This window comes from Botryllus schlosseri, unplaced genomic scaffold (genome assembly GCF_051294905.1).
Source record: "Botryllus schlosseri isolate E-star unplaced genomic scaffold, Bs_hap1 Bs77a, whole genome shotgun sequence".
Lineage (NCBI taxonomy): Eukaryota > Metazoa > Chordata > Ascidiacea > Stolidobranchia > Styelidae > Botryllus > Botryllus schlosseri.
Genome location: NW_027648686.1, coordinates 1 through 55,059, shown reverse-complemented (window position 1 = coordinate 55,059; position 55,059 = coordinate 1). Strand labels below are relative to the sequence as shown.

The 55,059-nt window shown below is 40.5% G+C and overlaps 3 protein-coding genes and 1 long non-coding RNA gene across 4 annotated transcripts; 1 reads left to right on the top strand and 3 right to left on the bottom strand.

Annotated features, from left to right (window-relative positions):
* The first annotated feature begins 7 nt into the window (after positions 1-7).
* Positions 8-10,843, top strand: LOC145432680 (uncharacterized). The gene is made up of 2 exons (XR_013912922.1): positions 8-689; positions 10,413-10,843. It is a non-coding gene; the product is annotated as an uncharacterized LOC145432680 (long non-coding RNA).
* Positions 10,844-34,781: 23,938 nt separating this feature from the next.
* On the bottom strand, positions 34,782-37,778 carry LOC145432677 (uncharacterized). Its single transcript, XM_080309512.1, has 3 exons — positions 37,339-37,778; positions 37,091-37,273; positions 34,782-35,166 (listed from the first exon to the last, which is right to left on the bottom strand). Exons 2-3 carry the CDS (start codon positions 37,146-37,148, stop codon positions 34,910-34,912), a joined length of 315 nt encoding a protein of 104 aa, XP_080165638.1. The 5' UTR covers positions 37,149-37,273; positions 37,339-37,778; the 3' UTR covers positions 34,782-34,909.
* A 759-nt stretch (positions 37,779-38,537) lies between these two features.
* LOC145432679 (serine/threonine-protein kinase VRK1-like) lies at positions 38,538-38,929 on the bottom strand. Its single transcript, XM_080309515.1, has 2 exons — positions 38,751-38,929; positions 38,538-38,671 (listed from the first exon to the last, which is right to left on the bottom strand). Exons 1-2 carry the CDS (start codon positions 38,905-38,907, stop codon positions 38,589-38,591), a joined length of 240 nt encoding a protein of 79 aa, XP_080165641.1. The 5' UTR covers positions 38,908-38,929; the 3' UTR covers positions 38,538-38,588.
* A 5,203-nt stretch (positions 38,930-44,132) lies between these two features.
* Positions 44,133-48,369, bottom strand: LOC145432678 (uncharacterized). Its single transcript, XM_080309514.1, has one exon. It carries the CDS (start codon positions 46,973-46,975, stop codon positions 44,438-44,440), a length of 2,538 nt encoding a protein of 845 aa, XP_080165640.1. The 5' UTR covers positions 46,976-48,369; the 3' UTR covers positions 44,133-44,437.
* Between the last annotated feature and the right edge of the window lie 6,690 nt (positions 48,370-55,059).

Genomic DNA, 55,059 nt, shown 5'->3' with positions numbered 1-55,059 from the left:
TCGGCGTATTCCTGGCTATTGTAGTTTAGGAGATATTGGCAGATTTAGCCATTTTGGGGGGTATGAAAATTTATGAAAAGTTCAATTACACCATGATTTCTCTATGTTCCCGAGGGCCTACAGTTACAACTCCGCTACCAGACTGTAGCAAATCAAAAGTTACGTCGAATGAGCCTATCGGCGTATTCCTGGCTATTGTAGTTTAGGAGATATTGGCAGATTTAGCCATTTTGGGGGGTATGAAAATTTATGAAAAGTTCAATTACACCATGATTTCTCTATGTTCCCGAGGGCCTACAGTTACAACTCCGCTACCAGACTGTAGCAAATCAAAAGTTACGTCGAATGAGCCTATCGGCGTATTCCTGGCTATTGTAGTTTAGGAGATATTGGCAGATTTAGCCATTTTGGGGGGTATGAAAATTTATGAAAAGTTCAATTACACCATGATTTCTCTATGTTCCCGAGGGCCTACAGTTACAACTCCGCTACCAGACTGTAGCAAATCAAAAGTTACGTCGAATGAGCCTATCGGCGTATTCCTGGCTATTGTAGTTTAGGAGATATTGGCAGATTTAGCCATTTTGGGGGGTATGAAAATTTATGAAAAGTTCAATTACACCATGATTTCTCTGTGTTCCCGAGGGCCTACAGTTACAACTCCGCTACCAGACTGTAGCAAATCAAAAGTTACGTCGAATGAGCCTATCGGCGTATTCCTGGCTATTGTAGTTTAGGAGATGTAGGCCCTCGGGAACATAGAGAAATCATGGTGTAATTGAACTTTTCATAAATTTTCATACCCCCCAAAATGGCTAAATCTGCCAATATCTCCTAAACTACAATAGCCAGGAATACGCCGATAGGCTCATTCGACGTAACTTTTGATTTGCTACAGTCTGGTAGCGGAGTTGTAACTGTAGGCCCTCGGGAACATAGAGAAATCATGGTGTAATTGAACTTTTCATAAATTTTCATACCCCCCAAAATGGCTAAATCTGCCAATATCTCCTAAACTACAATAGCCAGGAATACGCCGATAGGCTCATTCGACGTAACTTTTGATTTGCTACAGTCTGGTAGCGGAGTTGTAACTGTAGGCCCTCGGGAACATAGAGAAATCATGGTGTAATTGAACTTTTCATAAATTTTCATACCCCCCAAAATGGCTAAATCTGCCAATATCTCCTAAACTACAATAGCCAGGAATACGCCGATAGGCTCATTCGACGTAACTTCTGATTTGCTACAGTCTGGTAGCGGAGTTGTAACTGTAGGCCCTCGGAAACATAGAGAAATCATGGTGTAATAGAACTTTTCATAAATTTTCATACCCCCCAAAATGGCTAAATCTGCCAATATCTCCTAAACTACAATAGCCAGGAATACGCCGATAGGCTCATTCGACGTAACTTTTGATTTGCTACAGTCTGGTAGCGGAGTTGTAACTGTAGGCCCTCGGGAACATAGAGAAATCATGGTGTAATTGAACTTTTCATAAATTTTCATACCCCCCAAAATGGCTAAATCTGCCAATATCTCCTAAACTACAATAGCCAGGAATACGCCGATAGGCTCATTCGACGTAACTTTTGATTTGCTACAGTCTGGTAGCGGAGTTGTAACTGTAGGCCCTCGGGAACATAGAGAAATCATGGTGTAATTGAACTTTTCATAAATTTTCATACCCCCCAAAATGGCTAAATCTGCCAATATCTCCTAAACTACAATAGCCAGGAATACGCCGATAGGCTCATTCGACGTAACTTTTGATTTGCTACAGTCTGGTAGCGGAGTTGTAACTGTAGGCCCTCGGGAACATAGAGAAATCATGGTGTAATTGAACTTTTCATAAATTTTCATACCCCCCAAAATGGCTAAATCTGCCAATATCTCCTAAACTACGATAGCCAGGAATACGCCGATAGGCTCATTCGACGTAACTTTTGATTTGCTACAGTCTGGTAGCGGAGTTGTAACTGTAGGCCCTCGGGAACATAGAGAAATCATGGTGTAATTGAACTTTTCATAAATTTTCATACCCCCCAAAATGGCTAAATCTGCCAATATCTCCTAAACTACAATAGCCAGGAATACGCCGATAGGCTCATTCGACGTAACTTTTGATTTGCTACAGTCTGGTAGCGGAGTTGTAACTGTAGGCCCTCGGGAACATAGAGAAATCATGGTGTAATTGAACTTTTCATAAATTTTCATACCCCCCAAAATGGCTAAATCTGCCAATATCTCCTAAACTACAATAGCCAGGAATACGCCGATAGGCTCATTCGACGTAACTTTTGATTTGCTACAGTCTGGTAGCGAAGTTGTAACTGTAGGCCCTCGGGAACATAGAGAAATCATGGTGTAATTGAACTTTTCATAAATTTTCATACCCCCCAAAATGGCTAAATCTGCCAATATCTCCTAAACTACAATAGCCAGGAATACGCCGATAGGCTCATTCGACGTAACTTTTGATTTGCTACAGTCTGGTAGCGGAGTTGTAACTGTAGGCCCTCGGGAACATAGAGAAATCATGGTGTAATTGAACTTTTCATAAATTTTCATACCCCCCAAAATGGCTAAATCTGCCAATATCTCCTAAACTACAATAGCCAGGAATACGCCGATAGGCTCATTCGACGTAACTTTTGATTTGCTACAGTCTGGTAGCGGAGTTGTAACTGTAGGCCCTCGGGAACATAGAGAAATCATGGTGTAATTGAACTTTTCATAAATTTCCATACCCCCCAAAATGGCTAAATCTGCCAATATCTCCTAAACTACAATAGCCAGGAATACGCCGATAGGCTCATTCGACGTAACTTTTGATTTGCTACAGTCTGGTAGCGGAGTTGTAACTGTAGGCCCTCGGGAACATAGAGAAATCATGGTGTAATTGAACTTTTCATAAATTTTCATACCCCCCAAAATGGCTAAATCTGCCAATATCTCCTAAACTACAATAGCCAGGAATACGCCGATAGGCTCATTCGACGTAACTTTTGATTTGCTACAGTCTGGTAGCGGAGTTGTAACTGTAGGCCCTCGGGAACATAGAGAAATCATGGTGTAATTGAACTTTTCATAAATTTTCATACCCCCCAAAATGGCTAAATCTGCCAATATCTCCTAAACTACAATAGCCAGGAATACGCCGATAGGCTCATTCGACGTAACTTTTGATTTGCTACAGTCTGGTAGCGAAGTTGTAACTGTAGGCCCTCGGGAACATAGAGAAATCATGGTGTAATTGAACTTTTCATAAATTTTCATACCCCCCAAAATGGCTAAATCTGCCAATATCTCCTAAACTACAATAGCCAGGAATACGCCGATAGGCTCATTCGACGTAAATTTTGATTTGCTACAGTCTGGTAGCGGAGTTGTAACTGGAGGTCCTCGGGAACATAAAGAAATCATGGTGTAATTGAACTTTTCATAAATTTTCATACCCCCCAAAATGGCTAAATCTGCCAATATCTCCTAAACTACAATAGCCAGGAATACGCCGATAGGCTCATTCGACGTAACTTTTGATTTGCTACAGTCTGGTAGCGGAGTTGTAACTGTAGGCCCTCGGGAACATAGAGAAATCATGGTGTAATTGAACTTTTCATAAATTTTCATACCCCCCAAAATGGCTAAATCTGCCAATATCTCCTAAACTACAATAGCCAGGAATACGCCGATAGGCTCATTCGACGTAAATTTTGATTTGCTACAGTCTGGTAGCAGAGTTGTAACTGTAGGCCCTCGGGAACATAGAGAAATCATGGTGTAATTGAACTTTTCATAAATTTTCATACCCCCCAAAATGGCTAAATCTGCCAATATCTCCTAAACTACAATAGCCAGGAATACGCCGATAGGCTCATTCGACGTAACTTTTGATTTGCTACAGTCTGGTAGCGGAGTTGTAACTGTAGGCCCTCGGGAACATAGAGAAATCATGGTGTAATTGAACTTTTCATAAATTTTCATACCCCCCAAAATGGCTAAATCTGCCAATATCTCCTAAACTACAATAGCCAGGAATACGCCGATAGGCTCATTCGACGTAAATTTTGATTTGCTACAGTCTGGTAGCGGAGTTGTAACTGTAGGCCCTCGGGAACATAGAGAAATCATGGTGTAATTGAACTTTTCATAAATTTTCATACCCCCCAAAATGGCTAAATCTGCCAATATCTCCTAAACTACAATAGCCAGGAATACGCCGATAGGCTCATTCGACGTAACTTTTGATTTGCTACAGTCTGGTAGCGGAGTTGTAACTGTAGGCCCTCGGGAACATAGAGAAATCATGGTGTAATTGAACTTTTTATAAATTTTCATACCCCCCAAAATGGCTAAATCTGCCAATATCTCCTAAACTACAATAGCCAGGAATACGCCGATAGGCTCATTCGACGTAACTTTTGATTTGCTACAGTCTGGTAGCGGAGTTGTAACTGTAGGCCCTCGGGAACATAGAGAAATCTTGGTGTAATTGAACTTTTCATAAATTTTCATACCCCCCAAAATGGCTAAATCTGCCAATATCTCCTAAACTACAATAGCCAGGAATACGCCGATAGGCTCATTCGACGTAACTTTTGATTTGCTACAGTCTGGTAGCAGAGTTGTAACTGGAGGCCCTCGGGAACATAGAGAAATCATGGTGTAATTGAACTTTTCATAAATTTTCATACCCCCCAAAATGGCTAAATCTGCCAATATCTCCTAAACTACAATAGCCAGGAATACGCCGATAGGCTCATTCGACGTAACTTTTGATTTGCTACAGTCTGGTAGCGGAGTTGTAACTGTAGGCCCTCGGGAACACAGAGAAATCATGGTGTAATTGAACTTTTCATAAATTTTCATATTCCCCAAAATGGCTAAATCTGCCAATATCTCCTAAACTACAATAGCCAGGAATACGCCGATAGGCTCATTCGACGTAACTTTTGATTTGCTACAGTCTGGTAGCGGAGTTGTAACTGTAGGCCCTCGGGAACATAGAGAAATCATGGTGTAATTGAACTTTTCATAAATTTTCATACCCCCCAAAATGGCTAAATCTGCCAATATCTCCTAAACTACAATAGCCAGGAATACGCCGATAGGCTCATTCGACGTAACTTTTGATTTGCTACAGTCTGGTAGCGGAGTTGTAACTGTAGGCCCTCGGGAACATAGAGAAATCATGGTGTAATTGAACTTTTCATAAATTTTCATACCCCCCAAAATGGCTAAATCTGCCAATATCTCCTAAACTACAATAGCCAGGAATACGCCGATAGGCTCATTCGACGTAACTTTTGATTTGCTACAGTCTGGTAGCGGAGTTGTAACTGTAGGCCCTCGGGAACATAGAGAAATCATGGTGTAATTGAACTTTTCATAAATTTTCATACCCCCCAAAATGGCTAAATCTGCCAATATCTCCTAAACTACAATAGCCAGGAATACGCCGATAGGCTCATTCGACGTAACTTTTGATTTGCTACAGTCTGGTAGCGGAGTTGTAACTGTAGGCCCTCGGGAACATAGAGAAATCATGGTGTAATTGAACTTTTCATAAATTTTCATACCCCCCAAAATGGCTAAATCTGCCAATATCTCCTAAACTACAATAGCCAGGAATACGCCGATAGGCTCATTCGACGTAACTTTTGATTTGCTACAGTCTGGTAGCGGAGTTGTAACTGTAGGCCCTCGGGAACATAGAGAAATCATGGTGTAATTGAACTTTTCATAAATTTTCATACCCCCCAAAATGGCTAAATCTGCCAATATCTCCTAAACTACAATAGCCAGGAATACGCCGATAGGCTCATTCGACGTAACTTTTGATTTGCTACAGTCTGGTAGCGGAGTTGTAACTGTAGGCCCTCGGGAACATAGAGAAATCATGGTGTAATTGAACTTTTCATAAATTTTCATACCCCCCAAAATGGCTAAATCTGCCAATATCTCCTAAACTACAATAGCCAGGAATACGCCGATAGGCTCATTCGACGTAACTTTTGATTTGCTACAGTCTGGTAGCGGAGTTGTAACTGTAGGCCCTCGGGAACATAGAGAAATCATGGTGTAATTGAACTTTTCATAAATTTTCATACCCCCCAAAATGGCTAAATCTGCCAATATCTCCTAAACTACAATAGCCAGGAATACGCCGATAGGCTCATTCGACGTAACTTTTGATTTGCTACAGTCTGGTAGCGGAGTTGTAACTGTAGGCCCTCGGGAACATAGAGAAATCATGGTGTAATTGAACTTTTCATAAATTTTCATACCCCCCAAAATGGCTAAATCTGCCAATATCTCCTAAACTACAATAGCCAGGAATACGCCGATAGGCTCATTCGACGTAACTTTTGATTTGCTACAGTCTGGTAGCGGAGTTGTAACTGTAGGCCCTCGGGAACATAGAGAAATCATGGTGTAATTGAACTTTTCATAAATTTTCATACCCCCCAAAATGGCTAAATCTGCCAATATCTCCTAAACTACAATAGCCAGGAATACGCCGATAGGCTCATTCGACGTAACTTTTGATTTGCTACAGTCTGGTAGCGGAGTTGTAACTGTAGGCCCTCGGGAACATAGAGAAATCATGGTGTAATTGAACTTTTCATAAATTTTCATACCCCCCAAAATGGCTAAATCTGCCAATATCTCCTAAACTACAATAGCCAGGAATACGCCGATAGGCTCATTCGACGTAACTTTTGATTTGCTACAGTCTGGTAGCGGAGTTGTAACTGTAGGCCCTCGGGAACATAGAGAAATCATGGTGTAATTGAACTTTTCATAAATTTTCATACCCCCCAAAATGGCTAAATCTGCCAATATCTCCTAAACTACAATAGCCAGGAATACGCCGATAGGCTCATTCGACGTAACTTTTGATTTGCTACAGTCTGGTAGCGGAGTTGTAACTGTAGGCCCTCGGGAACATAGAGAAATCATGGTGTAATTGAACTTTTCATAAATTTTCATACCCCCCAAAATGGCTAAATCTGCCAATATCTCCTAAACTACAATAGCCAGGAATACGCCGATAGGCTCATTCGACGTAACTTTTGATTTGCTACAGTCTGGTAGCGGAGTTGTAACTGTAGGCCCTCGGGAACATAGAGAAATCATGGTGTAATTGAACTTTTCATAAATTTTCATACCCCCCAAAATGGCTAAATCTGCCAATATCTCCTAAACTACAATAGCCAGGAATACGCCGATAGGCTCATTCGACGTAACTTTTGATTTGCTACAGTCTGGTAGCGGAGTTGTAACTGTAGGCCCTCGGGAACATAGAGAAATCATGGTGTAATTGAACTTTTCATAAATTTTCATACCCCCCAAAATGGCTAAATCTGCCAATATCTCCTAAACTACAATAGCCAGGAATACGCCGATAGGCTCATTCGACGTAACTTTTGATTTGCTACAGTCTGGTAGCGGAGTTGTAACTGTAGGCCCTCGGGAACATAGAGAAATCATGGTGTAATTGAACTTTTCATAAATTTTCATACCCCCCAAAATGGCTAAATCTGCCAATATCTCCTAAACTACAATAGCCAGGAATACGCCGATAGGCTCATTCGACGTAACTTTTGATTTGCTACAGTCTGGTAGCGGAGTTGTAACTGTAGGCCCTCGGGAACATAGAGAAATCATGGTGTAATTGAACTTTTCATAAATTTTCATACCCCCCAAAATGGCTAAATCTGCCAATATCTCCTAAACTACAATAGCCAGGAATACGCCGATAGGCTCATTCGACGTAACTTTTGATTTGCTACAGTCTGGTAGCGGAGTTGTAACTGTAGGCCCTCGGGAACATAGAGAAATCATGGTGTAATTGAACTTTTCATAAATTTTCATACCCCCCAAAATGGCTAAATCTGCCAATATCTCCTAAACTACAATAGCCAGGAATACGCCGATAGGCTCATTCGACGTAACTTTTGATTTGCTACAGTCTGGTAGCGGAGTTGTAACTGTAGGCCCTCGGGAACATAGAGAAATCATGGTGTAATTGAACTTTTCATAAATTTTCATACCCCCCAAAATGGCTAAATCTGCCAATATCTCCTAAACTACAATAGCCAGGAATACGCCGATAGGCTCATTCGACGTAACTTTTGATTTGCTACAGTCTGGTAGCGGAGTTGTAACTGTAGGCCCTCGGGAACATAGAGAAATCATGGTGTAATTGAACTTTTCATAAATTTTCATACCCCCCAAAATGGCTAAATCTGCCAATATCTCCTAAACTACAATAGCCAGGAATACGCCGATAGGCTCATTCGACGTAACTTTTGATTTGCTACAGTCTGGTAGCGGAGTTGTAACTGTAGGCCCTCGGGAACATAGAGAAATCATGGTGTAATTGAACTTTTCATAAATTTTCATACCCCCCAAAATGGCTAAATCTGCCAATATCTCCTAAACTACAATAGCCAGGAATACGCCGATAGGCTCATTCGACGTAACTTTTGATTTGCTACAGTCTGGTAGCGGAGTTGTAACTGTAGGCCCTCGGGAACATAGAGAAATCATGGTGTAATTGAACTTTTCATAAATTTTCATACCCCCCAAAATGGCTAAATCTGCCAATATCTCCTAAACTACAATAGCCAGGAATACGCCGATAGGCTCATTCGACGTAACTTTTGATTTGCTACAGTCTGGTAGCGGAGTTGTAACTGTAGGCCCTCGGGAACATAGAGAAATCATGGTGTAATTGAACTTTTCATAAATTTTCATACCCCCCAAAATGGCTAAATCTGCCAATATCTCCTAAACTACAATAGCCAGGAATACGCCGATAGGCTCATTCGACGTAACTTTTGATTTGCTACAGTCTGGTAGCGGAGTTGTAACTGGAGGTCCTCGGGAACATAAAGAAATCATGGTGTAATTGAACTTTTCATAAATTTTCATACCCCCCAAAATGGCTAAATCTGCCAATATCTCCTAAACTACAATAGCCAGGAATACGCCGATAGGCTCATTCGACGTAACTTTTGATTTGCTACAGTCTGGTAGCGGAGTTGTAACTGTAGGCCCTCGGGAACATAGAGAAATCATGGTGTAATTGAACTTTTCATAAATTTTCATACCCCCCAAAATGGCTAAATCTGCCAATATCTCCTAAACTACAATAGCCAGGAATACGCCGATAGGCTCATTCGACGTAACTTTTGATTTGCTACAGTCTGGTAGCGGAGTTGTAACTGTAGGCCCTCGGGAACATAGAGAAATCATGGTGTAATTGAACTTTTCATAAATTTTCATACCCCCCAAAATGGCTAAATCTGCCAATATCTCCTAAACTACAATAGCCACCAGGAATACGCCGATAGGCTCATTCGACGTAACTTTTGATTTGCTACAGTCTGGTAGCGGAGTTGTAACTGTAGGCCCTCGGGAACATAGAGAAATCATGGTGTAATTGAACTTTTCATAAATTTTCATACCCCCCAAAATGGCTAAATCTGCCAATATCTCCTAAACTACAATAGCCAGGAATACGCCGATAGGCTCATTCGACGTAACTTTTGATTTGCTACAGTCTGGTAGCGGAGTTGTAACTGTAGGCCCTCGGGAACATAGAGAAATCATGGTGTAATTGAACTTTTCATAAATTTCATACCCCCCAAAATGGCTAAATCTGCCAATATCTCCTAAACTACAATAGCCAGGAATACGCCGATAGGCTCATTCGACGTAACTTTGATTTGCTACAGTCTGGTAGCGGAGTTGTAACTGTAGGCCCTCGGGAACATAGAGAAATCATGGTGTAATTGAACTTTTCATAAATTTTCATACCCCCCAAAATGGCTAAATCTGCCAATATCTCCTAAACTACAATAGCCAGGAATACGCCGATAGGCTCATTCGACGTAACTTTTGATTTGCTACAGTCTGGTAGCGGAGTTGTAACTGTAGGCCCTCGGGAACATAGAGAAATCATGGTGTAATTGAACTTTTCATAAATTTTCATACCCCCCAAAATGGCTAAATCTGCCAATATCTCCTAAACTACAATAGCCAGGAATACGCCGATAGGCTCATTCGACGTAACTTTTGATTTGCTACAGTCTGGTAGCGGAGTTGTAACTGTAGGCCCTCGGGAACATAGAGAAATCATGGTGTAATTGAACTTTTCATAAATTTTCATATCCCCCCAAAATGGCTAAATCTGCCAATATCTCCTAAACTACAATAGCCAGGAATACGCCGATAGGCTCATTCGACGTAACTTTTGATTTGCTACAGTCTGGTAGCGGAGTTGTAACTGTAGGCCCTCGGGAACATAGAGAAATCATGGTGTAATTGAACTTTTCATAAATTTTCATACCCCCCAAAATGGCTAAATCTGCCAATATCTCCTAAACTACAATAGCCAGGATACGCCGATAGGCTCATTCGACGTAACTTTTGATTTGCTACAGTCTGGTAGCGGAGTTGTAACTGTAGGCCCTCGGGAACATAGAGAAATCATGGTGTAATTGAACTTTTCATAAATTTTCATACCCCCCAAAATGGCTAAATCTGCCAATATCTCCTAAACTACAATAGCCAGGAATACGCCGATAGGCTCATTCGACGTAACTTTTGATTTGCTACAGTCTGGTAGCGGAGTTGTAACTGTAGGCCCTCGGGAACATAGAGAAATCATGGTGTAATTGAACTTTTCATAAATTTTCATACCCCCCAAAATGGCTAAATCTGCCAATATCTCCTAAACTACAATAGCCAGGAATACGCCGATAGGCTCATTCGACGTAACTTTTGATTTGCTACAGTCTGGTAGCGGAGTTGTAACTGTAGGCCCCTCGGGAACATAGAGAAATCATGGTGTAATTGAACTTTTCATAAATTTTCATACCCCCCAAAATGGCTAAATCTGCCAATATCTCCTAAACTACAATAGCCAGGAATACGCCGATAGGCTCATTCGACGTAACTTTTTGATTTGCTACAGTCTGGTAGCGAAGTTGTAACTGTAGGCCCTCGGGAACTAGAGAAATCATGGTGTAATTGAACTTTTCATAAATTTTCATACCCCCCAAAATGGCTAAATCTGCCAATATCTCCTAAACTACAATAGCCAGGAATACGCCGATAGGCTCATTCGACGTAACTTTTGATTTGCTACAGTCTGGTAGCGGAGTTGTAACTGTAGGCCCTCGGGAACATAGAGAAATCATGGTGTAATTGAACTTTTCATAAATTTTCATACCCCCCCAAAATGGCTAAATCTGCCAATATCTCCTAAACTACAATAGCCAGGAATACGCCGATAGGCTCATTCGACGTAACTTTTGATTTGCTACAGTCTGGTAGCGGAGTTGTAACTGTAGGCCCTCGGGAACATAGAGAAATCATGGTGTAATTGAACTTTTCATAAATTTCCATACCCCCCAAAATGGCTAAATCTGCCAATATCTCCTAAACTACAATAGCCAGGAATACGCCGATAGGCTCATTCGACGTAACTTTCGGATTTGCTACAGTCTGGTAGCGGAGTTGTAATGTAGGCCCTCGGGAACATAGAGAAATCATGGTGTAATTGAACTTTTCATAATTTTCATACCCCCAAAATGGCTAAATCTGCCAATATCTCCTAAACTACAATAGCCAGGAATACGCCGATAGGCTCATTCGACGTAAATTTTGATTTGCTACAGTCTGGTAGCGGAGTTGTAACTGGAGGTCCTCGGGAACATAAAGAAATCATGGTGTAATTGAACTTTCATAAATTTTCATACCCCCCAAAATGGCTAAATCTGCCAATATCTCCTAAACTACAATAGCCAGGAATACGCCGATAGGCTCATTCGACGTAACTTTTGATTTGCTACAGTCTGGTAGCGGAGTTGTAACTGTAGGCCCTCGGGAACATAGAGAAATCATGGTGTAATTGAACTTTTCATAAATTTTCATACCCCCCAAAATGGCTAAATCTGCCAATATCTCCTAAACTACAATAGCCAGGAATACGCCGATAGGCTCATTCGACGTAACTTTTGATTTGCTACAGTCTGGTAGCGGAGTTGTAACTGTAGGCCCTCGGGAACATAGAGAAATCATGGTGTAATTGAACTTTTCATAAATTTTCATACCCCCCAAAATGGCTAAATCTGCCAATATCTCCTAAACTACAATAGCCAGGAATACGCCGATAGGCTCATTCGACGTAAATTTTGATTTGCTACAGTCTGGTAGCGGAGTTGTAACTGTAGGCCCTCGGGAACATAGAGAAATCATGGTGTAATTGAACTTTTCATAAATTTTCATACCCCCCAAAATGGCTAAATCTGCCAATATCTCCTAAACTACAATAGCCAGGAATACGCCGATAGGCTCATTCGACGTAACTTTTGATTTGCTACAGTCTGGTAGCGGAGTTGTAACTGTAGGCCCTCGGGAACATAGAGAAATCATGGTGTAATTGAACTTTTTATAAATTTTCATACCCCCCAAAATGGCTAAATCTGCCAATATCTCCTAAACTACAATAGCCAGGAATACGCCGATAGGCTCATTCGACGTAACTTTTGATTTGCTACAGTCTGGTAGCGGAGTTGTAACTGTAGGCCCTCGGGAACATAGAGAAATCTTGGTGTAATTGAACTTTTCATAAATTTTCATACCCCCCAAAATGGCTAAATCTGCCAATATCTCCTAAACTACAATAGCCAGGAATACGCCGATAGGCTCATTCGACGTAACTTTTGATTTGCTACAGTCTGGTAGCGGAGTTGTAACTGTAGGCCCTCGGGAACATAGAGAAATCATGGTGTAATTGAGCTTTTCATAAATTTTCATACCCCCCAAAATGGCTAAATCTGCCAATATCTCCTAAACTACAATAGCCAGGAATACGCCGATAGGCTCATTCGACGTAACTTTTGATTTGCTACAGTCTGGTAGCGGAGTTGTAACTGTAGGCCCTCGGGAACATAGAGAAATCATGGTGTAATTGAACTTTTCATAAATTTTCATACCCCCCAAAATGGCTAAATCTGCCAATATCTCCTAAACTACAATAGCCAGGAATACTCCGATAGGCTCATTCGACGTAACTTTTGATTTGCTACAGTCTGGTAGCGGAGTTGTAACTGTAGGCCCTCGGGAACATAGAGAAATCATGGTGTAATTGAACTTTTCATAAATTTTCATACCCCCCAAAATGGCTAAATCTGCCAATATCTCCTAAACTACAATAGCCAGGAATACGCCGATAGGCTCATTCGACGTAACTTTTGATTTGCTACAGTCTGGTAGCGGAGTTGTAACTGTAGGCCCTCGGAAACACAGAGAAATCATGGTGTAATTGAACTTTTCATAAATTTTCATACCCCCCAAAATGGCTAAATCTGCCAATATCTCCTAAACTACAATAGCCAGGAATACGCCGATAGGCTCATTCGACGTAAATTTTGATTTGCTACAGTCTGGTAGCGGAGTTGTAACTGGAGGTCCTCGGGAACATAAAGAAATCATGGTGTAATTGAACTTTTCATAAATTTTCATACCCCCCAAAATGGCTAAATCTGCCAATATCTCCTAAACTACAATAGCCAGGAATACGCCGATAGGCTCATTCGACGTAACTTTTGATTTGCTACAGTCTGGTAGCGGAGTTGTAACTGTAGGCCCTCGGGAACATAGAGAAATCATGGTGTAATTGAACTTTTCATAAATTTTCATACCCCCCAAAATGGCTAAATCTGCCAATATCTCCTAAACTACAATAGCCAGGAATACGCCGATAGGCTCATTCGACGTAACTTTTGATTTGCTACAGTCTGGTAGCGGAGTTGTAACTGTAGGCCCTCGGGAACATAGAGAAATCATGGTGTAATTGAACTTTTCATAAATTTTCATACCCCCCAAAATGGCTAAATCTGCCAATATCTCCTAAACTACAATAGCCAGGAATACGCCGATAGGCTCATTCGACGTAAATTTTGATTTGCTACAGTCTGGTAGCGGAGTTGTAACTGTAGGCCCTCGGGAACATAGAGAAATCATGGTGTAATTGAACTTTTCATAAATTTTCATACCCCCCAAAATGGCTAAATCTGCCAATATCTCCTAAACTACAATAGCCAGGAATACGCCGATAGGCTCATTCGACGTAACTTTTGATTTGCTACAGTCTGGTAGCGGAGTTGTAACTGTAGGCCCTCGGGAACATAGAGAAATCATGGTGTAATTGAACTTTTTATAAATTTTCATACCCCCCAAAATGGCTAAATCTGCCAATATCTCCTAAACTACAATAGCCAGGAATACGCCGATAGGCTCATTCGACGTAACTTTTGATTTGCTACAGTCTGGTAGCGGAGTTGTAACTGTAGGCCCTCGGGAACATAGAGAAATCTTGGTGTAATTGAACTTTTCATAAATTTTCATACCCCCCAAAATGGCTAAATCTGCCAATATCTCCTAAACTACAATAGCCAGGAATACGCCGATAGGCTCATTCGACGTAACTTTTGATTTGCTACAGTCTGGTAGCGGAGTTGTAACTGTAGGCCCTCGGGAACATAGAGAAATCATGGTGTAATTGAGCTTTTCATAAATTTTCATACCCCCCAAAATGGCTAAATCTGCCAATATCTCCTAAACTACAATAGCCAGGAATACGCCGATAGGCTCATTCGACGTAACTTTTGATTTGCTACAGTCTGGTAGCGGAGTTGTAACTGTAGGCCCTCGGGAACATAGAGAAATCATGGTGTAATTGAACTTTTCATAAATTTTCATACCCCCCAAAATGGCTAAATCTGCCAATATCTCCTAAACTACAATAGCCAGGAATACTCCGATAGGCTCATTCGACGTAACTTTTGATTTGCTACAGTCTGGTAGCGGAGTTGTAACTGTAGGCCCTCGGGAACATAGAGAAATCATGGTGTAATTGAACTTTTCATAAATTTTCATACCCCCCAAAATGGCTAAATCTGCCAATATCTCCTAAACTACAATAGCCAGGAATACGCCGATAGGCTCATTCGACGTAACTTTTGATTTGCTACAGTCTGGTAGCGGAGTTGTAACTGTAGGCCCTCGGAAACACAGAGAAATCATGGTGTAATTGAACTTTTCATAAATTTTCATACCCCCCAAAATGGCTAAATCTGCCAATATCTCCTAAACTACAATAGCCAGGAATACGCCGATAGGCTCATTCGACGTAAATTTTGATTTGCTACAGTCTGGTAGCGGAGTTGTAACTGGAGGTCCTCGGGAACATAAAGAAATCATGGTGTAATTGAACTTTTCATAAATTTTCATACCCCCCAAAATGGCTAAATCTGCCAATATCTCCTAAACTACAATAGCCAGGAATACGCCGATAGGCTCATTCGACGTAACTTTTGATTTGCTACAGTCTGGTAGCGGAGTTGTAACTGTAGGCCCTCGGGAACATAGAGAAATCATGGTGTAATTGAACTTTTCATAAATTTTCATACCCCCCAAAATGGCTAAATCTGCCAATATCTCCTAAACTACAATAGCCAGGAATACGCCGATAGGCTCATTCGACGTAACTTTTGATTTGCTACAGTCTGGTAGCGGAGTTGTAACTGTAGGCCCTCGGGAACATAGAGAAATCATGGTGTAATTGAACTTTTCATAAATTTTCATACCCCCCAAAATGGCTAAATCTGCCAATATCTCCTAAACTACAATAGCCAGGAATACGCCGATAGGCTCATTCGACGTAACTTTTGATTTGCTACAGTCTGGTAGCGGGGTTGTAACTGTAGGCCCTCGGGAACATAGAGAAATCATGGTGTAATTGAACTTTTCATAAATTTCCATACCCCCCAAAATGGCTAAATCTGCCAATATCTCCTAAACTACAATAGCCAGGAATACGCCGATAGGCTCATTGTAGTTTAGGAGATATTGGCAGATTTAGCCATTTTGGGGGGTATGGAAATTTATGAAAAGTTCAATTACACCATGATTTCTCTATGTTCCCGAGGGCCTACAGTTACAACTCCGCTACCAGACTGTAGCAAATCAAAATTTACGTCGAATGAGCCTATCGGCGTATTCCTGGCTATTGTAGTTTAGGAGTTATTGGCAGATTTAGCCATTTTGGGGGGTATGAAAATTTATGAAAAGTTCAATTACACCATGATTTCTCTATGTTCCCGAGGGCCTACAGTTACAACTCCGCTACCAGACTGTAGCAAATCAAAAGTTACGTCGAATGAGCCTATCGGCGTATTCCTGGCTATTGTAGTTTAGGAGATATTGGCAGATTTAGCCATTTTGGGGGGTATGAAAATTTATGAAAAGTTCAATTACACCATGATTTCTCTATGTTCCCGAGGGCCTACAGTTACAACTCCGCTACCAGACTGTAGCAAATCAAAAGTTACGTCGAATGAGCCTATCGGCGTATTCCTGGCTATTGTAGTTTAGGAGATATTGGCAGATTTAGCCATTTTGGGGGGTATGAAAATTTATGAAAAGTTCAATTACACCATGATTTCTTTATGTTCCCGAGGACCTCCAGTTACAACTCCGCTACCAGACTGTAGCAAATCAAAATTTACGTCGAATGAGCCTATCGGCGTATTCCTGGCTATTGTAGTTTAGGAGATATTGGCAGATTTAGCCATTTTGGGGGGTATGAAAATTTATGAAAAGTTCAATTACACCATGATTTCTCTGTGTTCCCGAGGGCCTACAGTTACAACTCCGCTACCAGACTGTAGCAAATCAAAAGTTACGTCGAATGAGCCTATCGGCGTATTCCTGGCTATTGTAGTTTAGGAGATATTGGCAGATTTAGCCATTTTGGGGGGTATGAAAATTTATGAAAAGTTCAATTACACCATGATTTCTCTATGTTCCCGAGGGCCTACAGTTACAACTCCGCTACCAGACTGTAGCAAATCAAAAGTTACGTCGAATGAGCCTATCGGAGTATTCCTGGCTATTGTAGTTTAGGAGATATTGGCAGATTTAGCCATTTTGGGGGGTATGAAAATTTATGAAAAGTTCAATTACACCATGATTTCTCTATGTTCCCGAGGGCCTAAAGTTACAACTCCGCTACCAGACTGTAGCAAATCAAAAGTTACGTCGAATGAGCCTATCGGCGTATTCCTGGCTATTGTAGTTTAGGAGATATTGGCAGATTTAGCCATTTTGGGGGGTATGAAAATTTATGAAAAGTTCAATTACACCATGATTTCTCTATGTTCCCGAGGGCCTACAGTTACAACTCCGCTACCAGACTGTAGCAAATCAAAAGTTACCTCGAATGAGCCTATCGGCGTATTCCTGGCTATTGTAGTTTAGGAGATATTGGCAGATTTAGCCATTTTGGGGGGTATGAAAATTTATGAAAAGTTCAATTACACCAAGATTTCTCTATGTTCCCGAGGGCCTACAGTTACAACTCCGCTACCAGACTGTAGCAAATCAAAAGTTACGTCGAATGAGCCTATCGGCGTATTCCTGGCTTTTGTAGTTTAGGAGATATTGGCAGATTTAGCCATTTTGGGGGGTATGAAAATTTATAAAAAGTTCAATTACACCATGATTTCTCTATGTTCCCGAGGGCCTACAGTTACAACTCCGCTACCAGACTGTAGCAAATCAAAAGTTACGTCGAATGAGCCTATCGGCGTATTCCTGGCTATTGTAGTTTAGGAGATATTGGCAGATTTAGCCATTTTGGGGGGTATGAAAATTTATGAAAAGTTCAATTACACCATGATTTCTCTATGTTCCCGAGGGCCTACAGTTACAACTCCGCTACCAGACTGTAGCAAATTAAAATTTACGTCGAATGAGCCTATCGGCGTATTCCTGGCTATTGTAGTTTAGGAGATATTGGCAGATTTAGCCATTTTGGGGGGTATGAAAATTTATGAAAAGTTCAATTACACCATGATTTCTCTATGTTCCCGAGGGCCTACAGTTACAACTCCGCTACCAGACTGTAGCAAATCAAAAGTTACGTCGAATGAGCCTATCGGCGTATTCCTGGCTATTGTAGTTTAGGAGATATTGGCAGATTTAGCCATTTTGGGGGGTATGAAAATTTATGAAAAGTTCAATTACACCATGATTTCTCTATGTTCCCGAGGGCCTACAGTTACAACTCCGCTACCAGACTGTAGCAAATCAAAAGTTACGTCGAATGAGCCTATCGGCGTATTCCTGGCTATTGTAGTTTAGGAGATATTGGCAGATTTAGCCATTTTGGGGGGTATGAAAATTTATGAAAAGTTCAATTACACCATGATTTCTTTATGTTCCCGAGGACCTCCAGTTACAACTCCGCTACCAGACTGTAGCAAATCAAAATTTACGTCGAATGAGCCTATCGGCGTATTCCTGGCTATTGTAGTTTAGGAGATATTGGCAGATTTAGCCATTTTGGGGGGTATGAAAATTTATGAAAAGTTCAATTACACCATGATTTCTCTATGTTCCCGAGGGCCTACAGTTACAACTCCGCTACCAGACTGTAGCAAATCAAAAGTTACGTCGAATGAGCCTATCGGCGTATTCCTGGCTATTGTAGTTTAGAAGATATTGGCAGATTTAGCCATTTTGGGGGGTATGAAAATTTATGAAAAGTTCAATTACACCATGATTTCTCTATGTTCCCGAGGGCCTACAGTTACAACTCCGCTACCAGACTGTAGCAAATCAAAAGTTACGTCGAATGAGCCTATCGGCGTATTCCTGGCTATTGTAGTTTAGGAGATATTGGCAGATTTAGCCATTTTGGGGGGTATGGAAATTTATGAAAAGTTCAATTACACCATGATTTCTCTATGTTCCCGAGGGCCTACAGTTACAACTCCGCTACCAGACTGTAGCAAATCAAAAGTTACGTCGAATGAGCCTATCGGCGTATTCCTGGCTATTGTAGTTTAGGAGATATTGGCAGATTTAGCCATTTTGGGGGGTATGAAAATTTATGAAAAGTTCAATTACACCAGGGCTGGCCAACCTTTTCAGCCAACGGGCCACATTCGATTGGCGAATTATTGCGCGGGCCACTAGCCGCGCCAAGCGCGAAAATTTTTTGAAGTTCATAGGTCAATAATTGTCATTTGACTATATTGCGGGTCTGTTGTATATCGCTGGGCTAATTTTGCGAGGACTGGGCTATTTGGCGCTTGGACATATCGATATCGAAAGATGCGATCAACATGCGTCAATCATTTCGTGCCTAGGTTTCATAGTCGATGGTCTTACTGCGAGCGCAAACGCATTGTCGCATATGTTGAACGACACTTTGTCTCGTAATCGCGAATATAGTTAGACTCAATCTGATACATTAGGTGTTCTTCCATTTTCACAAAAGGGCAACAATAATAAAAACAAGAAATCGAGTGACAACATGTTGCGCCAAGCTTGTAGAAAATTTTTACCTTTGATAAATCTACCGCAAATTATTCTGCTTTATTGTAGTGTACGAAGATATAACAATATGCGAATGGCTGATGGATCTGTCAATGCGTCGGAACTGATATTTTAGTCGTCACATCTCAAGTGTTGCGGCCAGACTAATAAAATTTTTGGTTGGCCTTGCAAGTTCACAATCTGTGCAATCCATTTTTGATGATATTAGAAATTTCGAAAATGACCTCGCGGGCCACTCGAAACCTTCTCGCGGGCCACATGTGGCCCGCGGGCCACGGGTTGGCCGGCCCTGAATTACACCATGATTTCTCTATGTTCCCGAGGGCCTACAGTTACAACTCCGCTACCAGACTGTAGCAAATCAAAAGTTACGTCGAATGAGCCTATCGGCGTATTCCTGGCTATTGTAGTTTAGGAGATATTGGCAGATTTAGCCATTTTGGGGGGTATGAAAATTTATGAAAAGTTCAATTACACCATGATTTCTCTATGTTCCCGAGGGCCTACAGTTACAACTTCGCTACCAGACTGTAGCAAATCAAAAGTTACGTCGAATGAGCCTATCGGCGTATTCCTGGCTATTGTAGTTTAGGAGATATTGGCAGATTTAGCCATTTTGGGGGGTATGAAAATTTATGAAAAGTTCAATTACACCATGATTTCTCTATGTTCCCGAGGGCCTACAGTTACAACTCCGCTACCAGACTGTAGCAAATCAAAAGTTACGTCGAATGAGCCTATCGGCGTATTCCTGACTATTGTAGTTTAGGAGATATTGACAGATTTAGCCATTTTGGGGGGTATGAAAATTTATGAAAAGTTCAATTACACCATGATTTCTCTATGTTCCCGAGGGCCTACAGTTACAACTCCGCTACCAGACTGTAGCAAATCAAAAGTTACGTCGAATGAGCCTATCGGCGTATTCCTGGCTATTGTAGTTTAGGAGATATTGGCAGATTTAGCCATTTTGGGGGGTATGAAAATTTATGAAAAGTTCAATTACACCATGATTTCTCTATGTTCCCGAGGGCCTACAGTTACAACTCCGCTACCAGACTGTAGCAAATCAAAAGTTACGTCGAATGAGCCTATCGGCGTATTCCTGGCTATTGTAGTTTAGGAGATATTGGCAGATTTAGCCATTTTGGGGGGTATGAAAATTTATGAAAAGTTCAATTACACCATGATTTCTCTATGTTCCCGAGGGCCTACAGTTACAACTCCGCTACCAGACTGTAGCAAATCAAAAGTTACGTCGAATGAGCCTATCGGCGTATTCCTGGCTATTGTAGTTTAGGAGATATTGGCAGATTTAGCCATTTTGGGGGGTATGAAAATTTATGAAAAGTTCAATTACACCATGATTTCTCTATGTTCCCGAGGGCCTACAGTTACAACTCCGCTACCAGACTGTAGCAAATCAAAAGTTACGTCGAATGAGCCTATCGGCGTATTCCTGGCTATTGTAGTTTAGGAGATATTGGCAGATTTAGCCATTTTGGGGGGTATGAAAATTTATGAAAAGTTCAATTACACCATGATTTCTCTATGTTCCCGAGGGCCTACAGTTACAACTCCGCTACCAGACTGTAGCAAATCAAAAGTTACGTCGAATGAGCCTATCGGCGTATTCCTGGCTATTGTAGTTTAGGAGATATTGGCAGATTTAGCCATTTTGGGGGGTATGAAAATTTATGAAAAGTTCAATTACACCATGATTTCTCTATGTTCCCGAGGGCCTACAGTTACAACTCCGCTACCAGACTGTAGCAAATCAAAAGTTACGTCGAATGAGCCTATCGGCGTATTCCTGGCTATTGTAGTTTAGGAGATATTGGCAGATTTAGCCATTTTGGGGAATATGAAAATTTATGAAAAGTTCAATTACACCATGATTTCTCTGTGTTCCCGAGGGCCTACAGTTACAACTCCGCTACCAGACTGTAGCAAATCAAAAGTTACGTCGAATGAGCCTATCGGCGTATTCCTGGCTATTGTAGTTTAGGAGATATTGGCAGATTTAGCCATTTTGGGGGGTATGAAAATTTATGAAAAGTTCAATTACACCATGATTTCTCTATGTTCCCGAGGGCCTACAGTTACAACTCCGCTACCAGACTGTAGCAAATCAAAAGTTACGTCGAATGAGCCAATCGGCGTATTCCTGGCTATTGTAGTTTAGGAGATATTGGCAGATTTAGCCATTTTGGGGGGTATGAAAATTTATGAAAAGTTCAATTACACCAAGATTTCTCTATGTTCCCGAGGGCTTACAGTTACAACTCCGCTACCAGACTGTAGCAAATCAAAAGTTACGTCGAATGAGCCTATCGGCGTATCCCTGGCTATTGTAGTTTAGGAGATATTGGCAGATTTAGCCATTTTGGGGGGTATGAAAATTTATGAAAAGTTCAATTACACCATGATTTCTAGATGTTCCCGAGGGCCTACAGTTACAACTCCGCTACCAGACTGTAGCAAATCAAAAGTTACGTCGAATGAGCCTATCGGCGTATTCCTGGCTATTGTAGTTTAGGAGATATTGGCAGATTTAGCCATTTTGGGGGGTATGAAAATTTATGAAAAGTTCAATTACACCATGATTTCTCTATGTTCCCGAGGGCCTACAGTTAAAACTCCGCTACCAGACTGTAGCAAATCAAAAGTTACGTCGAATGAGCCTATCGGCGTATTCCTTGCTATTGTAGTTTAGGAGATATTGGCAGATTTAGCCATTTTGGGGGGTATGAAAATTTATGAAAAGTTCAATTACACCATGATTTCTCTATGTTCCCGAGGGCCTACAGTTACAACTCCGCTACCAGACTGTAGCAAATCAAAAGTTACGTCGAATGAGCCTATCGGCGTATTCCTGGCTATTGTAGTTTAGGAGATATTGGCAGATTTAGCCATTTTGGGGAATATGAAAATTTATGAAAAGTTCAATTACACCATGATTTCTCTGTGTTCCCGAGGGCCTACAGTTACAACTCCGCTACCAGACTGTAGCAAATCAAAAGTTACGTCGAATGAGCCTATCGGCGTATTCCTGGCTATTGTAGTTTAGGAGATATTGGCAGATTTAGCCATTTTGGGGGGGTATGAAAATTTATGAAAAGTTCAATTACACCATGATTTCTCTATGTTCCCGAGGGCCTACAGTTACAACTCCGCTACCAGACTGTAGCAAATCAAAAGTTACGTCGAATGAGCCTATCGGCGTATTCCTGGCTATTGTAGTTTAGGAGATATTGGCAGATTTAGCCATTTTGGGGGGTATGAAAATTTATGAAAAGTTCAATTACACCAAGATTTCTCTATGTTCCCGAGGGCCTACAGTTACAACTCCGCTACCAGACTGTAGCAAATCAAAAGTTACGTCGAATGAGCCTATCGGCGTATTGCTGGCTATTGTAGTTTAGGAGATATTGGCAGATTTAGCCATTTTGGGGGGTATGAAAATTTATAAAAAGTTCAATTACACCATGATTTCTCTATGTTCCCGAGGGCCTACAGTTACAACTCCGCTACCAGACTGTAGCAAATCAAAAGTTACGTCGAATGAGCCTATCGGCGTATTCCTGGCTATTGTAGTTTAGGAGATATTGGCAGATTTAGCCATTTTGGGGGGTATGAAAATTTATGAAAAGTTCAATTACACCATGATTTCTCTATGTTCCCGAGGGCCTACAGTTACAACTCCGCTACCAGACTGTAGCAAATCAAAATTTACGTCGAATGAGCCTATCGGCGTATTCCTGGCTATTGTAGTTTAGGAGATATTGGCAGATTTAGCCATTTTGGGGGGTATGAAAATTTATGAAAAGTTCAATTACACCATGATTTCTCTATGTTCCCGAGGGCCTACAGTTACAACTCCGCTACCAGACTGTAGCAAATCAAAAGTTACGTCGAATGAGCCTATCGGCGTATTCCTGGCTATTGTAGTTTAGGAGATATTGGCAGATTTAGCCATTTTGGGGGGTATGAAAATTTATGAAAAGTTCAATTACACCATGATTTCTCTATGTTCCCGAGGGCCTACAGTTACAACTCCGCTACCAGACTGTAGCAAATCAAAAGTTACGTCGAATGAGCCTATCGGCGTATTCCTGGCTATTGTAGTTTAGGAGATATTGGCAGATTTAGCCATTTTGGGGGGTATGAAAATTTATGAAAAGTTCAATTACACCATGATTTCTTTATGTTCCCGAGGACCTCCAGTTACAACTCCGCTACCAGACTGTAGCAAATCAAAATTTACGTCGAATGAGCCTATCGGCGTATTCCTGGCTATTGTAGTTTAGGAGATATTGGCAGATTTAGCCATTTTGGGGGGTATGAAAATTTATGAAAAGTTCAATTACACCATGATTTCTCTATGTTCCCGAGGGCCTACAGTTACAACTCCGCTACCAGACTGTAGCAAATTAAAAGTTACGTCGAATGAGCCTATCGGCGTATTCCTGGCTATTGTAGTTTAGGAGATATTGGCAGATTTAGCCATTTTGGGGGGTATGAAAATTTATGAAAAGTTCAATTACACCATGATTTCTCTATGTTCCCGAGGGCCTACAGTTACAACTCCGCTACCAGACTGTAGCAAATCAAAAGTTACGTCGAATGAGCCTATCGGCGTATTCCTGGCTATTGTAGTTTAGGAGATATTGGCAGATTTAGCCATTTTGGGGGGTATGAAAATTTATGAAAAGTTCAATTACACCATGATTTCTCTATGTTCCCGAGGGCCTACAGTTACAACTCCGCTACCAGACTGTAGCAAATCAAAAGTTACGTCGAATGAGCCTATCGGCGTATTCCTGGCTATTGTAGTTTAGGAGATATTGGCAGATTTAGCCATTTTGGGGGGGTATGGAAATTTATGAAAAGTTCAATTACACCATGATTTCTCTATGTTCCCGAGGGCCTACAGTAACAACTCCGCTACCAGACTGTAGCAAATCAAAAGTTACGTCGAATGAGCCTATCGGCGTATTCCTGGCTATTGTAGTTTAGGAGATATTGGCAGATTTAGCCATTTTGGGGGGTATGAAAATTTATGAAAAGTTCAATTACACCATGATTTCTCTGTGTTCCCGAGGGCCTACAGTTACAACTCCGCTACCAGACTGTAGCAAATCAAAAGTTACGTCGAATGAGCCTATCGGCGTATTCCTGGCTATTAGGGATGGTGTGAACCTCTAAAAGGTTCGGGTTCGTGTGAACGCGAACCTTTTTGAAAGGTTCTGTGTGAACACGAACGTGAACCTCGTGACGTCACGGGACGTCATATGGCTAATTCCAACCTAGCGATACCTAGCGACGACTCGGGCAACATTACGTCATAATGCGGAAATACATATCGACGTTTTAAACGTCGCCAAATGTATCAACTGGGGCAATCAAATGATATAATAATCTCATAAAATCAATATCTTCCGTCGCTTTGCCAACAATTTTGACGAGGACTTACCAGGGAATATAAGGGAAGCAAGGGACGTAGTTTATTTTGTCCTTGATGTTCTTGCGGCATATACACCGACTCATGATATACATATACACACGATCTGCGTATATGCGTACCGTGAGTACATGATGTGCATACGCCGTCGGGCAAGGAAGATGCAGATATAGCCTTGTAGCAGTTTTGGGATGACTCGAGTCATGACTTGACTCAAGTCAGACTCGAGTCACCTTTTTCGTATGACAGGTCGGAAAATCTATTCGACGTCTGAGTATTGCTACATTGATATTGAGCAGAGTGTGAAACGGGTTTCTATAATTGCTACCGATATTACCCCATTAACAAGTTATACAGCAGTAGCAAACCCCAATCGCACCGATTTGGTTTTAATGATCCAGTAAACATATGAAGTCAAGATTGACCCCATACGCCTGCTAGATTGATTAGTTGAATAAGCATCATTCGCTGACCACGTAGCATATTTCGATCGTGATGTTTTGTGATTGTGGGTCAAGCTCGCAGCAGAGAGTCAATAAATATTTACAAACGGAAAGTTGGATATTTCGAGCAAACTGTTGCAACAAACCAAGTAAAACTTTGGAGATTGTCAAGGTACATGCTCGTTTAGTGTTGATTTATTTTATGCCTATAGCGCCATGTATAGAGTGGCCTGTAGTTGAAATGCAATAAATTTGAACCAACAATGTTGTAATGAAGTGAAAATTGTAATATATGAAAAAGGTTCACAGTGCAGAACCTACCAAGGTTCTGTTGTGAACGCGAACCTCTAAATTTCCGAGGTTCACACACAGAACGCGAACGTGAACCTCACGTTCACACCATCCCTACTGGCTATTGTAGTTTAGGAGATATTGGCAGATTTAGCCATTTTGGGGGGGTATGAAAATTTATGAAAAGTTCAATTACACCATGATTTCTCTATGTTCCCGAGGGCCTACAGTTACAACTTCGCTACCAGACTGTAGCAAATCAAAAGTTACGTCGAATGAGCCTATCGGCGTATTCCTGGCTATTGTAGTTTAGGAGATATTGGCAGATTTAGCCATTTTGGGGGGTATGAAAATTTATGAAAAGTTCAATTACACCATGATTTCTCTATGTTCCCGAGGGCCTATAGTTACAACTCCGCTACCAGACTGTAGCAAATCAAAAGTTACGTCGACTGAGCCTATCGGCGTATTCCTGGCTATTGTAGTTTAGGAGATATTGGCAGATTTAGCCATTTTGGGGGGTATGAAAATTTATGAAAAGTTCAATTACACCATGATTTCTCTATGTTCCCGAGGGCCTACAGTTACAACTCCGCTACCAGACTGTAGCAAATCAAAAGTTACGTCGAATGAGCCTATCGGCGTATTCCTGGCTATTGTAGTTTAGGAGATATTGGCAGATTTAGCCATTTTGGGGGGTATGAAAATTTATGAAAAGTTCAATTACACCATGATTTCTCTATGTTCCCGAGGGCCTACAGTTACAACTCCGCTACCAGACTGTAGCAAATCAAAAGTTACGTCGAATGAGCCTATCGGCGTATTCCTGGCTATTGTAGTTTAGGAGATATTGGCAGATTTAGCCATTTTGGGGGGTATGAAAATTTATGAAAAGTTCAATTACACCATGATTTCTCTATGTTCCCGAGGGCCTAAAGTTACAACTCCGCTACCAGACTGTAGCAAATCAAAAGTTACGTCGAATGAGCCTATCGGCGTATTCCTGGCTATTGTAGTTTAGGAGATATTGGCAGATTTAGCCATTTTGGGGGGTATGAAAATTTATGAAAAGTTCAATTACACCATGATTTCTCTATGTTCCCGAGGGCCTACAGTTACAACTCCGCTACCAGACTGTAGCAAATCAAAAGTTACGTCGAATGAGCCTATCGGCGTATTCCTGGCTATTGTAGTTTAGGAGATATTGGCAGATTTAGCCATTTTGGGGGGTATGAAAATTTATGAAAAGTTCAATTACACCATGATTTCTCTATGTTCCCGAGGGCCTACAGTTACAACTCCGCTACCAGACTGTAGCAAATCAAAAGTTACGTCGAATGAGCCTATCGGCGTATTCCTGGCTATTGTAGTTTAGGAGATATTGGCAGATTTAGCCATTTTGGGGAATATGAAAATTTATGAAAAGTTCAATTACACCATGATTTCTCTGTGTTCCCGAGGGCCTACAGTTACAACTCCGCTACCAGACTGCAGCAATTCAAAAGTTACGTCGAATGAGCCTGTCGGCGTATTCCTGGCTATTGTAGTTAAGGAGATACTGGCAGATTTAGCCATTTTGGGGGGTATGAAAATTTATGAAAAGTTCAATTACACCAAGACATTTTTGGGGGTATGAAATTGACCAAGATTTCTCCAGGTTCCCGAAGGCCTAGAGCTACAATTCCGATATCAGATTGTCTAACTCTAAAAGTTACATCGATTGCACGCAATAACTTTTCCCTGCCTATTGTACTTAGAGAGATATTGGCAAATTTTGACATTTTTGGGGGTATGAAATTGACCAAGATTTCTCCATGTTCCCGAAGGCCTAGAGCTACAATTCCGATATCAGATTGTCTAACTCTAAAAGTTACATCGATTGCACGCAATAACTTTTCCCTGCCTATTGTACTTAGAGAGATATTGGCAAATTTTGACATTTTTGGGGGTATGAAATTGACCAAGATTTCTCCATGTTCCCGAAGGCCTAGAGCTACAATTCCGATATCAGATTGTCTAACTCTAAAAGTTACATCGATTGCACGCAATAACTTTTCCCTGCCTATTGTACTTAGAGAGATATTGGCAAATTTTGACATTTTTGGGGGTATGAAATTGACCAAGATTTCTCCATGTTCCCGAAGGCCTAGAGCTACAATTCCGATATCAGATTGTCTAACTCTAAAAGTTACATCGATTGCACGCAATAACTTTTCCCTGCCTATTGTACTTAGAGAGATATTGGCAAATTTTGACATTTTTGGGGGTATGAAATTGACCAAGATTTCTCCACGTTCCCGAAGGCCTAGAGCTACAATTCCGATATCAGATTGTCTAACTCTAAAAGTTACATCGATTGCACGCAATAACTTTTCCCTGCCTATTGTACTTAGAGAGATATTGGCAAATTTTGACATTTTTGGGGGTATGAAATTGACCAAGATTTCTCCATGTTCCCGAAGGCCTAGAGCTACAATTCCGATATCAGATTGTCTAACTCTAAAGTTACATCGATTGCACGCAATAACTTTTCCCTGCCTATTGTACTTAGAGAGATATTGGCAAATTTTGACATTTTTGGGGGTATGAAATTGACCAAGATTTCTCCATGTTCCCGAAGGCCTAGAGCTACAATTCCGATATCAGATTGTCTAACTCTAAAAGTTACATCGATTGCACGCAATAACTTTTCCCTGCCTATTGTACTTAGAGAGATATTGGCAAATTTTGACATTTTTGGGGGTATGAAATTGACCAAGATTTCTCCATGTTCCCGAAGGCCTAGAGCTACAATTCCGATATCAGATTGTCTAACTCTAAAAGTTACATCGATTGCACGCAATAACTTTTCCCTGCCTATTGTACTTAGAGAGATATTGGCAAATTTTGACATTTTTGGGGGTATGAAATTGACCAAGATTTCTCCATGTTCCCGAAGGCCTAGAGCTACAATTCCGATATCAGATTGTCTAACTCTAAAAGTTACATCGATTGCACGCAATAACTTTTCCCTGCCTATTGTACTTAGAGAGATATTGGCAAATTTTGACATTTTTGGGGGTATGAAATTGACCAAGATTTCTCCATGTTCCCGAAGGCCTAGAGCTACATACATATTGACAACGATATTGTCAATGACAATGATATCGCAAGCAATTTTTGCCTGATTCAGTTTCAATTCAATGTTGATTCCTGATAATTTACAATTTTCGAGCAACTTTCAAATAAAATTTTGTTCGTTACTGGATCTGAACTTGTATGTGACATGAACTGAACACGGATATGGCCCATACCGAATCCTATTCAAAAATCGGAATAAAACCAACTTCTTTATTTCCTCCAGCTCCAATCTCTCTTTTTCCTCGTTGCTGATGACGTGAACCGGACGCAACCTTGTTCTCGTGGTGAGCTTAGGAGTCTTTGCGGCGGTAAGCGCAAAAGCCTTCACGGGACCTGAGATAACACGGGTTATCAGGAAATGTATGGTGACCAAAAATGCCTTAGATATAGATGTGAAAACCGCAGCCTACCCTTTTTCTTTGCGGCTTCTCTCGTTTGGGATGGTTTGAAGGCCGTGTTGACAGACAACTTCGGATTGAAAGGATACGGTTCAGATCTGGGCTTTTCCGGAAACTTACGTTTCCGAGAGGCAAAATGGAATGGTTTCACCACGGTAGGCTTAGGCGGTCCCTGAACGCAAGATAGGCAGTTGCATGTTCTATGTTCATGTTCACTATGTTGAGTGATTCATGCTATAAAAAGCTGTAATGCAAAAATCTGCATAAAAATAGTTCCTTATTCACTGAAAAACCATCCTGAGGTTAGTCTTCCGATCAAGTATCAAAAGTACGATATTGATTTCATTTTAACAACAGAATGTCGACTGTGCCAAGCCAAGATTTAGAAAAGCTAATAGAACGGCCACAGCATATTCAAACTTGATCAGAAGTGAAGTTTATGAAGTGACAACTATGTAAAATCATTCTTGGATTACCTTGGATGGCTGATATTGGCGCAGTTCGTTTTCGAACATATTCTCTGACAATAATCTGGTGGAAGCACGAGACAAGGATCTCTCGTGCCTTCCATGCGGTTCTGTGAAATTAGACACACGATTATTGTCACGCGCAGGAGCGTAGCCAGCCGAAAAAAAAAACAGGGGATATTTAATAAAACGGGGGATATTTTTTGAAAAGATGATATTCGTTATGCTAACCACTTTATTGCGGTTTAATACACACAAATGCCGATACAACAAGGATAAGATAATCTCGTTTGTGTTTACGTCTTGATACACATTTGCCAGTTATCTTAAAATATAGCTCTATTAAGCGCACTGCGCAGTCGCATGCTACAGTAACAAACGGAAGGCGCGTTTGCCTTGCGCGCCACTATTTGCCGACAGCGAGTTTCATGCGCGCGGATTTTGATACAAAGCGCGCTCGAATCATGACTCAACGCAGCAGGTGATCGATGATCCTCTCGCAAATCTCAATGTATCAGATCAGATGGAAATAGCAAACAAATTTCGATGCAACGAAATCACATGAATTAACCTTGAGTTGAAAAAATCCGCCCAACGTTGTTTACTTTGGGTTGATTTTCGAATTAATTTTAGTCTTTGAATAGCCTATAATTTCACACTTCATCTCGTACCCCTACTTTAGTGCGTCCTACCCCCAAGGAGTCCATGAACCGCTGGCTATGAGCCACTGCCGTAGTGTAATACTGCAGACTACTTATTACAACAAAGTTGTATAGCGTGCTCTGTCGTGGGCGCGCGTTCTTCTTGGTCCGCGGCTCGATAAGTCAAAGTAGACAAGTCAGCATTGCTCTTTTAATAAAACAACTAAAACATGACGATGCTCATCCGACGGATACTAAAAGACGACTGGCTCGGATGGTGACTAAAAGCGACTGACAACATAGGTTCGCAAACAGCAACAAATAGCAGCATGATTGATGATCAGTGCGGTCGGTAATCAACGTAATCAGGGAGCGGTACGCTACAAGGGCCCCCCTTGTTGGTAAAAGCTTTAGGATATTATAGAAACTAGAGACAACGATTTAACTACTAAGTGACGGACTCAATCAGCATGACACGGTAGGGATTACAGACTAAGATAGAATACTTAGTACATCTCTAATGGTTCAACGGCGAACGAAAGTGGGGTGGGTACGGTGGTAAAGACATGAACGACAAAATAATGTTAAGCGATAAATAGACATTACAATTGCGGCACGCTTTATATGACATACAGAGAGGTGAATAAGCTTGCGGCGAAACTAATATAAGTGAAGTGTTTTTTTCCGGTCACTAACTATATCGTCACTGGAAAATCGAACTGTCTTATAACCACTTTTAGTATTTTATTCTTGTATCAATAACCACTTTTAGTATTTTATTCTTGTATCAGTATTTGGACATACATCTTTTGTTTTAACTGGGTTTCAAGTACCTAAGTAGCATGAATGTCTACTTTTCTAGTGACTTGGACATATGAACATGAATTTTCAAGGTAAATTGAAAACCAAAACTGATTTATATCCAAATTATATGGCCAAAGTCAGTGCAAAAACGGACATAAGATTGTTTGGTTTTCCAGCGACAATATATGCTATATACATTGACTTCACATGATATTACCATCGATCATTTCCAATGACAAGCTAGACAGGCATTCGGAGTTTCCAGATTGTTGGATACAAGTGTGAAGAAATTGTTGCCGCAGCAACAACAACAATAACTGAGCCGCACACAAAAGCAGCAGAGTTAGCTGAATGGCAAAAGAAGCTTTAGACCTACCGATGACATCAGGTTTTAGAGAGAGAGAGAGAGGGAGAGAGAGAGAGAAATATTTAATGATTTGTTCAACCGAAAAAAAATTAGCGGATGAAATAATAACAAAGGAACTTAACGGTGTACGACAGGGTGTGATCGATGAGTCTGGGTAGGGTCAACTGGACTGATCACACCCTGCGTTCAGAAATAGATATTTGAAGAGCTTCCTGGAGGTACAGAAATTCATTATTCCATTGAATGGTACATTCAAATTGAAATGAGCCCGGATACTTTCGGCTGACACTCGTCGGGGGAAATCATCAGCAACTAATAGAGAATCAGAAAGAGCGTTGTATATATATCAACAATCGTATCACAAAATATGACGTCACTGAATATAATTTATAAATTGGTTGCAATTGACTGGGATTAATATATTCAGCTCAGCATAAGAAGTCAATGAAAAATTTGGGTTGGGATAATAGGGGGTCAGTGATGGGATATGATGTGACTTTATTTTTCTAGAGTTATGGTAGAGATACCAGACCCTAATTCAATCGCTAGATTATTAAACCTTGAGACTCATGATCATGGTTAAAGAATGTATTGTATACTGGTATGGACTTGAAAGTAACATTTACTCCCATCCAAATCGGCGATTTCAAAACCAAACATGGATAAGTAGGCCACACAATATCGAGGACATTACCAATTTGGGATATAGCCTATCATAGGATATCAATCCATTCAAATTACGTTATAGCGCAGGGGCGGGCAACTTCTTCAGTCGGCGGGCCGGATATAGGAAAATAAAGTACTTGGCGGGCCGGATTCCTGATTCTTGTATCGATACATTACTCGCCCATTTATCCACATATACGAGGAATAAATCGATTTTAATGAATGCATTTTAATGACAGCAATGTCACTTCAAAGCTATTTCTCGCCGCTAATGAGAAAGACAATGTCGATTTGAGAATATAGCATTGCCATACAGCAGTGGTCGGGAACCTGTGGCTCGCGAGCCAAATATGGCTGTTTTGGGGATAAGATATGGCTCTTCGACAAATATTTATTTTTGAACTGAATTGGTCAATGTTGCAGCGACTTGTTATCGAACTCTTTTCAAAAGCCTCAAATTCAAGTTACTGTCGCGCCGGCAACCAATATCACCCGCGCATTCGATGTAGCCTACCAGACTCGAAATCTTGGATTGCGCGATACGTTGATTGATCAAAGAGGATAGCAGACATGACGACACCAATATGAGAACGCAGTTTTCAAATATACATTGTCTTCCTGATCCACGCCACGAAATGAACTGCCGTGGATGTGACATTCACAATTACATACTCGATTTACAAACAACGCTATAGCTGTCCACGTTCTTGATTGGCAAGTAGCTCCACCGGCGATAAAATAGGCGTGTAGCCCAACGTTATATGTTACGTCTGGATACTTTGAGAAATCGATCAGTATTTAAATTTTCGGGATCAGTGCCACAGTTATATTGGATTAATATCAGTTATAATAAATTCTAAGCTATTTACGATGAATTGCGTTATCAGTGGTGGGGCTTGACCCGCGTGTGCCTTACCTCTCGTTTCGCGCTTCATTTTCGATTAATAAAATGCAAATTGTGGGAATTTGGGAGAAGAATGTTCAAAATCTAGTCATTCATGAACATCAATAGAAAATACCAATACTATTTAAAGGTTTCAAAATCTTCGTTAACAGCTTAGATTGGGTAGGCCTATAGATTGCTGTAATGACCATGTTTGGGACAACCTACGCATGTGATCATGGGTTCTCGCATTTAAAAGGAGCATCACGGCGAACCTACGTTCTCGTAACTCAAGTTTCGCATGCTCAAGTTAGGCAACCAGCATGATAAGTTCAAGTTTTTACAGAAAAAATGTGGCGCACACGACGAATCCCGGGTTGAGAGCTCGAATTAATACTACCATGACGTCAGAAATTTTCAATTGTAACGTAACATCTGATTGACATGTATGGCTCTTTGGGAGGTAAAATTGAAAACAATAAGGCCAATACGGTTCTTCGGACTAAAAGATTCCCGACCACTGCCATAGGCACCGCCATGTCTGCTCTCTGATCAATCAACACGCAGTGCAGTCCCTAATTAAGATTGCAAGGCGTTCGATAATCCCGGTACCCTAAATTTACCAAGATAGCAATTCATTAGGGTTGCGTAGGTGACGAGATAGCATCGTTGTTCGACTGTGTAGCAGCGTTTGTTTGACTGTGTGGCCTAATTAATCTAGATATTGAATTCATGCGACCCGCGTCCTCTGCGAATTTTGAAAAGCGGCTCCCGACCCGTTTCAAGTTGGCGATCCCAGGCAGAAGCGGTGTCTTGCAAAATCCTAGAAGTGTGGCGTGCTACAAGTCTGCAGTTACGTAATTAAAAACAAGAAAAATCAGCTTGGTGTAAATGACCATTGCAGTCGATAAACAGCATGATTACCACAGACGACATTAGGGTCAGAATAAATCTTAGATGCCGATAATGCAAGTCTTCTCGCTTCGACGAGCTTACGCGTAAGCTCCACTTTCGCACCTGCGCACATGCGTATATGATAACATATACAGTCTCTACAATTTGGCCTAGTGAGCAAGTAGTGGGAATCTCGGCAGACAGTGGCCACAGGCCACAATATTATGTAAGACGAAAAACTGTCCGCGGGCCGGACAAAATCCCTTTGCGGGCCGTATGTTGCCCACCCCTGTTGCCCACCCCTGTTGCCCACCCCTTATCGAAAGCCAAATATGGCATGGGCCGTTTCTGGTCTAATCATTCCTTGACTTCAACCTTAAATTCCTAATTCAAGGAAAAGAATAATCCTGAGATGTCTGGATTTTCGGTGTCCATTACAATGACGGTTATAGAGCCTGAGTTTAATAAATCATCCTCTGGTGGAGTTGTAGTTACGGAAATTTTGCGACAGCCTTCATAGTCAGAGTTGGGAAACGCGTACCGGAGTTTGTTAAAATGCTCCGACTCAAACTGCGACTAATTTAAAATCGAACCAAAGAACTTGAAGCAAGTTCAGACTCACTGTATTTGCAGTCTTCCCGAAGACCTCTTCGAGATTGCTCCTTTACTCGAGGTCGTCTCATCAATCGACGATCCGGCCGTGTGCGACTTATCGAGGCTTTCGTCTTGATTACTAGTCCTCTTCGACCTTCTCACTGGAACTTTGACCTCTGGCTGAAAATTCTCGTCCTTGGACGACTCTTCGGAAGATTCCATCAGAATGCATTCCTCTGCATTCTTTTTTGAACTCTCCGGCTGCGTTTGTTTCTTAGCAATTCGTCGGTTGTTATTGACATCGTTCTCAGTCGCGGCGGTCGAAATTTCCTCCGATACCACTGCCTGTTTCCGCTGGCATTCGGCACGTCGTTTCTGTTTCGGCGCACCATCACTGCTTTCGTCAGACAAAGAATTATTTGATTGTGAAGTGCTCTGGAGAGGCTGAATCAAAGCGTGATGAATGATTGTTGGCGCATGCATGCTTGAATGCTTTCATATGATCTCACCTTCGTGGCTTTGGGTTGGCTGCCACGTTTTTGCGTGGAGCCCGGCGTCATTTCCTTGCCGAAATCTATTTTCGCCTTCGCGGCGACTCCCATCGATTTCAAAGCGTCGGCAAAGTATTTTCTGATCAGTTTGTAATCGGGTTTTTTGTCGTACTGCAGATTTGAGACGTATCGCAGAAACTTTTCAAATTCCACAGCTGAAACGAGTTCAATAAAACACCCAACTTGCATACAGATATTTATAAAAAGAACTTACAATTAACATTATGAGGCGAGCGGGCTGAATGACTAGTAACCCAGGATGACATAGAAAGGAAGGGCAAGCAATGAAAATGAAGTGGCATGTGTCCGATGGCACATTTTACGTTGGATTATGAACATACAATGTCAAATGCAGACCCCTTTTCGTAATGCAGATCCTGTTGTGTGTCTTCTCGAAAATGGATATTCCAGATCACCAACGAAACTGTTCTTTGATTATACTCTCCAGTTGTTAATCGTTAACATGTGGCAATCAGATTGGGGCAGAGGTGTGCTGCGGAAGAGTGGTTGCAACGGAATTTATGCCGGTTTCTGGATTCCCCATAACTTCAATGTTTAGGACGCCAAATGTTTCGCTATGGTAAGTATGGGCAAATGAACCACAGAACCAAATGAGTATGTTTTGCAACTGCACACCGGTGCCGATGCTGAAGGCAAACAAAAGTGTCAAGATTACAATTGTCTCGTGTCTAACAATACTGTACAGCAGTAGTTCTTGACTGCTGGCCATCGTCAACTTTTATGCAGATTCGCTAGATATATTACAATTTTATATCTCAATTGCGCAATGCAAGCTGTTGAAGGCTTATCCGATTATCAAAGAGGTAAAGCATCAAATTTTAAAGAGATTACTGCTTTGCCAGTTTGCGGCTTTGTGACATATCACAACATACAGTTCATTGGCTACCTTCAACTTTAGCCGATAAGGTTATCGTATCACAGCAAAAACTGAAAGAAACTACATCACACTCCAGTGATTTTGACAAGGCATAAACAGCTTTACTACGTCAGTAAAGGACTGGATATGCCAAGGCCGTCCCCCATGGATTTTTTAAAAAGTTTTTCGATATATGAAGACTGAAGAGCTACAGAAGGTAGGATCCCGGCCCGGGAATCGGACAACCACGCCCACCCACTGATGAATTGATTTTAATGCTTTGATGCCATCTTGGCGGCGATCCGAGAGATTTTGATTTTAACGGAAGAGAATAGTGTGCGACTGTGTGTAAAGTATATAAACATTATGGCACATAATGGTAAATCATTAATTAAAACTTTCTTATGCTGTGTACAATAGGGTTGTTCAGATTTGGGCATTTTTTTGAAATCTTGTTTCGCGTAATTGCAAATGATAGTTTAGTACATAAAAACACTTCTAAAAGCGATTTTGGTCATTTTCATCGCGATCTTCCTTCTTTTTGTGTTCGGAGGTGGGGGGGGGGGGTCAACTTTCCTTCAGACGAATTAAATACTGCAAACCTGATGCGGATTAGGTGAATTGGAGCTACTATAAAGATGAAATTACATTCATATACAATATGTCTTTGATTGACATTTACTGAGTTGAAACAAGCTGAAAATGCCTGTATTCGTTCATACATAGGCCTACCACGCGGCTACCTATGCCAAATACGGGAAGGTGAGACACATTTGGAATGTATAGGAATGTAAGTATGTTCAATCGTGAAAAAGATAATTCAATCTGATATTTCCCAGCTCTACTCAGCCGTTTTCTACCGCAAACTTCACTAAAGCTACGAACCAGGAATGGTGAATCGTCGGTAGTAGGGAGAATTGGTCCGTGGGTCTTTGCGCGCAAGGAAGATCGCGATGAAAATGACCAAAATCGCTTTTAGAAGTGTTTTTATGCACTGTGACTAAACTATCATTTGCAATTACGCAAAACAAGATTTCCAAAAAATGCAAAAATCTGATCAACCCTAGTGTGCAATGTCTTCAACATTCACTTTGGTACTCTCTTGGTGGCGTTGATCGGTTTCCTGGCATAAATTTTGCAATTGACCCAACACTGGAATCCAAGCCTCAAACCTACTGAGATAAGAAATGCACATTGCACACCTTTACTGGAGGTAGCCTCTGGATATACGCTGGCAACTAACTTCTTCACATCGGCCATATGCTTGATCTTTTGGTCCTTAACATAACTCTTATCCGACAGTTCATTCTCCCATGGCAGTGATCCGGACACCCAATGGAGCAGTACGTATCCCAAAATTTCTAAATCAGAACGCCGAGAAGGCACTGCGAGAAAGCAAAAAAATTTTTAGCACATCTAAAATAAAATGGTGGAATCTGCAGGGACTGACCAACACCCTTATGAGCATCTCTGCTTGTGTATTCGATGGTGCCGTTGAGCGCCTTTCTAGGATCTTCCTCATATTCGTTATGTTTTCCGTCTACCAGATAGCGGTATGCAAGTCCAAAACCAACCAGATATATCTTGATGAATTTTGACGAGGAATTAATTGTTATTCCAGTATTTGTTATCACTCACCTGGCTCGGATCACTGTGACCCAATAAGACATTACCACCTTTCACATCGGCGTGAACATATTCATTGTCGTGCATATATTCAAGGGAATTGATCTGTGCATAGAAAAGAAGGGTTTCATAAGCCCTGGACAGCCTACTAGAGTAATACCACAGAAGTGATAAGTACACCAGTCCAACGTAGGCAAAAGTACAAATGAATGTTAGTAATTAACAGAGTTGGTCAAAGTAGTCATTGATGTTACTAAATAATGGCAGAAATAATATTGCAAAGTAGAATGATATGTCATACAGGGACTACTTGAAGTGTAAGCCAAAAAGTTCCGAAAAGTACTTAAGTAGCTTGGGACAACATGACACAGACCTTCTTTAGTCAATCGCCAGTGATCGTTTTTAAAAGTACTGGAATCATGTTCGCGATTAAATGTAGAATGAATATTTGGAAACATAAATAGATGTATTTTATGAATTATATTGACAAGTCAATAATAACTACTCCAGAATAATAGAACTACGTAGTTACAGACCCATTCTAGCAATAGTACTTATGTTTTAACAAAGAGCACTCGCTCAAATAAGATGTTTCAGAAGGTAGGTCTATGGAACTATTTGCAGCAGAATGTCCCAAACCCCTAACTCTACTGGTGACTGTAGCGGGAATAGCAACACTTCTACAAATTAATACACTCCTGGCATACAAGTATCACCATATCATATATAAAAATATTGCAAAAGCGGTGTGCGGCAAGATAGATACAGAATAAGACTGAGACATGGAAATGAATTTTGGGACTTCAGATATTCGGAACGACAAATTCTGGTTTAACTAGGCCATAATACCATTCTGATGTGCGGTCCAACATTCGAAACGAAAAATTGTTACAAAACATCCACCCCAGACCATAACACTGCGCTTTTTACTAAACGGATGCTTACCAGTTGAATTGCGAGCTGGACCGCAATACCTTAAGCAAACCTTAGCAAACGCTATACCTTATAAATGGGATGGACTTGGAAGCAAATGCCCTCTTAGATGAATGAATTTAATCACAAAAAAATAGAGACTCATATGTCCGTGATTTTGGTACTTACGACTTTGACCACATACTGTGCCTTCTCTTTACTTGCATTTTCTTTACTGGCACCGGCTGAAAAGTAGAGACAAACTTAAGCATGAAATATGAACATCACAATAGCCTATTCACATGTGCAGGAGCGCGGAATTACCTAAATATATCAATCCGAATCTACCGGATCCAATAGCTTCGCCGATGACCCACGTTTTCTTTCTCAAGTCCTCCATTTCTGTAGGCATTGATACGGCAGCAGCCAGTTGATGACCTCCGGCTGCTTTGGCACCTTTTTCGTTACGCTTTGGTGGCATTTTGGAACACTATAGGACACTTTAAAAATCTGTGGCAAAGTTCAGAAATTACAAGATGAATAATTAGGACTAGACCACGCTCATAAAATCTGACATGTGAATATATCAATGAGATACTCTGCAATCCGCACATGTTATATAATTTCGAGACGCTAACATCAATATTGATGTTTTCAATGTATGATTTCACGCAGAGTTGCAGCACAGTGGTCTAGCTGCAGTTGAAATGTCGCAATAGTGAAGAAATTGGAAAAATTACATTTCGCATTAATCATTGGAAGGGTATACAATACATCAATGAAACTATTGAACATATAATATTCGCAATATTCATTACTATTGCACAAAACTTTCAATTAAAGGATCAAAACACCAACGAGATTCCAGAAGTAGGCTTGTAACTGCTCCTAACGTAAGGAGAGTTATTGAAACCACTTTTAATTGAACTCAAATCCCACGACCGATCCAGACAAAAGATGATCCGTAGCTGAAGGTAGAAATGATATGTATTGCAATAATTGATGTAACGAAGGAATGTCCAAATACAGCAAATGAAACTGGGTCGTGAAATTAGGTTTTAAAATAGTGGTCGCCTGCGGTTATAGAAGACAAGCCTAAACAATAGAAACACATGTCAATAACTAGAGACCGCATAGAACACAAAGAACAACTGACAGCGTACCAACTTGACGTAGCTAACACAAACAGTACCAACGACAGAAACGAATAAACTAGTAGCGGCGCCCAATCAACATACATATAGAGAACAAAGCACGGGGCGCCTAATCAACTGATGACAATAATCACTACATCTTATTTGACGGGAACTTGAAGACTGGCATACTGCACACCTCGTGAAATGTGATTTACTATCGTGGACACCAGGTACGAAAAAATCACATTTTCAAATATTTGAATAAAATTGTGGTTGTAGTTGGCATAGTTTGTCAAAATAAGTGATTATAGACACCATGCGAGAATACAAATGCATCCTGATATCGTAAAATTATTATTGGTAGATTATATCAAAAATTTAGCGAAGATTGACCTGATATTAGAGCATTGGCGAAGTACATCATGATCCGGGTCGCGGGCGTACTCCTGATAACTAGGCTATTGATCATGTCATTACCAAAGTCAAAGTATATAATCGTTAGATATACAGATCAATAACAACTGCCTACTGTTATGGTGCCATAGCAATTGAAATGTTCAGTCGTTAACGAATCCAGTAGTGTTACAGCTATGGAGCGTAGGTTACCACAATTTTACTCGCCACCTTTAGAGTGCGATAATAACATGGATAAAGAAACTCAAAATTATGCAGGACATAAGTAGTAGGTATGATCGGTCGTGACCTGCCATTGGTTCTTATGGGCGGGGTGGTGACCTGCCTGAAAACCCGTGGTGGCATGCGGCTCTTATTTCTTATGAGTGCGGTCGCATGATAGCATTACGGAGATAGGGATCGGTCGCATGCTAACGTTTTCGGGTATAGGCGGCGGCGGCATGCTAACGTGAAAACTCGTGGTGGCATGCTAATGTTTTTTGGTATACGTGCGGCGACATGCTAACGACGATAAATGTGTCTGTCATGTATTCTTACGGGGTCTGTGGTGACTCGCCATGTGTTCTTATGGGTGCGGTCGCATGCGGCTATTGCGTCTTATGGCAGGGGGCGGCGAGCGGCTATTGCGTCTTATGGGATCGGTCGGACGCAGCTTCGTTGTGGGTATAGACCGCGGCGGCATGGTGTTGAATATGTATCAGATAAATAGTCATGTGAATGAGCCTTTGTTAATGTGTATATCGTAAATTATTATATATGATGTCGTAGTTTAGTCGTGACAAATGACCGATCGTGTTCTAAGTCTTTCCTCGCTATTGATCGCTAGCTGAATAGTACTTTCAGATCGGATTATTCGCACCTTGTATACCGCTGTTTCGCACCTACAGAATAGTCAGCTGTTCACAGTCGTGACTTCACCGCGATAGCGCAATTTTCGAATCAGTCGCATGGTAATGATTTGCTATTTAGTTTACCACAGAGCCGGTGTAGACGACGATTCGAATACCAACAATAGCCGCGTTCACATACTAACACTCCAAAAAGGTGTGAAATATTTCCTACGACCACTCACAAGATAGCACATCAGAATAGTCATCTCTCGTGGTTTGATGTTACAAAGATAGGGATCACGCACAAGTAATATTTTGGTAATAAGTTTGTCACATAACCGGCGCTTCCAATACCAACAATAGCCGCGTTCACATATTAACACTCCAAATAGGTGTGAAATAGTTTGCAAACCCGGCGATCGCTGACAAGATAATGTCTCAGACATACGCGACTTGATGTTACAGGCATATCGATCGCTCACGCGGTGAAATTTTCACGGCTTTTAACAGTATATTCATATTTATTGACCCGAAGAACTTTTCGCGTGCCTCTTATCAAGAGCAACCGGCACGATAAAGGATACAGAACAGAGATGGATTAAAAACCAAATGGCGAATTGTGACGCAATAATGCAAATTTATAAATAACATGAATGGAAATTCAGCCATAGCAACAATGCAGCGTATATAGCAACAAGCAACTTGAAAAGTAGAGCGCGTGAGGTATAAAATACAAATACAATGAGACAATGCAGCAACAGAGAGGAAAAAATTGAACAAAAACACGGACGAACAGCTAAGAACAACTAGTGTGAAATTTTAAGATTATACAAAAATTCTTTCTGGCGACAAAGGACCGGGTTGTTTAGTTTGATGAAAGTGGATTCCAAAGCAGTTAAATGAAACATTGATCTACCCTTGGATAAAACTGAAAACTTGTCGTCTGAATAGTTCAAGGCGCAAGACGGGTTGTCGATCAAATGTTGGCCAATTGAAGAACTGCTTGCCAGCACTTGGCTGTACGATTGGGATTTTGATGCGTGTTTGCATTGCTGAGTGACACTTTCAGAATCAGGGGACTGCGATGCCGATCTTATCCTCTTAGGAACGTGCTGTTTGATACGCTCAAGCAAACGTTGGGATGTGCGTCCCACGTACCGACTGTCACAGTGGCATTTGTATTCATATATTACCATACTTTGATGAAAAGCAGGCAGCACATCCTTTCGCGTGTTTGGCAAAATTTGTTTCGTTGTATACACAATCCTCGCATTAACAGTGTTGTAACAAGATTCGACGCATGATCTGATTGATTTGGTGAATCTATTAGAAACAGAGCCAAGCCAAGGAAGGTGTATGTACACCGGGCATTTGTTAGGGCCGAAAACTGTAGGTTGTCTGAATTTGCGCATTTTCTCCGCAATAGCAGAGTCAATGATGCAATCGGGATAGCCATTTTTGGACAGAATGGATCTAATCCAATCTAATTCTGTGGACAATTTGTCTTTAGAGCAAATCATAAGTGCTCGATGCACAAGGGTGGAGATCAAATTTAATTTACGCTTTTTCGGGCAAAAGGAGTTCCACCTAACATAATGACCGGTGAATGTTGGCTTCCGATAGACTGATGTGGTGAATTGGTGACCCGTTTTTTCCACCAATACATCAAGAAATGGTAGGGAACTATTTTGTTCTTTATCTACTGTGAATTTAAGGGATTGGTGCATTGAATTTAACGTATCGAAAAAGGCATCACACTGTCGCTCACTTTGAAAAACTACAAACGTATCATCAACGTATCGATAATACATAAGAGGTTGATCAGGGCCCGAGAATAACTTATTCTCATGGAACCCAACAAAAATATTCGCGAGGGTAGGTCCCAATGGTGAACCCATAGCAATGCCGTCAATAAGCTTATACATCATATCGTTGAAACTGAATTCAACCGACGACGTTGATATTTCAAGCAGCTCCAAGAAAATCTCCCGCGGAATTGGAGGAGGTTCAAGATCACCATTGTAAAGAGTGTCAGCGCAAATATTGAAAGTTTCAGTCAATGGCACATTAGTAAATAAACTAACAATATCGAATGAGCTCATATATACATCATTGGGATCAAGGCCGAAATTTCGAATTTTCTGAACAAATGTGAAGGAGTCACTCAAGCAATTATCTGAATAAACAGACCGAACCGGTTCGAGAATTGCGTTGAGCCATTTTGCTAAACTATGTTGTGCCGAACCAGACATAGAAAGAATCGGACGCAGTGGCGTGTTAGCTTTATGTATTTTCGGCAAGCCATACATACGCGGTCTTTGTGATCCACACGGTCTGATGAATTCATAGACTTCTTTTGGGATAACCTTCTGATTTTTAAGAGCTAGTAGACGACGCTGTAGTTTACCCTCATTCTTTTTCGTATTATCATTCGAACTCGATGGTCCGAGGAAACTGAACTTGGAAGAATCTTGAAGAATGCTCTCCATCTTTTGGCAATAGTCTGCTTTGTTGAGAATGACTACTCCGTTACCTTTGTCCGGTTTTGTTATATAGATATTCTTGTTGGAGCGAAGTGATTTGATCGCTTGCCAACATTCCTTTGTCATTAAAAAATCACCAACGTCAACAGGAGTACCACAGTATGCATGGGCTAAGTCACTCAACCTAGCTTTCAAACTTGAATACTTCTCTCGGCTATTCGCGGTATGATGCGCAAGTTGAGCCAGTAATACTTCAAATTCGGAAAATATCTCTTCACGCTTCACATTCGTAGGCGGCATGCAGAAGTCCAAGCCGTGCGAAAGCACAAATTTTTCCGATTTCGTGAGCTCATAGTCGGAAAGATTATGAATCAAGTTATCGTTCACTTTCGATTTTCCAAACCGGTGTTGAAATAAAAATTGTAAGTTGCGTTCATTCTTCATTTGGTTTTGCTTTTCTTTTTGAGCATCAATAATAGCAAGGTAGCGGCAAAATCGGATGAGATCAAATATCGACAAAAACTCTCTGGCGTTCTGATCTAGAGAACGGCAAATTTTCCGTACGTAAATTAAAGTTGAACGGTCTTTTTCAATCTCGTCACGAAGAAATGCTCGTTCTATCCTCGGATTATGCCTAGCACGAGAATTTTCAATCCTTGCCTTCATGAACTTGGGCAGAGTGCGCATGTTGATGCAATTCGTCAAGAAGTCAATTGATGCTCGTAAAGCTCTGATTCTTCCTCTCACTTTGACTATCCGATTAAGCAACTTAATCTGAGAGTCACTGTACCTCTTCCGAAAATACTTGAATAACTGGTTGGTGGTACAGAACTTGAACACGGCTTTTAACAGTATATTCATATTTATTGACCCGAAGAACTTTTCGCGTGCCTCTTATCAAGAGCAACCGGCACGATAAAGGATACAGAACAGAGATGGATTAAAAACCAAATGGCGAATTGTGACGCAATAATGCAAATTTATAAATAACATGAATGGAAATTCAGCCATAGCAACAATGCAGCGTATATAGCAACAAGCAACTTGAAAAGTAGAGCGCGTGAGGTATAAAATACAAATACAATGAGACAATGCAGCAACAGAGAGGAAAAAATTGAACAAAAACACGGACGAACAGCTAAGAACAACTAGTGTGAAATTTTAAGATTATACAAAAATTCTTTCTGGCGACAAAGGACCGGGTTGTTTAGTTTGATGAAAGTGGATTCCAAAGCAGTTAAATGAAACATTGATCTACCCTTGGATAAAACTGAAAACTTGTCGTCTGAATAGTTCAAGGCGCAAGACGGGTTGTCGATCAAATGTTGGCCAATTGAAGAACTGCTTGCCAGCACTTGGCTGTACGATTGGGATTTTGATGCGTGTTTGCATTGCTGAGTGACACTTTCAGAATCAGGGGACTGCGATGCCGATCTTATCCTCTTAGGAACGTGCTGTTTGATACGCTCAAGCAAACGTTGGGATGTGCGTCCCACGTACCGACTGTCACATTGGCATTTGTATTCATATATTACCATACTTTGATGAAAAGCAGGCAGCACATCCTTTCGCGTGTTTGGCAAAATTTGTTTCGTTGTATACACAATCCTCGCATTAACAGTGTTGTAACAAGATTCGACGCATGATCTGATTGATTTGGTGAATCTATTAGAAACAGAGCCAAGCCAAGGAAGGTGTATGTACACCGGGCATTTGTTAGGGCCGAAAACTGTAGGTTGTCTGAATTTGCGCATTTTCTCCGCAATAGCAGAGTCAATGATGCAATCGGGATAGCCATTTTTGGACAGAATGGATCTAATCCAATCTAATTCTGTGGACAATTTGTCTTTAGAGCAAATCATAAGTGCTCGATGCACAAGGGTGGAGATCAAATTTAATTTACGCTTTTTCGGGCAAAAGGAGTTCCACCTAACATAATGACCGGTGAATGTTGGCTTCCGATAGACTGATGTGGTGAATTGGTGACCCGTTTTTTCCACCAATACATCAAGAAATGGTAGGGAACTATTTTGTTCTTTATCTACTGTGAATTTAAGGGATTGGTGCATTGAATTTAACGTATCGAAAAAGGCATCACACTGTCGCTCACTTTGAAAAACTACAAACGTATCATCAACGTATCGATAATACATAAGAGGTTGATCAGGGCCCGAGAATAACTTATTCTCATGGAACCCAACAAAAATATTCGCGAGGGTAGGTCCCAATGGTGAACCCATAGCAATGCCGTCAATTTGCTTATACATCATATCGTTGAAACTGAATTCAACCGACGACGTTGATATTTCAAGCAGCTCCAAGAAAATCTCCCGCGGAATTGGAGGAGGTTCAAGATCACCATTGTAAAGAGTGTCAGCGCAAATATTGAAAGTTTCAGTCAATGGCACATTAGTAAATAAACTAACAATATCGAATGAGCTCATATATACATCATTGGGATCAAGGCCGAAATTTCGAATTTTCTGAACAAATGTGAAGGAGTCACTCAAGCAATTATCTGAATAAACAGACCGAACCGGTTCGAGAATTGCGTTGAGCCATTTTGCTAAACTATGTTGTGCCGAACCAGACATAGAAAGAATCGGACGCAGTGGCGTGTTAGCTTTATGTATTTTCGGCAAGCCATACATACGCGGTCTTTGTGATCCACACGGTCTGATGAATTCATAGACTTCTTTTGGGATAACCTTCTGATTTTTAAGAGCTAGTAGACGACGCTGTAGTTTACCCTCATTCTTTTTCGTATTATCATTCGAACTCGATGGTCCGAGGAAACTGAACTTGGAAGAATCTTGAAGAATGCTCTCCATCTTTTGGCAATAGTCTGCTTTGTTGAGAATGACTACTCCGTTACCTTTGTCCGGTTTTGTTATATAGATATTCTTGTTGGAGCGAAGTGATTTGATCGCTTGCCAACATTCCTTTGTCATTAAAAAATCACCAACGTCAACAGGAGTACCACAGTATGCATGGGCTAAGTCACTCAACCTAGCTTTCAAACTTGAATACTTCTCTCGGCTATTCGCGGTATGATGCGCAAGTTGAGCCAGTAATACTTCAAATTCGGAAAATATCTCTTCACGCTTCACATTCGTAGGCGGCATGCAGAAGTCCAAGCCGTGCGAAAGCACAAATTTTTCCGATTTCGTGAGCTCATAGTCGGAAAGATTATGAATCAAGTTATCGTTCACTTTCGATTTTCCAAACCGGTGTTGAAATAAAAATTGTAAGTTGCGTTCATTCTTCATTTGGTTTTGCTTTTCTTTTTGAGCATCAATAATAGCAAGGTAGCGGCAAAATCGGATGAGATCAAATATCGACAAAAACTCTCTGGCGTTCTGATCTAGAGAACGGCAAATTTTCCGTACGTAAATTAAAGTTGAACGGTCTTTTTCAATCTCGTCACGAAGAAATGCTCGTTCTATCCTCGGATTATGCCTAGCACGAGAATTTTCAATCCTTGCCTTCATGAACTTGGGCAGAGTGCGCATGTTGATGCAATTCGTCAAGAAGTCAATTGATGCTCGTAAAGCTCTGATTCTTCCTCTCACTTTGACTATCCGATTAAGCAACTTAATCTGAGAGTCACTGTACCTCTTCCGAAAATACTTGAATAACTGGTTGGTGGTACAGAACTTGAACACGGCTTTTAACAGTATATTCATATTTATTGACCCGAAGAACTTTTCGCGTGCCTCTTATCAAGAGCAACCGGCACGATAAAGGATACAGAACAGAGATGGATTAAAAACCAAATGGCGAATTGTGACGCAATAATGCAAATTTATAAATAACATGAATGGAAATTCAGCCATAGCAACAATGCAGCGTATATAGCAACAAGCAACTTGAAAAGTAGAGCGCGTGAGGTATAAAATACAAATACAATGAGACAATGCAGCAACAGAGAGGAAAAAATTGAACAAAAACACGGACGAACAGCTAAGAACAACTAGTGTGAAATTTTAAGATTATACAAAAATTCTTTCTGGCGACAAAGGACCGGGTTGTTTAGTTTGATGAAAGTGGATTCCAAAGCAGTTAAATGAAACATTGATCTACCCTTGGATAAAACTGAAAACTTGTCGTCTGAATAGTTCAAGGCGCAAGACGGGTTGTCGATCAAATGTTGGCCAATTGAAGAACTGCTTGCCAGCACTTGGCTGTACGATTGGGATTTTGATGCGTGTTTGCATTGCTGAGTGACACTTTCAGAATCAGGGGACTGCGATGCCGATCTTATCCTCTTAGGAACGTGCTGTTTGATACGCTCAAGCAAACGTTGGGATGTGCGTCCCACGTACCGACTGTCACAGTGGCATTTGTATTCATATATTACCATACTTTGATGAAAAGCAGGCAGCACATCCTTTCGCGTGTTTGGCAAAATTTGTTTCGTTGTATACACAATCCTCGCATTAACAGTGTTGTAACAAGATTCGACGCATGATCTGATTGATTTGGTGAATCTATTAGAAACAGAGCCAAGCCAAGGAAGGTGTATGTACACCGGGCATTTGTTAGGGCCGAAAACTGTAGGTTGTCTGAATTTGCGCATTTTCTCCGCAATAGCAGAGTCAATGATGCAATCGGGATAGCCATTTTTGGACAGAATGGATCTAATCCAATCTAATTCTGTGGACAATTTGTCTTTAGAGCAAATCATAAGTGCTCGATGCACAAGGGTGGAGATCAAATTTAATTTACGCTTTTTCGGGCAAAAGGAGTTCCACCTAACATAATGACCGGTGAATGTTGGCTTCCGATAGACTGATGTGGTGAATTGGTGACCCGTTTTTTCCACCAATACATCAAGAAATGGTAGGGAACTATTTTGTTCTTTATCTACTGTGAATTTAAGGGATTGGTGCATTGAATTTAACGTATCGAAAAAGGCATCACACTGTCGCTCACTTTGAAAAACTACAAACGTATCATCAACGTATCGATAATACATAAGAGGTTGATCAGGGCCCGAGAATAACTTATTCTCATGGAACCCAACAAAAATATTCGCGAGGGTAGGTCCCAATGGTGAACCCATAGCAATGCCGTCAATTTGCTTTGCTTTACATTTCTTGATGTATTGGTGGAAAAAACGGGTCACCAATTCACCACATCAGTCTATCGGAAGCCAACATTCACCGGTCATTATGTTAGGTGGAACTCCTTTTGCCCGAAAAAGCGTAAATTAAATTTGATCTCCACCCTTGTGCATCGAGCACTTATGATTTGCTCTAAAGACAAATTGTCCACAGAATTAGATTGGATTAGATCCATTCTGTCCAAAAATGGCTATCCCGATTGCATCATTGACTCTGCTATTGCGGAGAAAATGCGCAAATTCAGACAACCTACAGTTTTCGGCCCTAACAAATGCCCGGTGTACATACACCTTCCTTGGCTTGGCTCTGTTTCTAATAGATTCACCAAATCAATCAGATCATGCGTCGAATCTTGTTACAACACTGTTAATGCGAGGATTGTGTATACAACGAAACAAATTTTGCCAAACACGCGAAAGGATGTGCTGCCTGCTTTTCATCAAAGTATGGTAATATATGAATACAAATGCCACTGTGACAGTCGGTACGTGGGACGCACATCCCAACGTTTGCTTGAGCGTATCAAACAGCACGTTCCTAAGAGGATAAGATCGGCATCGCAGTCCCCTGATTCTGAAAGTGTCACTCAGCAATGCAAACACGCATCAAAATCCCAATCGTACAGCCAAGTGCTGGCAAGCAGTTCTTCAATTGGCCAACATTTGATCGACAACCCGTCTTGCGCCTTGAACTATTCAGACGACAAGTTTTCAGTTTTATCCAAGGGTAGATCAATGTTTCATTTAACTGCTTTGGAATCCACTTTCATCAAACTAAACAACCCGGTCCTTTGTCGCCAGAAAGAATTTTTGTATAATCTTAAAATTTCACACTAGTTGTTCTTAGCTGTTCGTCCGTGTTTTTGTTCAATTTTTTCCTCTCTGTTGCTGCATTGTCTCATTGTATTTGTATTTTATACCTCACGCGCTCTACTTTTCAAGTTGCTTGTTGCTATATACGCTGCATTGTTGCTATGGCTGAATTTCCATTCATGTTATTTATAAATTTGCATTATTGCGTCACAATTCGCCATTTGGTTTTTAATCCATCTCTGTTCTGTATCCTTTATCGTGCCGGTTGCTCTTGATAAGAGGCACGCGAAAAGTTCTTCGGGTCAATAAATATGAATATACTGTTAAAAGCCGTGTTCAAGTTCTGTACCACCAACCAGTTATTCAGGTGAAATTTTCGTAAGCAGTTTGTCACAGAACTCGTAAAGATTTAATAAGTAACGAATAACAGACCGCCAGTGTCGGTAACTTGAATAGCGACAAATTGTCACTTATTTCTACTCTAACCCTAATCCTTTGTGAAGTGTAAGCTTATTCAAAAAGGTGCGAAATAATTCTAAAATCCTACGATCGCTCACAAGATAACACCTATAAGACATAACCATCTCTCGTGACTTGTGGTTACATACATTGCAATCGCTACAATGTAATATGTTGGTAGTTTGGTGCAGAACTGGATTTCACGAGTCTGATATAATATGAATATTACCTATTAAGTAATAAGCACCGAATAACAGAACCGTCGCAGACGGTGACTTGAATATCCAAGATTTGATACTTTCCGCGATCGCTATATGTTTCACGTTCACTTTAGTTGTATGACAAGAATCATGCGAATATTCAAGCAATGTATCAATTTGACAACTTGAAATGAAACTTACTACACAGCTCAAGTTGATTCGTATCTGAATGTGTTAATCCGGTACAATTCTAATTAATTTGAGAAATCTTTTTAACGTGATCTTTTGATTCGATCGTAACCTGAATATTACTGACGCCGACTTTCAGTCACATTGAATTATTCACACATTCGCGCCGCTGTTTTCACGCCTATAGAATCAATACCAACTATAACTCTACAAGAATCAAGAATCACAAGTATGTGCATTATACAGTTATTGTCGTTGTCAACTTCAAATCAAACTCTTAATACAAACACGCATCTTATCACTTGTCAACTCTATCATGAAAATCCTCGAACCTGTATTATTAAGAATGTTATAGTACGGCGTCGGAATCCACTCGCGAGATGTACTAAAGGTAAATTGAGATCACCCAAAATGAAATATTTGGACTTTGACATAGTCTGAATTGCAATAGATTGACAAACATGACTACCAACTTTCAACCCATACATATTTAGAGATTATGCGCATGTTGATTTGAAACAAGTAATGACCATACAACTCTATTCACGACTGAGTTTTCCGTTTGTCAAATAGAGTTTCAGTAAATAATTTCACTATACTATCATGATATTCAAATGTGTTACTACACACAATAGAATCAATCAATGAAATAGCACCTGTTGTAAATATTTCTTACTTGACAACCACTTGTACATACCGCGATCGAGTTGCGACACGATGAGTTAAATCGGAATATTTCCATCTATTTGTCGAAACCTTGTACAAGCTATCTGGTTATTTTTTCGTTGCAATTCAGTTAACGGAAATAGTATTACGTCTCGACATCTTACCATCTTACCATACTCCAAAAAGCCAACAAGGAAAAACCTAGTCAAGTAAATCGTTTGTAACTCACCCAATCAACTCAAACAGTATCAGTATGAAAACAGTCAAGCATACACGAGTCCATACAATCGCCACAATCTAAAATCCATAGCAAGTTCGGTTTTAGGCATATACCGTCAACTCGTCTTTTTTGTTCAACTGTAAAAGTCGTTACTATTCTGCGAGACAAAGAAATTACTATGCGGTATATTTTGTAAGATAACAGTAATTACTTCTCGGTGCCGGCGACTTGAGATTAACATAATATGTTTGAGTATGCGAGATTTGAAAGTCTGCCCAACATGTTGAGAATTCATTTCTTACAATCGAACGCAGGTGTTATATTGAAAATTATCATGATGTAAACATAAGGATTGACACATTGATTTGACGTATGTAATAGTTGATCACGACTTGATTATTAAATTATTCGCGTTAATTAGACCCGCGTTGTGTTGAAAGTTATGACAGCAACAAACTTTTCGGAAACATTGTTATTAACATATTGATTTGTAAAACTATACTTGTCTGAAATGTTCTTGATTTGGAAGATATTCCGTGTTGGTACAAATCACTCTGCGTATTGCGGATATCAGCAAATATTTTACAAATGTAATTGTTTCCAGTACCCAAGACTAAAGATGAAACAACAATTTAGTTTGCTGATAAACAACCGGTACAATACTTTATCATCATAATCCGCGGTGAGAATTGAAACACTTTCGCGCATTACACGGTGTCAAGATATCACACTAGGTGAATTGGCATACCGCCGCTTGAATAATACCTAATCCGTTCGCACCATTTCACATACTTTGATCATTACAAAAGTAAATTGTGATATGTTTGTTAGATGCATCCAATTCAGTTAGAAATGTCTGGTGCACAACAATCGTAATATCAAAAAAGTACTTGCTACACTGTTATTTGCTAAACGTGTTTTGCATTGTTGTTCATTTGTAGTATTGATTGAAATTGTTCTTGAACCCTCAAATAATAATTCCTGACATGAAACCAAGCCGCTGAAAGTCGTTACCATCACGAAGATACAATGTGTACGATGTTTGTCAAATGAGTCCTACCTGGCCAACAGAAAACAATTTTCACTCACTCGAAATGAAACCAATGTGATGGTCTCCAAACGATATTTTGTTTGTGTCAAATACTTTGCAATGAACACATTTGCGTGGTTGAGCTTTACATCATCAAGCTGTTATTTGTAAATCAAGATTTCGGTAAACTTGTAAATGTATCGTTTAACTAACCGACATTTAGTGATTGGGGAACATACCAGACGATACACACCCATCTCCGAAATACTGCATTGATCTTAATTTCCATCATCGTGATAATCGAAGTACATTTCTTTCGAATTCGTAACAACCGACTATGACATGATAAATTTTTGACAAGTTATGCTTGGAAGATTGGTTGCATATCGCGAAAAAAATAATATACCACTCATATTGATACTGTTACTCCATTGATCGATATTTTCAAACGAGTAAAATTTATTACTTGAGTGTCCCCGCTTAATGTAAATGAAAACTCAGCCGTCTTTTAACATCACAAAGACATTGATAAAAAGTAGGCAATCAAACACAACACTTTGTACGACACTAATTATTGTTCCACACATCTCATTTCATACTAAATGTATACGAAAGATATTCATGACACATGAAAATATTCCCATGCTACAAACCTGTACAATGATCGGTGGTGCTTTCAAACTGTTTCGATATCACAAGAACTTTATTGTCTGAATGGGTGTTCATGTATCTTAATAATCAAATAGTTCAACACAGAACTAGTACGAACAGAAACATCAGAGTTGTTTACACAAAAGTTTGTATGTGCACAGTATGCGAATACCATGTGTAAGTCTAGCACAATTGCGGTATCCATCCGAGTTTAGTTAACGCAAATTTATTACAACGAGCCACGTAAACTTTCGTGAAAGAAAAGCATACTCACTTCCAGAGGGTTATGTCAACGCCATAGCAGTAAATCAGCTACTCCAACAAGAAAGTACATATGTTTTCTAGTCACGGTCCTTACATCTTTCACATAGATCAATCTACTTTGCTAACGAAAAGTGCTGAGTCATCACATGATTGCCCTCACAACAAAACAGCTAGAAGATATTATCATACAAAAATATTCCTAACCCTTTGCGCACCAGTGACAAATCATACAACAAACATTTTTTGTGAGTCGAATTGTTGTTCAGTGTCAAGTCTACCTGTTGAAACGTACATTAAAACAACACAGTCACAATTCAATTAAAACCACGAATCTATTTTCATTTCGTCACATACAGAAAAATAAATTTTCTTTCCCCAACACATACTTGTAACCAATCGCTTTCATTAAACACACAACTCCATAAAAGTATTTACTTTCTACAACATAGACATTCCGACGTAGTCAAGAAATATTTTTATTAATCAAAATCATCGACTTCTGTTTACGGTGTTAGTGTGTGCATGTCATACACGTGGGGCCCGTATTAAAATGGACACGACACAACTGAATGTAAGGAGATAGAAGTCTATCGCATAGATTTACATGTGGTCTTCGCTACGGTTTCAAAAAAAAACGAATCATCTCTTTTGCATTGATCTAGACCGAGCAAGTTAGTTAATGACCATGATTGTGTTTGTCATATGTGAATGATAGGGTTACTGTCAAATCTACATACAACAACCTTCTGGCACTCATAATAGCGATTTCATTCTCTCCCTTCGTAGTCATATACCCCCAACTCGGCTTTTTTGTTCATCGACAGCTGCGTTTAACAAGACCAACGACACTGAACCCACGACGTTTACCTATGTAAAATTACCACTTTCACTTGGCAGTCCGTCGTTTACCTGGATAAACATATCATTTTCACTTGGAAATCTATTTTTTCCCAGAGTAAGAAACCTTTTTCACTTGGAAATCTATTTTTTCCCTGGGTAACAAACCTTTTTCACTTGGAAGCATATGTTTTCCCTGAGCAACAAACCATTTTCACTTGGAAATATATTTTTCCCTGAGCAACAAACCATTTTCACTTGGCGGTCCGTCGTTTACCTGAGTAAAAATATCATTTTCGTTTGGACATCTGACGTTTACCCAGTGTAACAATACACTCTCACTTGGCCATCTAACTTTTCCCAGCGTAATAATACATTTTCACTATGAAATCTGACATTTCCCTGAGTAACAATACCGTTTTTACTTGGAAACCTATTTTTTCCCTGGGTAACAAACCATTTTCACTTGGAAATATATTTTTCCCTGAGTAATAATCCATTTTCGCTTGGAAATGTGGTTTTTACCTAAGTAAAAATACCGTTTTCGTTTTGAAATCTGACAACCACACACATCAATTTGGTATTTGCTGTATTGGCGAAAGTTTGAAATAGATTACAACGAACAGTGACGAAAATATACACGACAACCGGTTTCAGAGTATACTCGCGTCGGTAGCAACACATCTATATCATCGGTTAACCACACGAAATAACAATATACTCTTGTATATCGAAATGTATGCTTTGGAAAATGACGAATATTGTATGTCCTGATGTGTGTGTGTGTGTCCGGGTTCGTACTTTAGTTTTTGCACAGAGTCCATACGTCCGAATAAAACACCACCTCGACTTTGGTACCTGGTTGGTACATGGATAACGGCGGTCGGAAATCGACGAATTTAGGTTCTGGTCGTGCTAATAGCTCCGGGCTACTTGTGATTTTCCTCACACATGTTTACTATATTGTGTCACTCTTTATTGGTCAATACATATCCCATCGCTCAGTCTAAAATCGGAAACCCGAGAAAGTATTAACCGGATCCGGATATCAACTCTGAATCAAAAAAACCAATGAAACATGGTACACCCCGTGTTTCCATGAAAATAACAAGACATTACACATCAAGTATACTTCACGATTGTTCATAGATACCAAGTATTCGCGTAAACGAGGTGTACATACATCATGGATAACATCATGGCCGGCATTACAAGCATCATGGACGACAAATTCATGTTCTCAAGTCTCATACATGAACCGACTCTGTACATTCAATGTGGGGGGTAGATGACTTGGAGACAGACAAACACACATA

What these genes read in the sequence shown, in the direction of transcription:
- LOC145432677 (XM_080309512.1), bottom strand. Translation starts at nt 37,148, where the DNA reads ATGGCCGATGTGAAGAAGTTAGTTGCCAGCGTATATCCAGAGGCTACC. An exon ending in AGAGGCTACCTCCAGTAAAG is followed by an intron (nt 35,167 to 37,090) that starts GTGTGCAATGTG and finishes AACTCGTTTCAG; the next exon opens with CTGTGGAATTTGAAAAGTTT.
- LOC145432679 (XM_080309515.1), bottom strand. Translation starts at nt 38,907, where the DNA reads ATGCCACCAAAGCGTAACGAAAAAGGTGCCAAAGCAGCCGGAGGTCAT. An exon ending in ATTCGGATTGATATATTTAG is followed by an intron (nt 38,672 to 38,750) that starts GTAATTCCGCGC and finishes TCTACTTTTCAG; the next exon opens with CCGGTGCCAGTAAAGAAAAT.
- LOC145432678 (XM_080309514.1), bottom strand. Translation starts at nt 46,975, where the DNA reads ATGAATATACTGTTAAAAGCCGTGTTCAAGTTCTGTACCACCAACCAG.